The sequence below is a fragment of the Myxocyprinus asiaticus genome, chromosome 26, assembly GCF_019703515.2.
Source record: "Myxocyprinus asiaticus isolate MX2 ecotype Aquarium Trade chromosome 26, UBuf_Myxa_2, whole genome shotgun sequence".
NCBI lineage: Eukaryota > Metazoa > Chordata > Actinopteri > Cypriniformes > Catostomidae > Myxocyprinus > Myxocyprinus asiaticus.
Window position 1 is genome coordinate 35,230,616 of NC_059369.1, and position 60,948 is coordinate 35,291,563.

The following is a 60,948-nucleotide window of genomic DNA, read 5'->3' on the forward strand; positions in this document are numbered from 1 at the left end:
TACGTCACAACCCTAAGGAACCAATCCCGTCAACTTGTGGGGTGGGGCTTTCTATATCAATAGCAAACGTTACGGCAAAGCAAGGGGTATCAGGAGAAGCCAGGTGTAGCTACGTATCGGTATTTTGCAAGACGTGTTCTGTTTTTGGATGCAAAGTTGTGAAATGACAAATGGTGAGCCTTCATGTATTACCAAAGGATCTGAAAGTCCGAGATAAATGGGTGCAGTTTATTTGGAAAAATCGTAATGTCCCAGTAAATCTTCCAGAGAAAACTCGGGTTTGCAGTAGTCATTTTCCAGAGAACTGTTTTGAAAATTTTACCCAAAAACAGAGTGATACATAAAATAAATTACCATTGTGATACATCGATTTGTAGGCGACCCTGTACAATTCGCTCTTCTTATTCTTCAGAATCAGTTCGAACTGATTCGAACATATATAGCTGAATTACTCCAATATTACCACTTGCCATTGTGCAGCGTTTAGTACTTTTACAGTGAACAGAGCTGAAGGTGAGCACATAGTCCGAGCTGCAGGCGAGCAGTGCAGGGGTGAGTGGAGATGAAGGCAGGGACTAATTTGCATATTCATAGATCTGTGCATACTGAATGATGCAAAGGTGTAGAGTTATATCTAAGCCATTTAAGGCATGTAGAGATTATTTTCATGGAAAAATGTTTTTGAAATATGTAATTTTGATTAACAAAGATGAGATTTTAGGGGTTAAACCAGTTCTGGAGAGGGACTTTAAAGGAATATTCCAGGTTCAATACAAGTGGAGCTCAATTGCCCCTCATTTTCTAAAAAAAAAAAAAAAAAAGCAAAACTTGAAGTCATAGTGAGGCACTTACAATGGAAGTGAATGGGGGCCAATTTTTGAACGTTAAAATACTCTTTTTTTCAAAAGTATAGCCACAAGACATAAACAGTATGCATGTAAACATAATTTTAGTGTGATAAAATCACTTACTAACCTTTTTGGTGTAAAGTTATAGCCAATTGTACAACTTCGTTGCCATGACAATGTAATGTCAACAAAACCTAAAACCCTAAAATGACTGTAAAAATTACAATTTAAACAACTTTACAGCTCAAATAATACATTAGTTTTAACATAAATATTAATGTAAGTGCTTTTATGAAATTGTAAGGTTCACAATTCTGCCTTTGAATCCTCCAAAAATTTGCTCCATTCACTTCCATTGTAAGTGCATTACTGTATCCTCGATTTTTGCTTTTTTTTAAGAAAAGGAGGGATACATTTAAAAAAAAATTTGTGGTAATCAAAATTATGTCACAAATGCTGTTGATTGAGCTTAACTTGTGTTGAACCCGGAATGGATTCTATTTTAAAGGCATATTCCGGGTTCAATACAAGTTAAGCTCAATCGACAGCATTTGTGGCACAATGTTGATTACCACAAAAATGTATTTCAATTTGTACCTCCTTTTCTTTTTTCAAAAACAATAAAAAAAATATCTGGGTTATAGTGAGACACTTACAATGGAAATTGATAGGGACAATCCGTAAATGTTAAAATACTCACTGTTGCAAAAGTATAGCCATAAATAATTTGCACTAGGTGTAAATACCTGTCCACACAGCATGGCTATTTGCACTCAAATAGTCTGGTGGAAACAGAGAGATAAACTGTGCCACCAAGTATCACTGCAATGGTGTAGTATGTAAAGATGGATTGAATGTGTATTTTTCGTATGGACAGACCGGGTTCGATTCCCCTTTTTGTACCACTTTCCCCCATCCTGTTTCCTATCTCCACTCTTGATATTTCTTTAATACTAATTATAATAATAAATAAAAATGAATATAAAGGTTGACTGCCTTGCAGTGATTTAATCACGGTGAAGGTTGGAAGTTGAGAAAAAGATTTAATCCGGGCTGAAATTAACCATGGTTTTACTATAGTGATATAGTAGTAACCATGTTTTTTGGCAGAAGCCATAGATTTAATGCAATTAACCATGGTTTTACAAAAGTAATATGGCGTTAATATAATAACAATGTTTAACTTTGAAGTTACTATGATTTTACTACAAAATGCCATGGTGATACTACAGTTACTGTAGTAAAAATATGGTAAATTTTTGTAAGGTAAGGTTAGGATTAGTTTTAGTTTTAGGATATTTACACTTAGTGCACTTAGTGCAAATAGCCGCTGCCTAAAAAAAAAAAAAAAAGAAAAGAAAAGTGCGTTAATATGATTTCAGTGTGATACACAAATAGATGGATCTCGAACAATGTAGGTGATAACAGTAGGTTAGATGCCAGGTGATAAACAGTGTCAACTGATAACAGATGACAGTGAATATGATAAAAGCTTAAAAAAAGATTTGACATAAATCATGTGATGTCACAAAAAATATACAATAGCTATCTATATCACCGCTGTAGAAAACATTGGGTTGTGCTATGTACACAAATATGAGCATAAACGTTTTCATTAACCATTATTCAAACCATTATCCATTGGCACATTGTGAAAAGATGGTTCAGAGAGGGGCTACAGGGGCAACAGTGGACCATGATTAAGAGCCTGTGTGATGTATTTTTGTAAGTTATCACAGACATGTTCCTGTGCCTGGCAGGAAGAGAGAGAGAGCCACAAACAGGACGGACTGGAATGTGCTTCCTGCTGGTCAATGGCGCTGGTCCGGGCAGATTGCTTTTACCATCGCTGACACACACACACACACATAGGGGCACTTTAAGGTACCTCTGGGGCCATGGGCTCGCTAGTCTGCTGAGGCCCTCTTCAAGTTGTTGGGGGGGGGGGGGGGGGGTTGTCTGCTGTGCATTGAACAAGCACTACACGGATGCCTTTAACTGTTGCGCACAGTTACCGTGTCAGCAAATGTATCTCCCTCTGGAAGCGTTTAAACACGTTTCTCCAGCTGGGCCACATGGGAGTTGTAGGCCCCTGGGATTCAGCCCGTATAAGCCCATGTGTTAATGCGCCCCTGCACACACACACACACGCACACACACACACACTTGCAGGGATGTTTTTTTTTTTTCACTGGAAAGCAGGAGGCTGCAGTCTACAAGACTTAGATAAAGTCTAATTAAAACAGAAAAAAATGTAGCAAAGATAACCTTTAACTGTTACTATACAGTACATCCTAAACGTCTCGGTTACGTACCTAACCTAGGTTCCCTGAGATGAAGGGAACGAGACATTGTGTGCTAACACATATGGGGAGTTGTCCTTCCACACGACCTAGTTGAAACCTCTCTACAATAACGCCAATATTCTAATATTGGCTATGGTGTTTGAGCCCTGCCCTTTTAGGCGCGAAGCTGTTCGCTATAAAAGCAGGTGCACAAACACAATTCCTTGGAATTTTCTGACTGAGGGACAAGGAGCGCATTGCCCGCACCTCAAAAGAACTCTCAGTCTTGTAGTGTGGCAAGTGTTCACAATGTCTCATTCCCTTCGTCTCAGAGAACCGAGGTTATGTACGTAACCGAGATGTTCCCTTACAACTCAGTACACTTGACATTGCATGCTAATGCATATGGGGAACAAAATACTATCACGCCGCACTACACAACACAACCTTCCAGAGAAGAAACATGACGCCACAGTCCTGTGGGATGGTGACCGACATGAGTATGCCGCGAGCGATTGACACTCATGTTGGGCCAGGAGGGGAGCACTCAGAATGAATTTATGAACTATAGTCATATAGTATGAATTAACCACTTCACGAACCCAGTCAGGAAGGGAGTTTATTTATAATGAAAGTGCTTGTGACTTTATGGTAAATTACAACGGCCTTATGCAGGCGGTTGTGTAAAATGATGGGGAGCCCGTACTTAAGGAGAGGGGCATAAGCATATGTTTGGCAAACGAAATAGCAAGCACTCTAAACAGAGAGGACTTGTGAAGAGAGAGATGTCTAGGTTGTAAAACCTTGCGAATGTGTTTTGAGAAGACTGTCCTGCTGCAAAACATATGTCTGGTATAGGCACTCCATTCGCCCATGCCCATGAGGAGGCCATGCCTCTAGTTGAGTGTGCTTTAACACCAACTAGGCAGATCTTACCCTGCGACTCGTAAGCTAGAGCAATCGCATCAACAATCCAGTGAGAAAGTCTTTGCTTGGAGACGGACATTCCTTTTGTGTGTCCTCCATAGCACACAAAGAGCTGATCAGACAGACTGAACTGGCGGGTGCGCTCAACGTATGTGTGTAGCGCCCGCACAGGGCATAACAAATGCAAGGATTGTTCCTCATCTGAAATAAATGGAGGAGGGAAGAAAGCTTGAAGGTGAACCACCTGCGCTCTGAAGGGCATGGTTAGAACCTTAGGTGCATAGCCTTTTCTGGGATTGACAGTGGCTTTTGAAAGACCGGGGCCAAACTCCAGACATGAACTGTCAATTGATAGTACATGTAAGTCACTGACCCATTTTACTGAGGCCAGAGCCAGCAGTAGTGTGGTCTTAATGGAGAGCATGTGCAAATCAACAGAGTCCAAAGGCTCGAAGGGAGCGCTTTTAGGACCAAAGTTAGGTCCCAAATCGGGACTGTAGCCGGCCGAGGTGGATTTAATCATCTTATTCCACTAAGGAACTTTATGATTAAATTATGCTTGCCTATAGAGGCGCTGGCTTCAGGTGCGTGATATGCAGATATAGTCGCCACATAAACTTTGAGCGTTGACGGAGTGGGTCCTGCATCTAATCACTCTTGAAAAAATATGAGAATTTCATGTATAGGGCAGTTTACTGGGTCTTTGCCATGTGAAAGTCACCAATTAGTGAACACATTCCATTTTAGCACATAGAGGCATCTCGTGGACGGCACTCTGGCCTATAAAATGGTGTTCATGACTGAATGCGTCAGTTCTGATGTGTTTAACGTGCTCCGTTCAGGGGCCACACATGCAGGTTCCACAGCTTAGGCTGGGGATGCCAGATTGTGCCTTGTGCCTGAGAGAGGAGATCTCTCTTCAGCGGTATTTCCTATGGCGAGCTGTACAACATCTCTATCATTTCCAGAAACCATGGCTGATTGGGCCATTTCAGCGCAATTAACAGAACTGTTTACATGTCCACTCAAACTCTGCTGATGTCAGAATGAAGGAGGTGCACCGGGGGAAGTGCATACTTGCGTTTTGCTGGCCAAACGTGGGCCAGCGTGTCATGGCAACATATATACGCCACTACTGTTGTGTTGTCCGAATGAATCAGAATGTGGTGATTCACAATATTGGAATGAAAAGCTCTCAAAGCTAGAAAGACAGCCATTAGCTCTAGCTGGTTGACATGTCAAGGCCAGGTGTTGAAATTCGGGCATCCATTACACACCGTGCCCCAACATGTGTTGGATGCATTTGCGTTCAGCACTTTCTTTCTGAAAACTTGACCCAGCATAACACCTTGTTGGTAGAAGGCTGGCACTGTCCATGGTGCTAGAGCAGCCAGACAGTGGCGAGTTACCGCAATGCACAGGAAAATGAAATGACATCAGTGGTAATGTTTTTTCAGTTTGAACTGAAACAGACACCAAAGTATGGTCTGTACATGCTCGTTCATGAGGTGCGCACACATGAACTCCTAAAAAGGTGATTTACTGGATGGGGAAAGTGTGCTTTTCGCCAGTAGACATTAGACCAGATTTTCCATATGGCAAAGTAGCAAGTCTCTGTGTTCGCTCAGTAGTGCCTCTGATTGGCTAGTAATAATCAATTGCTGAGGTAATTCAAAACACATACACTGTTCATTTTCAATGGGGCGAGCGCATCGTTACATTTCGTGAACATGCAGGGAGCCAGAGACAGACTAAAATGAAAGACTTTAAATTGATACGCAGTTCCCTCGAACACGAATCTAAAAAGCCGCCTGTAATGTGGTGCAATTGGTACATAAAGTACGCGTCCTTCAGATCTATTGATGCAAATCAGTCCTGAGGATGGATGTACGATAAGATCTGTTTGTGAGTTAACATTTTGAATGGGTGCGTTGCGAGCGCGCGATTCAAGCATCTCAGAACTAGAATAGGCCAAAGCCCGCCGTCCTTCTCCAGAACGAGGAATTAAGGGCTATAAATCCCGCTGTGTGTGTTGCAGTCTGTGCATGCAACACTGGCATATTGTGTGGTCAGACCACAGATTGTGCTCGAGCATTGTAAACACCAGCTCTGGCACGTCCGTGAGGACTTGCCACACATTTGCGCAGCAGGACAGCAGGCTTATTAATTCATATGAAACAACCTCTATCATGTTCTTTGTGAGAAGATTGTGTATTTCGGGTCGTAATACCGGCTCGTCTTCAGATGGAACTGTGGAAGACAGAACACCGTTGAAACAGGCCGGCTGACGTGCAAACTGGTCATATAACAATGTTTGATCGTTTTTTAGCACCCAGTAAGAGCTCGCCATGCGTCGGCATAATGGGACAGAGGGCAATTTGGTATGTACATAACATGATATAAAGTGGCGCTCACCATTGGGTAGCAGTTGTGCATAATGTGAGGCTTTGAAGAGGGAAAGCTCTTTTTTTAAAAGTGTGAGTGTCTCGTGCAGGTGCAACGAGCACTGTAATCTTTTTTTCAATCTTTGTAATTCATTAGAAGATATAATGCGCCACTCACCATTGGGAAGCGGTTGTGCAAAATATGTGGGCTTTGAAGTGGGAAAGCTCTTATTGAAAAGTGTGAGCGTCTTGTGCGAGCACTCTTTTTGCAATCTTTGTATGTTCATACATGATATAATGCGCAGCTCCCCATTGGGAAGTGGTTGTGCATAATGTGTAAACTTTATTGCATGTGATAAATGTGAGACACAGAAAAGAACATATTGAACAACATTTTGAACAACAATATTCCTTTCCCGACAAAAAGCAGTGGGGAAGAGGGGAACAGTATTGTGTGTCAGGAGCACTTTGCTGCTTGCGGGGGGCGGCGGGGTTCCCGTTGGCGCAGGGCTTACGCTGAGGCGGCTGCCTCCATTTGGGCCAGGGCTTGCGTGGCTTTACCAGCGGCTCGGCGGCGACATTTGGCGGCACTGAGGCAGCTGGTGTGGGGTTTTTAGCTGGGTGCTGGACCGAGACAGAGCAAGAGCAAGCCGGTTATGATGAAATACTGCTCCATTTTGGCATAAAATGTCTCATAGCCTGTGATTGTTGCTGAGTGTTGCTGAGTCGTGACATAGCGCTCAGCAATTCTATTCACAGAGTCCCCGACAAGGCCAGCTGGAGACTCCAGAGCATCAAATAGAGCGGCTTTTCCTGCATCACGTATTTCCGTGAGGGTCAGCCAGATCTAAAAACACCAGTTTGCTCATTGACTTGCCAATGGCCTGTGCAGTGATTTTCGTGGCTCACAGCACTAGGTCCATAGCGGTGCAGAGCTCTTTGAATGTCTCTGGATCGTAGCCTTGCTCATCTATTTGTTTGAGGGGCTTAGCTTGGAAAACTTGGAGCACCGTCATCACATAGAGTGCTGAACCAGTTTGGCCCGCCACTGAGTATGCTCTTCCAGCCAGTTAGTTGACACGTCTTAGAAAGATGAAAGGGCATGAGTTCCACACCTTGCTACTCGTCGGGTAGAAATGTGCCACTACTATATATATATTGGTGGCCAAAAGTTTGGAATAAAGTACAGATTTTGCTCTTATGGAAAGCAATTGGTACTTTTATTCACCAAAGTGGCATTCAGCTGATCACAATGTATAGTCAGGACATTAATAACATGAAAAATTACTATTACAATTTGAAAAAAAGAAAAATATAAACAATTCTGAACTTCTTAAACTACTTCAAAGAGTTCTTATCAAAGAATCCTCCATGTGCAGCAATGATAGCTTTGCAGATACTTGGCATTCAAGGTGTCAGTTTGTCCAGATACTCAGGTGACATTTCACCCCACACTTCCTGTAGCACTTGCCATAGATATGGCTGTCTTGTCGGGCACTTCTCATGCACCATACAGTCTAGATGATCCCACAAAAGCTCAATGGGGTTAAGATCCATAACACTCTTTTCCAATTATCTGTTGTCCAATATCTGTGTTTCTTTGCCCACTCTAACCTTTCCTTTTTGTTTTTCTGTTTCAAAAGTGGCTTTTTTGCAATTCTTCCATAAAGCCTGCACCCCTGAGTCTTCTCTTTACTGCTGTACATGAAACTGGTGTTGAGCGGGTAGAATTCAATGAAGCTGTCAGCTGAGGACATGTGAGGCGTCTATTTCTCAAAATAGAGACTCTGATGTACTTATCCTCTTGTTTAGTTGTACATCTGGCCTTCCACATCTCTTTCTGTCCTTGTTAGAGCCAGTTGTCCTTTGTCTTTGAAGACTGTATTGTACACCTTTGTATGAAGAAGTTTTTTGGCAATTTCAAGCATTGTATAGCCTTCATAAAAATAAACACAAAGACAATGTTAAGCTTCATTTAATGAACCAAATAGCTTTCAACTGTGTTTGATATAATGGCAAGTGATTTTCTAGTACCGAAATAGCAATTTAGCATGATTACTCAAGGATAAGGTGTTGGAGTGATGTCTGCTGGAAATGGGGCCTGTCTAGATTTGATCAAAAATTACTTTTTTTTCAAATAGGTAGGATTTTTTTCAAATGTTTTTTACATCAGTAATGTCCTGACTATACTTTGTGATCAGTTGAATGCCACTTTGGTGAATTAAAGTACCAATTTCCTTCCCAAACATCAAAATCTGTACATTATTCCAAACGTTTGGCCACCAGTGTATATACAGGTGCATCTCAATAAATTAGAATGTCGTGGAAAAGTTCATTTATTTCAGTAATTCAACTCAAATTGTGAAACTCGTGTATTAAATAAATTCAGTGCACACAGACTGAAGTAGTTTATGTCTTTGGTTCTTTTAATTGTGATGATTTTGGCTCACATTTAACAAAAACCCACCAATTCACTATCTCAAAAAATTAGAATACATCATAAGACCAATAAAAAAAACATTTTTAGTGAATTGTTGGCCTTCTGGAAAGTATGTTCATTTACTGTATATGTACTCAATACTTGGTAGGGGCTCCTTTTGCTTTAATTACTGCCTCAATTCGGCGTGGCATGGAGGTGATCAGTTTGTGGCACTGCTGAGGTGGTATGGAAGCCCAGGTTTCTTTGACAGTGGCCTTCAGCTCATCTGCATTTTTTGGTCTCTTGTTTCTCATTTTCCTCTTGACAGTACCCCATAGATTCTCTATGGGGTTCAGGTCTGGTGAGTTTGCTGGCCAGTCAAGCACACCAACACCATGGTCATTTAACCAACTTTTGGTGCTTTTGGCAGTGTGGGCAGGTGCCAAATCCTGCTGGAAAATGAAATCAGCATTTTTAAAAAGCTGGTCAGCAGAAGGAAGCATGAAGTGCTCCAAAATTTCTTGGTAAACAGGTGCAGTGACTTTGGTTTTCAAAAAACACAATGGACCAACACCAGCAGATGACATTGCACCCCAAATCATCACAGACTGTGGAAACTTAACACTGGACTTCAAGCAACTTGGGTTATGAGCTTCTCCACCCTTCCTCCAGACTCTAGGACCTTGGTTTCCAAATGAAATACAAAACTTGCTCTCATCTGAAAAGAGGACTTTGGACCACTGGGCAACAGTCCAGTTCTTCTTCTCCTTAGCCCAGGTAAGACGCCTCTGACGTTGTCTGTGGTTCAGGAGTGGCTTAACAAGAGGAATATGACAACTGTAGCCAAATTCCTTGACACGTCTGTGTGTGGTGGCTCTTGATGCCTTGACCCCAGCCTCAGTCCATTCCTTATGAAGTTCACCCAAATTCTTGAATCGATTTTGCTTGACAATCCTCATAAGGCTGCGGTTCTCTCGGTTGGTGTGCATCTTTTTCTTCCACACTTTACCCTTCCACTCAACTTTCTGTTAACATGCTTGGATCCAGCACTCTGTGAACAGCCAGCTTCTTTGGCAATGAATGTTTGTGGCTTACCCTCCTTGTGAAGGGTGTCAATGATTGTCTTCTGGACAACTGTCGGATCAGCAGATTGTGTAGCCTAGTGAACAAAACTGAGAGACCATTTTGAAGGCTCAGGAAACCTTTGCAGGTGTTTTGAGTTGATTAGCTGATTGGCATGTCACCATATTCTAATTTTCTGAGATAGTGAATTGGTGGGTTTTTGTTAAATGTGAGCCAAAATCATCACAATTAAAAGAACCAAAGACTTAAACTACTTCAGTCTGTGTGCATTGAATTTATTTAATACACGAGTTTCACAATTTGAGTTGAATTACTGAAATAAATGAACTTTTCCACGACATTCTAATTTATTGAGATGCACCTGTATATATTTATATTTACACACACAATATACAATTGATTTATAAGGATACACAACACCTGCCGAAGCACAGGGGAATCAGGATGCTGAACCGGCCCGTTCACCAGTGAAGCGTCAAGCGGTGAGGCGGAGTGATGTTTGCCAGAACACTGCAGGGGAGCGGAGAGTCTTCTTGTTGCCATGATGATTCCTCCTGCTGACTTGTGTAGTAGAGGGCGAAGCAGTAGAGGGCTTCTAGACAGAGGAACCGTGGCCATCTGCTGAGAAGGCGAGGAGCGGTTCCATCCGCCAGGGGCCGGAGGAGCGGTTGAGGACTGGGCGACATCATGTCTGGGAGCCGGCGAGCAAGTTCTTCTCTCTCTGTGTCTCTGCTCACACTTTCCCTCTCCCCATGCCTCCCTTCATCTCTCCTTCAGGTTTGGAGTGTGACGAGTGTGATGGAGCATGCCCGGCGCTGAATCAGCTGATCAGCGGGAGAGCAAGATAAGGGGCAGCCGGAGACACCGGTTTGAGAGAGAGAGAGACTGGATAAGGATTGTTCAAAATCATTTTCTAAAGATCCCACTCACGAAGACCAATTTTTATCAAATGAAATATACAGTATACTACAAAAATGTATATTCACTCCATGATTTTATTAGATTTACCTCATTTCAATGTCTTGTCCAGGCCTGGAAAATCCATATTTTGAAATGTGTTTATGCCTCACATGCAGAACTTAATGCACTACAATCACTAAGCATTACATAAAGTACTTTTGTAACTGCAAGAGAGGCCAAAGAAAATTTTAATAAATGTGATTCATTTTATTTAATTGCAAAAGTCCTTCATTGTACCCTTTTGGGATCAATCAAATGTTTAAACTAATTGATGCACAGAAGGTTGATTGAATGTGAGCAATGAACATTTTACATAAGTGCTTACAGACCGGAATCTCAAAACATGATTACTCCTGGCTGCTAGGTGAGTAGACTGACTAGAGCAGGCACGGTTCAACATTGCATGTCCTTGTAAGCTTCCTAATTAAATCACTGGGAGCTCGGAAGGAAAAACAAGATCTTTCTCTCTCTCTTTCATATTTCAGGGGCACCAGGGATGAGTCATCACCTGCAAATGCTCTGCCAGGGTAACTTGTACAACAAAGGAACAGTCACTGAACAATGTCTAATGATATTCTAATAAAATGGGCTTTGGTAAACAACCTCATACCTTTTAAGAAGATTGAATGGCATTGATGCTCCCCCTTCCATTAGAAGAGTAATGACAGAGTCCTGTGCTCTAAATAAAAAATTTTGGACACAAATGTATGACTAATAGGATGTTTTTTTGTGAGAGAGATGCTGAAATTACACTGTGCCCTTCATGCTACAGTACATGAAAGTAGTTTTTGCTACCTTACAAAGAGAGTGTTTTCAATTAATGTATCATACAATATGCAGATCATACGCTTATGTGTGTTTTGCAGGTGGACGCTTAATCTCTGTAAATTTATTTTAATCATGCAAGATAAGGGGTTACAAAACAGATAGTTCTGTTCCAGGATGCTGATTGGTTAATACAGCATTCCAGCCATGCTAAAGTGCACCCTGTCCCAAATGGCACCCTTAGCCCTTGCAGTCCTCCACCAAGCATACCCATTGACGTGTGGGCTGTTTGGTAAAGTGCTGTTCACACATAGCACCAAAGTGAGCCGCAGTGGCACGATGCAGTAACTATTAACTGTAAAGAGATGGACCAATGAAGCAGAGCTGGAACTACAAGCCTGCTTTGACTGCACTTATTGGAATGTGTTTGAGGCTGCAGACACCAATCTGGACGAGCTCACAGATACTGTGACATCAGTTTCTGTGAGGATATATGCATTCCTACTAGGACTTATTTAACATACAACAACGACAAACCATGGTTTACAGCAAAACTCAGGCAGCTTCATCAGACCAAAGAGGATGCTTACAGAGGTGGGGATAAAGTCTTGTACAATCAGGCCAGGAACACAATGAATAAGGAAATCGGAGTGGCTAAAAGAAACTATTCTGATAAGCTGAAAAACAAGTTTTCTGCTAACGACCCTGCATCAGTGTGGAGTTGCCTGAAACAACTTACTAACTACAGGACTCCTGCCCCCAACACTGTAGGGAACCAACAGATTTGTAGATTTGAAAGGCCCAATCTAACACCCAAACTTGCTCTGATCTTCACTTCACACAAACACCAACACATCCTGCAACCCACCTCCTCCCCTCTCCTGCTACTCAACCTGCACTTAAGATCTGTGAAGAAGAGGTGTGCCGTGTCTTCCAAAAACAAAAGACAAGGAAAGCACAGGGCCCATATGGCATTTCACCCGCTTGTCTAAAATCCTGTGTTAACCAGCTGGCCCCCATCTTCACACTGATCTTCAATAGATCACTGGAGCAGTGTGAAGTCCCATGCTGCTTCAAATGCTCAATCATCATTCCTGTCCCAAAGAAACCCAAAATCACAGGATTTAATGACTACAGAACCATCGCCCTGATGTCTGTGGTCATGAAATCATTTGAGAGACTGGTGTTGGCCCACCAGAAGGACATCACTGGACCCTTTCTAGATCCCCTTCAATTTGCTTATTGAGCAAACAGGTCTGTGGATGATGCAGTCAAAATGGGATTGCATCATATCCTGCAACATCTGGACAGACCAGGAACATATGCAAGGATACTTTTTGTGGACTTCTATTTCAACACCATCATCCAAGCTATTCTCCAGACTAAATTACACCAACTCTCTGTTCCCACGTCTATCTGTCAGTGGATTACCAGCTTTCTGACAGACAGGCAGCAGCTAGTGAGACAGGGGAAATTCACTTCCAGCACATGTACAATCAGCACAGGTGCCCCCCAGTTATGTGTGCTCTCCCCACTACTCTTCTCCCTGCATACAAACGACTGCACTGCCAAGGATCCCTTTGTCAAGCTCCTGAAGTTTGCAGACGACACTACTGTCATCGGCCTCATCCAAGATGACGATGAGTCTGTATACAGAAGGGAGGTTGAACGGCTGGCTCACTGGTGTAGTCAAAACAACCTGGAGCTGAACACGCTCAAAACAGTGGAGATGATTGTGGAATTTAGGAGGAACACCCCAACATTGACCCCCTCACCATTTTAAACAGCACTGTGGCAGCAGTGGAGTCATTCAGGTTCCTGAGCTCTACCATCTCAGAGGACCTGAAGTGGGAGACCCACATTGACTCCATTGTGAAAAAGGCCCAGCAGAGGTTGTACTTCCTTCACCAGTTGAGGAAGTTCAACCTGCCACAGGTGCTGCTGATACAGTTCTACTCAGCAGTCATTGAGTCTGTCCTCTGCACTTCAATATCTGTCTGGTTTGGTGCAGCTACGAAATTGGATATCAGAAGACTACAAAGGACAGTTCGGACTGCCCTCCCTTCAAGAACTGTACACTTCCAGAGTGAGCAAAAAGGCTGGAAAAATCACTCTGGACCCCACTGAACCTTTTTGAACTGTTGTCTTCTGGCTGATGCTACAGAGCTCTGAGCACCAGAACCATCGGCACAGGAAGTTTTTACCCTCAGGCTATCCATCTCATGAATAGTTAAAACTGCCCCATGGAGCAATAATTATGTGCAATACACAGTTTAGTCTTTTTATATTTATCCAACACATCCTACCTCTTCTGCCATTACATTTCCCATGCACTGTATATAACAGATTTGTATTTGCACTAGGTATATATTGTCTTATTGTGTATTCTATATATACTTTATTTTTTTAAATTATTATCTCTGTCTTGTTGCTGTATTGTATTGTTTTGCACTGGAAGCTCCTGTCACCAAGACAAATTCCTTGTATGTATAAGCATACTTGGCAATAAAGCTGATCCTGATTTAACCCTTAAAAGCCTGATATATGAAAGAATTTTGACATTAAACTGTTTTTAGTTCAATTAAACAAAAAAATTAATTGTCAAATTTATGTATCATATTCGATACATCAGGTTTTAAAGGTCATTATCCTCCTGAGGCCCAGCAATTAATTTTTGTAAAGGACATTTGTTATTTAAGTTTTCTTAGCCCAATACATGCTACAGTGGTAAATCTTGGGGTATTATCAGAGGACTCCCTGGGATTTTCAGAGATACCATATGTTTGCGAGTTTGACCATGACATCTTCCACTCCTTGGTCTATAAATATGGATTGAAATGTATCACAGTTCAATTCTGCACATAAAATAAAATATGAATAAAATATTATTTTTTCAATAAATTTTTTTATTTTTTATTTTATGTATTTTATGCACCAAACACTATATTGACATTTTAAAAAGGGAAGTTTTTTACTGGGTCTCAGGAACTTATGGTAAGATGACATCATAATAGCTTGTAATGTAAAATATTGAGATCTTTATAATGACAGAGCAGGCTGCATATATGGAAATACACAGAAATATTAGTTCACATTTTAAATATATCTAATAAAAAGTATATGTCAGAATTTTCAAAGCTCTGTGATTTTTTATAGTGGGCATGAATGGAATGGAATGGTGATTGAGAGATATACCTCAAAAGCCTGTTGTATCATATTTGATACATGTAATTTCAACATGATTTTTCAATAAAATAATATAAAACATTTTAACCAAGCAAGTTGCTTATATTCAGCAAATACTCATTTTAAAATATCAGTAACAATATAATAATTTCTGTCACTTTTACTTTATTAAAATAAGGTGTCATTTATCCCAAAATAAGAGTCACTTTTCCACCACCATTTTAAATGGATCGATATAAACACTGAACCCACTTTTTTCACAAATAACCACTAGATAAAGCCATAAACATGAGAAACTTACCACAAGTTTTTTGGCTTTTCAGCTTGAACAGAGTGAAACAAGAGCCGTCAAACATTGTGTATCATATTTGATACACACAGCCTTATAGGGTTAAGGGAATAAAAGTGTTACACCTGCAGCGCCTGCTACCTCTCCTGAACGCTGCCAGAGGTCGCCATCTTCAGAATTCTAACCCCTACTCACGAACTACATTTCCCATAATCCTCTGCTCAGACTGATTACTCACTCACCTGTTTTATATCATCTCTGTCTATTTAAGTTCCCTGTTTACATGCATTCATTGTGAAGTCTTGTTCTGCCTAGTCTGCAATTCTTAGCATTATTACCATTCCTGTTTTTCCTGTGTTTTTGACTCCTGCCTGTTGTTCATATTTCCCTGCCTGCTTGTGAGTTTTTTTGGACCTATTGCCTGTTTACTTGATTACCCCTCTGTCTCTCGGTTTTACTTGGTTTGCATTTCTTGGACTGTCTCCTGTTTACCGAACCCTTGCCTGTTTTGACATTTATCCTTTTGTTTGCTATTTTGTTGTACTGTTCATACTTTTATTAAACAGCACATGGATCTTAACACTACTGCCCCGACATCTTCACTACAGAAGACTTCGCCCAACTTAGATCCAGCAGCCTTCCAACAGTTACACGAACTTGTTGCAGCACAAGCAGCAATGTTTACCAGTCACCATCAGCAGCTGTGCAAGCTCACCTCTATCACGGAAGAACTCTTTAAATCCATGCAGCCAAAGCTGCAAGTATCTCCGATGGGATTTCCACAAGCAACTCAGCCAGCAGCACAACGCACTCTACAGCTGTTGTTAATCCTCGACTCTTGCTTCCTGAGAAGTTTGACGGATCACCCAGTAAGTGTCGAGGATTTCTCTTGCAATGTGAGCTTTTTCTATCTCAACTACCTCAAATGTATCCCAATGATCAAGCTCGTGTTTCCTTTATTGTATCACTACTGTCAGGAAAAGCACTAGACTGGGCTACTGCAGTATGGAGTCATGAGAACATTTTAAAATGCTCTTTGTCTCACTTCCTAGTTTGTTTACGGGAGCTTTTTGAACACTCTGAGGGTGGTAAGGTCCCGGGAGAACTTCTATTGTGTTTAAAGCAAGGGAAGAAATCTGCAGCTGAATTCTCTTTATCCTTTCACACGCTAGCAGCGCAAACAGTGTGGGTGGAGGACACTTTGAAACTGTTGTTCTGTCAGGGGTTAAATCCTGATCTTCAAGCTGAACTAGCATGTTGTGATATGGGGAGATCTCTTGATGAATTAATCAAATTAGCCATTCGTCTGGATAACCTGATTAAAGCCTGTCGTCCAGTCAGCTCTCTACAGACACTTCACTCTGACATCGCTGCAACCAGTTACACGAACCCATGCAAGTGGGTCTTTCTTCTCTCTCCGACGAAGAATGAAGACTTCGTCTACGGGAGAGATTATGTATCTACTGTGGACAGTCGGGACATTTACCGGCTGCCTGCCCTACTCGTCCCCTTAGGAAGGGGCACACGCTGGTGAGTTCGGAATTTTCAAACCTAATTCTTATCGAACAGTTTGAAGTTTCTGTTACTTTGCATGTTATAGATAAGGAACATCATGTATCTGCCATTTTAGATTCTGGGGCTGGAAGTAACTTTATTGACCTAGGTCTCACCACAAATCTAAATCTGTTTTTTGTCCCCTGTGTCCCTCCTTTACATGTATCAGCACTAGATGGACGCAAGATTCAGCAAATTACCCAACCCATTTGTCTTCAAGTGGGCTTTCTTCATTATGAGGAGATTCAGTTTCTAGTCACTCATTCTCCTAAGAACCTGATTGTCCTTGGCCTGCCATGGCTGAGACTCCACAACCTTGAGATCTCATGGAGAGATGGACAAATCACTCGTTGGAGTACTTCCTGTTTCCAGTCTTGCCTCAAACTTCCTGAACCCATCTCTCTTCCTCCTGTAAGCACCACGACTATTCTCGCTGAGAGGGAGACGTAGAATCTGCCACACTGTTATTCAGATCTCCAGGAGGCATTCAGCAAATCTAAGGCTACACAACTTCCTCCACACTGTTCCTGTGACTGTGCCATTGACCTTCTGCCAGGCGCCTCTCCTCCACGTGCATGAATTTACCCCTTATCAGAACCAGAAACTAAAGCTATGGAAGAGTACATATCGGAGTCACTGGAAAGAGGGTTCATTCGACCATCCACTTCTCCTGCTTCTGCTGGTTTCTTCTTCATAGGAAAGAAGGACGGTGGTGGCTGACTGCTCGAAGATGCCCACGAATGCCTCCGGTTCATCCTGGGGGCCCATCTTTGAGAGTAGGATGTGCAGCTTCTTCACTGCCTCCGGTGTCGTGGCAGAGGATCCGCCTGGAGCCAGCCAGCTCCGGAAGGCCTGCCGATCCTTGGCCTGGGCTTGGAGGAGCTCCTGGTAGCGCCGCTCCTGGGCGAGAAGGGCTTGATGATGGGTCTCCTGGATGCTAGCCAGGGCACGGATGAGATCGTCCAGTGGTGAGGTGTCCATGGCGACCAGACTTCTTTCTTTCCTGGGTTTTGGCACCAATGTAAATATTCCAAAAAGAAGGAAGCGGGAAGCAGGGTGGCAGTCCAGGTAAGTCAGCTTTTTATTCAAGCATTTTCAGCTTCACAATCAAAGTAATGTTTTTTCAGCTTCACAATCAAGGTATTGGCTTTTCAGCAACAAAGACTCTCTCAGTATAGCTTCACACTAATGACTATAAACAGCTTTCAGCTTCGGGGTGTGCGTGTCTCGGACTCTCTCTGTCTTTCTGGCATTCTCGGCAGCCTTTAAACCTGTCTCCGTCGTCACTGTAATGAGACACAGGTGTTTAGTGATAACAATCACCAGGTGATGGTCCTTACTGCTTCCTCTCTCCCCAGCGACAGACACATGACCATGTCCCGCTCCACAGATGGCTACCCCATGCCCCAGATCCAAAATATATTAGAGTCTTTGCATGGAGCTTCAATATTCAGTACACTAGATCTGAAGAGCAGACACTGGCAAGTTGAAATGGAGCCTGAAAGTTTACCAAAGACTGCATTTGTAACTTCTCCTGGCCAGTTTGAATTTCTATGTCTTCACTTCGGTCTCAAGAATGCTGCTGCATCATTTCAAAGATTGGTGGAAGATGTACTCAGAGACATCAAAGGGAAATGTTGCTTCGTTTACATTGATGACATTGTGGTGTACTCCAAAAGATGAGCAGGAACACTTACAACACCTGAACCAAGTTTTCAGCTGTCTACTGTACATCAAGCAGGTCTTACTCTGAATCTTAAGAAGTGTAACCTTTTACAGAAATCACTCACTTTCTTAAGTCATGTTGTATCCAGGGAAGGAGTCAAAACAGATCCTTCCAAGGTAGCAGCAATCTGTGATTTCCTAGCACCACAATCACTCAAGGATGTACAAAGATTTTTGGCATTGGCAGGTTGGTATCAAAGGTTCATACCAAATTTCTCAGAGAAAGCCGCACCTCTTCATGCTCTAAAGCAGAAACAATCCACTTGGACATGGACTGAGGCATGTCAAGATGCTTTTTAGAGGATCAAAAATGACTTAACTGAAGCTCTTATTCTGATTCTTCCTGATTTTAACAAGTCTTTCAAGGTCCAAACTGATGCAAGTGACATTGGCCTTGTAACTGTTTTAACGCAGAAGACAGACAGAGAAGAACACGTGATTGCTTACGCATACAGACTTCTTTGTGAAGCAGAGCAATCGTATTCAGTGTCAGAAAAAGAATGTCTCGCTGTTCTGTGGGCCATTGAAAAATGGAGACCTTATATGGAGGGCAGACCATCTGAGGTAATCACTGACAGTGCTGCACTGACTTGGGTTTTCCAACATCCCAAACCTTCATCAAGGCTGACACGATTGATTATTCGTCTGCAAGGATTCGAGTTCAGTATCAAATACAGAAAGGGACAGTGCAATGTAGTGCCATACACCTTATCATGGAGCCTAGACACTACACCACATCATATGATCCATGGTCAAAGCTACCAGTTCTTCTGTAACTCCATCCAACTTGCCTGTAAACTGGTCTGACATTGCCACAGCACAATAAAATGATCCAGAGATTCAAGAGTTATGCAATAAGACTACTTCTCAAACCAATCCTGATCCTTCCAGAATGCATTATGTTCTTGAATATGGTTTCCTGTTTCATAGAGGACCAAACCTACAACTAGTCATACCTACCTGTCTGTGAGGTGAGTTTCTCAAATATGCCCATGACAATCCTTTAAGTGGACACCTAGGTCGACCTAAAACACTGCTGTGACTGATGGAAGTTGCTTACTGGCCAAGTTTGAGTTCTGACATATGGAAATACTGTAAGGAATGTCAAACTTGCCAAAAGTACAAACCATCATTCTCAAAATTATCAGGTTACTTGCAGTCAACTCCCATCGTAGAACCTGGGTATATGCTTGGTGTGGATCTGGTGGGACAATTTCCCAAAAGCTCCAAACCAAATTAGCATCTTTTAGTTGTTGTGGACTACTGTTTTAAATGGGTCGAAAAAGCACGTCAGATCGGCTGTATTTTGGTTGAGGAGATATTCACAAGGTGGGGAACCCCTGTCTACCTTGTATCTAACCAATTAGCTCAATTCATGTCACATTTCATAAGTCTCATCTGTAAACAATGGGGAGTCATACAAAAACTAACTACTGCTTACCACCCTCAAACCAACCTTACAGAACGCATCAACCTATATAACAGTCACAAGCCTGTTACTGGGCTGTGGCGCTAGCATGTAATGCCAAGCTATATGCAAATTGCCTTCGAGTTCCCTTCTACTACTTCTCTCAAATCCAAAATTCCATACTGCCATGAACTTTCCAAATCTCGGAACACACGCACATGTAAAGCGCACAAACATTAGCTGGCTGTCAGTCAAACAGTGCGCAAGCGACAGAAGCGAGGAAATAAAAAGTCAGTCTGTTAGATTTTATAGAGATCAGCCAGTGGTTGTCTTGCTATTGTGATTGATGTAATTAATACCCCTGGTCTAGGTGTAAAACATAGGCTAAAAATAGAAAATGACTCAAGTTTATCATCGAGAATTTTTTCTCCCGATAAATATAGAGATTGTTTTATTGCCCAGCCCTACAACCTAGCTAACATTGCATAAATCTCTCACAGTAGCCCAATAATCTCAGTGATAGACCAATTTAAATTTAAAATTTAAACATTTACAGGCATTATAGATACAGAAAATCTAGTAAGCAGAAATATGAAATTTACCTCCTCGATATGATTCTTCAAATTAGGCGAAGAATTAATGCTGATATTGCGATGGCTTGAGCAAGCTAAACTCACATGACACGATCAAGGAACTGGCCTTCTTCGTTGCAAAAAGCCCTTTCAGGTTGAGATGTTCAGGTGTTGAACTGCTGCTTGAGGCATCCTCCACATACATGATGATTAATAGCAGTTTGGCACCACTCAACTGGTCAGTTGCCCTTCTAGTTTTCTATGCGTGTTTTGATTTGACGGGACTCATAAGACTCTTGTAGCCAATCAGGTTGATGGATAAAAATAAAACCAGGACAGGGAAGTAGTGAACACAGACAGAGGGAAAATAGCACAGTAAAAGTTCAAGTTACAGCACTTAAAATGTAAAGTAAAAGTATCCCATTTTAAAACTACGTAAAGTACAATTTCTGGGATAAAGTACTTAATTACTGTAACGAGAGTGTTTATAATTCGTTACTTTACACCCCCGTTTGTAATTCATGAATAACATGTTAAATTGATGTACACTATATTGCCAAAAGTATTCGCTCACCCATCCAAATAATTGAATTCAGGTGTTCCAATCACTTCCATGGCCACAGGTGTATAAAATGAAGCACCTAGGCATGCAGACTGCTTCTACAAACATTTGTGAAAGAATGGGCCGCTCTCAGGAGCTCAGTGAATTCCAGCGTGGTACTGTGATAGGATGCCACCTGTGCAACAAGTCCAGTCGTGAAATTTCCTTGCTACTAAATATTCCACAGTCAACTGTCAGTGGTATTATAACAAAGTGGAAGCGATTGGGAATGACAGCAACTCAGCCACGAAGTGGTAGGCCACGTAAAATGACAGAGCGGGGTCAGCGGATGCTGAGGCACATAGTGCGCAGAGGTCGCCAACTTTCTGCAGAGTCAATCGCTACAGACCTCCAAAGTTCATGTGGCCTTCAGATTAGCTCAAGAACAGTGCATAGAGAGCTTCATGGAATGGGTTTCCATGGCCGAGCAGCTGCATCCAAGCCATACATCACCAAGTGCAATGCAAAGCGTCGGATGCAGTGGTGTAAAGCATGCCACCACTGGACTCTAGAGCAGTGGAGACGCATTCTCTGGAGTGACTAATCACGCTTCTCCATCTGGAAATCTGATGGATGAGTCTGGGTTTGGCGGTTGCCAGGAGAAAGGTACTTGTCTGACTGTATTGTGCCAACTGTGAAGTTTGGTGGAGGGGGGATTATGGTGTGGGGTTGTTTTTCAGGAGCTGGGCTTGGCCCCTTAGTTCCAGTGAAAGGAACTCTGAATGCTTCAGCATACCAAGAGATTTTGGACAATTCCATGCTCCCAACTTTGTGGGAACAGTTTGGGGATAGCCCCTTCCTGTTCCAACATGATTGCGCACCAGTGCACAAAGCAAGGTCCATAAAGACATGGATGAGCGAGTTTGGTGTGGAAGAACTTGACTGGCCTGCACAGAGTCCTGACCTCAACCCGATAGAGCACCTTTGGGATGAATTAGAGCGAAGACTGCGAGCCAGGCCTTCTCGTCCAACATCAGTGTCTGACCTCACAAATGCGCTTCTGGAAGAATGGTCAAAAATTCCCATAAACACACTCCTAAACCTTGTGGAAAGCCTTCCCAGAAGAGTTGAAGCTGTTATAGCTGCAAAGGGTGGGCCGACGTCATATTAAACCCTATGGATTAAGAATGGGATGTCACTTAAATTCATATGCGTCTAAAGGCAGATGAGCGAATACTTTTGGCAATATAGTGTATCATCCCACGGAGTCCTATGCCATCAAGTTTTCCCTCATGCATCACGCATGTGCGAGGGTCACGTGATGAAGATACTGTAATATGACCAGGAAGAAAGACGAATTGGCAGCACTGTAAACATGGCATCAGGGGTTTTTCAGCAGCTGCAAAACACAAGACAATCCTGAGAATCCTCTCCTGTGCGAGACAGGACACAGCTCAATCAATTACTTATAGATGATTTATAAGGTTTGATAGGTTTTTTAATTTTGTTTTGCCTACTGTTGTTTGTGTACTTCTCACGATCACACAAATCTAACCTAACCTTCATAGAACATTAATCGTGTTTACATTGATCAAATTTATGTTTTAACAATCACAATGTTAATATAATTACCCATTATACTTAAATTATTCAACCCAGAATTCCTTCTGGTACTCACAAGCAGTTTTGAATTATTGGTGGATATCAGTATATCAGTGTGCCCTCTTTTGAACCTGTGGAAACTTCAATTGGTAATAATAGTTTGTCTTTAAAAAACTATATTATTTATGCTCTTTTAGTAAAAGACAGCTGCGAGAAAATCATATACTGTTATTGGTAATATCATATTACATTATAATTACCCAAGAAATATCAAATCCAAAATAAGATTTAAAGAACATATAGGCCTATATCTTAAACTTTAAATAATAATTTATCCAGAATCATTATTTGCTAAATACAATTTATATATATATATATATATATATATAAAAGAGAGACATAAATATAAATTGTATAGTTTGTAATATGTTCCCTTATGTTCGTTGTGTTCACTTTGTAACAAGCAAGCAATGTGAACATTCAGTGTTCTAGATGAAAATGTACTCTTTGGTTTCACAGATTCTTTTGCACAAAAGCCGTTTTCCAATGCAATACTCATTTCACCGGTCCTTGACCAAAAAGCAATTCAATACCGCCACCTTGTGGGTTGTTAGCATAATGTCAATAAAAACAGCCACAGTGAGCTGCAACCTGGTCTCATAGAATGAACGTTACTCTATATACATTTTGCAAATTGACTTTTACGTGGCCCTTTCTACCCAATGTTACACATTGTACTGATTGTAGAAATTCTCTGATTAAAAGTATTGTTTACATTTTGTGAAATGTCCATTGTTAAAATGATGTTTGGAATATAATAAAAAGAAACAATGCTAAAATAAAACATGAAAATCATTCAATAAAAATCCAAATATTTAAATAAATAATTAAATGCAAAGTGAAGTAATGTGTGGCTATGTATCTTGCCATTGAAATACTTAAGGGGACTGAACAAAGTATCAAAATGTTACAATCTGTGAGACAATTTACAGACCTTAGTTTTAGGTTACCAACAACTAAGCAAGCTATGAACAAAATCTACGTTAGTGTAGCAACAACCTTTTTTGATTTGACTTAACTGACCCATTCTATTCCTCAACTGTAAGTTACTTTAGAAAAGTGTCTGTTAAATGCATGTTAATCTAAAAAAAAAAAAGCAAGCGCAAGTATCAAAGGGCCTTTTACAACCAAAATAAGCCCTAGCCCATTTAAGTAGTTTTTTTATTTATTTTTTTATACACATTATATATGTGTGTGTGTGTATATATATATATATATATATATATATATATATATATATATATATATATATATATATATATATAGATGTGTGTGTGTGTGTGTGTGCGTGCGTGTATAATGTAATCTTTAACAAAATTAACTTTGGTGCAAATGAACAAGTACAAATAATTGATAATCCTTATATTATTTTCTTTAATCTTTCATAATTTAAGTTTTTGTTATTATCTGTGTAATTATATTTGTATTGCATCTCTTCTTTCATTCTTATGTATTATATTGACAATATAACAATTTAATCTTGTGTCCACCCTTTAGTCATCACTCGTGAGTTATTAATCAGATAGTATGGTTGTACGATTTAATGTCTGCAATCATTGTACCCCCCCCCCCCCAAAAAAAAAAGAAAGGATGGTCTCTCATTCCTTAGTTTTTCTTAAAAATATGAACGATACTTTGATACAAAAATATACCAAAGAATGCAGTGCAAACATTGCAAACTTTTATTACAAAATACAACATGAAAAAAATTGAACCCAATTTCTTTGAACTCATTAAACAATCAGCATACTTCTGCCGCCCTCTTGTGGTTTAGAGAAGAATCGCAGCACAACATCAACCTTGCGCTTCTTCATCAACCAGAGTTCACAGTTCAAACGAGCATGAAATCACATCCTGGCACCTCAAAAGGGCTTCTTTCTGCACGCCAAGGGGAGTCTCCAAATCAGATACCTGAAAATTCAGGACGTCTATGTCGGAGGCCCCGAACTTCGCCCGTACCTGCACTTTCTCATACATGTTGAACTGCACTTTTTTGTCGGTCATCACTAACAGCGTCCGCAGAAATCTCTCCCGCAGCTCCGATCGTAGCCGCTGCTCCTCTTTAATCCCTGTTCCCGATGATGAAGATGAAGAGGAGATTGATGTAGGACACAGCGCGATGAATCGGGGGGAGTTCGGGTCGAAACCGCGGCTGTTCAGATCCGGACCTCTGGGCAGCCGCAGGACACTCACTGGAGGTTTCATACTGATGATTTACAACGCCTGTTTAAATAATAAGTATTATCGTGAACTCGCACGCGGTGAACCTCATCTTAAAGAAAGGCAATACTGTTACATTGTTGCATTAAGTAATCTATACGTACCTCATTGACATAAAATGCATTGCACTTTTACTCATGACATTTCTGTAAGCGTTATCCAGCCGGAAGAAGAGGCGTCATTTTCAGACATTTCAAAATAAAAGTCATCAACTAAGGAGAAAAAATAAATAAAATAAATCTTTCTGTTATTCAGAAGTATACTAAATACAATGGATTTAATTAGGTCTACTGGCATATAGAAAGGTGAGCAACCAATGCTCTCTTTTATTATTATATTTTACTACTTCCATAATTGAGTTGTAATGTTTGGAACAGAATAAAAATTCTCTCTCTCTCTCTCTCTCTCTCTCTCTTTTTTTAAACTGATTTGAAGGACCTGCTCAGGAAGGAAAGGCTCTGCAAAGTCAGAATGCAGATAATTGTTTTATCCTCAGACTGCATGCCCACGGACAGTCCACATTCTGCTCACTAACTATCTGATGCATAATGCACACAAAAATGGAAAGCACTTTCTTGATCTGGCAAGCTCTAATCTGATTGGCTGACTTTATGTAATTTACAGGAGTAAGGGTACAAATGATTTTTATTATCTGTCTAGAAAAAAAGTTTATACGGTTGTTATTATTATTATTATTATTATTATTATTATTATTGTTGTTATTATTATTATCACTTTATTTTTTGTGTTGAATTTTCACCTTTACTTTTTAATTATTTCTTTGTTAATGCCATAAAACTTAATTATGAAAGTTACAAATCTGCATTAAACACAGTGACAGCCATTAATATCTTAGCTATTAATTTATGGATTGTTAATACTGTAGTTATGTGGGTCATAAACGTGAAATAAATAAATAAATAATAAAAGAGATGGTGATATGTTTTTTTCTTCACACTTTCAGGCTAACGTATCTGTATGTACAACAGCTTATGGTATATCTTTTGAACTTTTGACCTCAACCTTTTCTCATGTTTGGGGGAATCCCAGCAGATGTTACAGAAACAGTGTCTGAAACTGTTCTTCATTCATATACAAGTAATGTTTTATCAGGTTGAGTACATTGTGATACATCATGATACTTTAAAACAACAGATTAGCAAGGTAAACCAATAGTTATAGTTAATAGTCAAATGAAAGTCAGAAACATCCATTTATGATTTCTTCCTCTTTTCTTTAACCTGTCCATATATTTCTACTTTATTATTATAGTTTTAGGGGCTGCAAGACAAATTTTAGTTTGCATACTGGCACATCACTTCCCATTGTATGACTTCCTCAAATATTTTATGCTTATCTTCTGTACTGCACCAGTGCTCTTAGACAACCTGTCTTCTCTTTTCATTTTAAAACAACTGTAAGTACAAATGTTCTCACCATCTCAATGTGTACACGATTTGATAGTGTAATTATATTTTTAATGTGGTTTAATTAATCTGAAAAAAAAGAAAAGAAAAAAAAAAGAAAAAGGAATTTAATTTGCAGGCTACTTGATAATCATAAATGTACGGCTAATCAGACTTAAGAAGTGAAAGTGATTCAGGAAAAAGTGGAAGAGATTATAAAGATTAGATTGTAAATGAAACTTGTGCATGTTATGCAACTGGTATACTATTCTATGGAAGTAACATTTGTATACTGTACAGTAGGAGATATAGTATGTTACAGTGTGAGATGCAGTACATATGTTCGTCAATGTATTCTTATGTTTCTGATGTAGATAATATCCTTGAAAGAATGGAGAATAATGGAGGAAAACCATGTCAGCAACATCATGTGTAAGTCACTCTTGCAATACAGTACAATCATAAAACTTTAAACATCTATAACACCAACATAGAATTCTTGTGTGGTCCACAAGAAGTGCAAAATATTTATACATTTTTCTTCTCTCTTTTCTTCCGACAGTATAATGGCTAATATTGTAGTATCAGCAAACAAAAATATATCATATGTATGCAGTGGAGTCAACAAAGATAACGATGTATATCAGGGATTTCTCTCATTTAAACTTGGAAAAGAAAAACAGAAAGTTTTTAACAAAGAAATTATGTAAAATTAAGAAGAAATATTTAGTATGTTGCACTATTTTTAGGCAAGTGATCAAATGTAAGCAAATTTGTGAAATGCGCCACGTTAACCCCTAAAGATGTACAAAAGGCCAGATTTCTTCGCTTCCATTAAAGCATACAAGATGCTCTTTGAAACATTCTCAAATCAAGCTGGAATAACATGGATCTTCAGATTTTGTATAAACCTGTGGAGTCTGTGCATCTGGAGTTCAAGCTGTTATTAAGGGGATAGTTCACCCAAAAATGAAAATTTCTCTCCATAACAGATGCATATGACATTTTTTTTTTCTTGTGCTGAACACAAACAAAGATTTTTAGAAGAATATCTCAGCTCTGTAGGTCCATACAATGGAAGTGAATGGTGGCCAGAAATCTGAAACTCAAAAATCAAATAAAGGCAGCATAAAAGTAATCCATATAATTCCAGTGGTCAAATCAATATCTTCAGAAGCAATATGAGTGGTGTGGGTAAGAATCAGATCAATATTTAAATCAATTTTTACTATAAATCTCCACTTTCACATTCTTCTTCTTTGGTTTTTGGCAATTCCCATTCTTCCTGGATCGCCATGGAGGAGAATTCATTGTAAACAAAGGCTAAATAAATAATTTAATACCCACACCTTTAATATTGCTCCTGAAGACAATGATTTAACCACTGGAGTCATATGGATTACTTTTATGCTGCCTTTATGTGCTTTTTGGAGTGTCAGAGTTTTGGACCCAGTTCACTTGCTTTGAATGGATCAACAGAGATATTCTTCTAAAAATCTTTGTTTGTGTTCAGCAGAAGAAAGAAAGTCATGCACATCTGGGATAGCATGAGGGTGAGTAAATGATGAGAGGATTTCATTAGAAAAAACAAACAAAAAAATTATAACCATGACACAAAGCCCTTTACTTAAAATGGAATATCATACTATTCATAAAGTCTTTAAAAACTTAGTATAGTATTCATAGTATTCATATTTCAAATAACAAGATGTGCCTTATAAGGAAGCAAGGTTATGTTTAATTGCGTTGATTAGAAGTCAAACACTTGCTCCTATATCAACAATGGGTTATAAAGAGGTTGAAAATATTTCATTTCTTTGCACATTCAGGCTGGCTTCGTCAGCGTTTTGGAAAACCAAGGAATCAGTTGGACCAAGGCAACCCAAGTAAACACTCTCAGATGGATAACTCTACTCTTAGCAATTCCAACTGCTCCCGTGGACAATCCAACTGCAAAGCCCACTGTAGATCTAGCTGCTCTCCGGAATCTAGTGTTTCCTCTTCCTTTCCCTCTGAAAAATCTTCCATCGCTGCTAAGTCGTCCTCCTCAGAACAACCTCTGCCCTCCGTGCTCTTCTCTTCCTTCCGTTCAACTCGCAGTTATGACATTTGTGTCTGTCACAATGATAAGGACACTGATCAAGCACAGAGTTTGTCCTCTTTCCTGGAGGACGCTTCAAAAGGTCTGCGCTGTTACCTGCAGGAAAGGGACTGTCCATTAGGAGGTGCTGTGTCTTCTGAGCTCCTGCAGGCAGTGCATGACAGCCACTGCTGGGTGTTGCTCATCACTCCAAACTTCCTGAACGATGACTGGTGCTTGTATCAGATGCACCAGGTCCTGTCTGAGGGGCCCATGTCACAGAGGATCATCCCAGCTGTACTAAATATGCCCAGATCTGAGCTTCCACAGGAACTGCGCTTTGTTTTTACTGTGGATTTGAATGAGAACAAAGAGGTTGGCTACAAGAAAGTGTACAAGACAGTCATTCATTGTGAGTGGAATATTTTGTATATAGAAATCGATATGTTCTACATTTCTTTATATTTTAAAGGTGCGCTCATTCATTTTTTGTTTATGCCATCTTGGACTTACACTGACATCTAGTAGTGTGGATGCAGCATAATTCAAACACAATAATTTTAAGTTATCAATGCCATTGTTGAAAGTCACTATTCACAGTCAGCCATGATTAACTTAATCCCTGAGTGAAAGTGTCCAATAACTGGGTGGTTACTAAGATTAAGCGAGTAGTATTTGGCTGGTCATGTGATCCTAACATGGCAGCCCCCAAGAGGAGGCCCTCTCCATGTAGAATAAAGCAGGTTTTTTTTTTCTCCCCTTTTCTCCCCAATTTGGAATGCCCAACTCCCAATGCGCTCTAAGTCCCTGTGGTGGCGTTGTGACTCGCCTCAATCCGGGTGGCGGAGGACAAATCTCAGTTTCCTCTGCGTCTGAGACTGTCAGACACGCATCTTATCATGTGGCTTGTTGAGCACGTTACCGCAGAGACGTAGCGCGTGTGGAGGCCCACGCTATTCTCCACGGCATCCATGCACAACTCACCACGTGCCCCACTAAGAGCGAGAACCACACATTATAGCAACCATGAGGAGGTTACCCCATGTGACTCTACCCTCCCTAGCAACCGGGCCAATTTGGTTGCTTAGGAGACCTGGCTGGAGTCACTCAGCACGCCCTGGATTCGAACTCGCTACTCCAGGGGTGGTAGTCAGCTTCAATACTCGCTGAGCTACCCAGGCCCCCAAACAGCTTTTTTAAGGTTACCTGTACAACTGGAGTCTTCATTTCATGTGTGTGCTCATGATTTTATAAATGTGTTTAAAAATTACTATTAATTTCTTTATGAGTAAAACATTTTTAATGAGGAAAAAATTTACAGAGTGCACATTTAAATATTTACATGATTTACTTGAAATACAGTATGTACCATCTCATGTATTCAAATGTTCCTTAGTCTTACATACAGAGCGGTGCCTAGTCATTCTAAGTAAGAGGTTGTAGGTTATCTTGATTAAGGCACTTAAAGGGATGGTTCACCTAAAATGAAAATTCAGTCAACATTTACTCACTTGAGTGAACAATTCCTTTTATGTCCTTCTTCCAGCCATAGATAAGGCTAAGCTTAACTAAACCAGACAGGAATGTTTATATTTTAGACTTTTCTGCACTGCTTTAGGTGACACTTGTAAGTGTTTTGTAATGTCTGTCTGGAACAGAATATAAAATCTCTAACAATTATTATTTATTTATTTATTTACAGATTTGAAGGACATGCTTGAGAAGGAAAGGTTCTGCAAAGTGTCTGAAATCGGAGATTAGTCACATCCTGTGACTGCATGCCCATGGAGCATCCACAATCTGATTACTTACTGTCTGATGTATACTGCACACAAAACTTGAAAGCACGCTCTAGCAAGCTCTAATCATAGTCTGCTTGGAAACAAAGTTTATGAGGTATAAAGTTGATATAATGGTGGCACGATGTGGGAGCAGCCTCCAAGACATGGGTTCTGGTCCCAAAGAAAGCAGGATATAATCACGTTCACTTAAATTATGATGAGCATGATTCTGAGGTTGCAATATTTCCTCTTAAGATTACATTTTTACTCTACTGACAGTTAGGTTTAGGGTTTGGGTTAGGGAGTATAGTTAATTAAATATGCATTCCTGTTGTCTATTATTCACAACTAAAAATACAATTCGCTTTTGGCTTCACTCTGTGGACATTTCACCCGTAAACTAGAACTCAGGCTGAGTTTGGAATGGCATACTATTCATACTACTCTTCCTACTTCTGCCAAATCAGACTATGGCAGGAATAGTAAGAGTAGTATGGTAGTATGCAATTTCGAACTTAGGGGCCGTTTACACGACAATGTTTTCAACTAAAAACGGAAAACTTTTTATGCGTTTTGGCTGTTCGTTTATACGACAATGGCGTTTTGGGGCCTGAAAACACAAACTTTTGAAAACAGGTTTCAAAGTGCATGTTTTTGAAAACAATGCCGTTATCGTCTCCGTGTAAACATACAAAAACGCAAATTTGTGAAAACAATGACGTCATGCGCATGAGTATTACGTGTTCAGTCTACAGGCATGCGTGCGAGTACTTCAAAACAATGCGCGAAACATTCAAAACTACAGTGGCGGACTACAGGACTGTGTTTGTGCTGCTCAAGATTTTGAGTTTGATGCTTCTCCAGAAAAGTGTAGATTTACTGCATCACTACTACGACCAGCGTAGTGTTTCTTTACAAAGTGACATCGCCAACTACTGGCCTGGCATGCATAATACAGCCTTTTTAGTCGTATTCGCGGATCCGTGTGAACGGGGATCGTTTTGACAACATTGTCGTCTGTACGCGAAACTTTTCAAAAATGCAAAGGAAAAACTTTTCTGTTTTTAGTACATCGTTGTCGTGTAAACGTACCCTTAGTCTCACACTCATGTGCCCATACGTTCATCAGCACTTCCAGCTTTGGCCACTGGAGGCAGTGGTTTGAACTGCGGTAAGCACAGATTTCAGCAGCACATCTTTCGTCCTACTGTTAGCAAATTTATGGTAAGATCATTCTGCATTTTCTGCACATATTTTTCACTATCTTTCCAGTGTTTTCCATACAACCGTTTGTAGAGACTGACGCTCCGTTTAAAAAAAAAAATTTCACACCTCTCTGTTACTGTGATATTTCAGATAAACCCACCCCTAAACCCTTGTAAAAACAAAACAAACCATGATTGGTCACTTTATATGTCAGTCAGATGGTCTCTTCCTGTCCAAGTAGGCTTCTTTTGGACAGAATAAGTTGCAATGATCAGAATTTTGCCATTTAGTTTAAGGTCTGTCTACACAGGACTAGCCGAAAAGAGGGTCAAAATAAAGATATGAGTGATTCTGAAGTGTCAAAATGTATTGCCATTGTGACCACAATGATTGGTTGTGCATTTGTGTTGCACATTTCTTTCAGAGCTGTTTTCAATGTTGGGTGTGTGGGGGGGGAGGTGCCGCCGATCCAGGTTTAACGGGGGCAAGAGAGAAACTGTGGGTAGTTGGGGTTCACTGTTTCAAGTGAAGTTCTCCAGTTAGAGTGTAAGGTGTGGCTGTGGCCGACAACAGCCATTAATAAACAAAAACGTTATTGAGATCAGTCTCCTGCATTATCATTTCCTGCTACAATACATATGAATGCTGTCCGAATGGATGTATCTTTCCAGTAAACTGGCACAAAGAGATTTTGCAGGATTGTCTTACTTATGATGAGCTGATATGTATAAATTAAATGTTTATATTGTGTGTTGTTTGTATGTTTTTTTATTTATTTTTTTATTTTGCACTCAGGGCAAATTCACAAAGAATGAATTGTTTGCACACACCATCTGCATTATCTCAGCACTCAGTACACTAAAGGAATTATGTAAACCAGGTAGCGGTGCAAACACATCCAAATAATTTGCTCTGAACACAATTTGCACAGTGCAATTCTTTATCTTTCAGGCCCATTTCGCTAAACTGATGCAGATAACACTTGTTTAAGGTGGACTGCAAGTGGTTAGAAATACCACATGCTAAAGTGGCACAAACTTTTTGTGTGCCAGAGTTAATTTCAGACCTTTGAAAATACTTACATTCCGTTAAATCTTTGAAATATAGAGCCATAGATGGCAATAGAAAGTTATTCTTAGAAATAAGATCAAGCAGGGTGGGGCATATATTATCTTTTCTGATTTTAGGTCAAAGTCAGATCAGAGGATGTCCTTATGTAACACCATACAAAGAACAAAATATTTTAGCATTTTTTTTTTTTTTTAATTATGTGAAACTATATTCTCTCACTCTATTCCACCCACAAATACACAGTATTGTGTAAAAGAATGAAAGCTGTGAATTTCATTAGAACAGCAGCAGATATAAATTGCATGTTAATTGTGTTCTCTATCATGCATGTTTCTGAAGAAACACATCAGATTGTCGATTATCTTAAACACAAAGACACCATATTATTTTGGTTTCCTGCTGGCAGTCATCTGTGTTTTAATTTTTGCCTTGAGGCAGATGATTCACTGTGGCATTTCAATGGTTTTAGTAGGGCTTAATACCACCATTGGACATGCCATGTAATCCAGTTGGACACCTTAAAGAACTGCTGGCCGGGCAGCAAAGGTATGATTAAATGTTCTTGGCAAATAAAATGTCACATGTCATATATACATGCCCATTGGCAAATATAGCTTTAAACATTCAATACAATCTTAAAAAAAGCTCACACTGGATTGTTTGACAAATCTCCAAATACATCTCTTTTTTCCCCCCATCCAATTTGGATTTTAATACTATAACATAATACTGTACACAATACTTTGCTATGCTGTAGCTGCAGGTACACTGCTGAAATTGGGAGGATCAAAAAGATGCTGGAGTGTAACAATGTGCTTTTTACTGTGTGGAAAACACAGTTTTTTCATGGGACATGGGAGCTAAAGGGATCTGCCAATATCCCTTTGTCAAATCCAGTGTCGAATAAAAGCGAGCCGCGCCTAACCGATCGAGTAGTTCATCAATCCGAGGCATCGGGTATGCATCAAATTTAGACACCGCATTGACTTTTCAATAATCCACAAAGAACCGGACCGAGCCGTCCCTCTTAGGAACCAGAACCACTGGGCTGGCCCAGTCACTGTGGGATTCTTCTATTACCCCCATATCTAGCATGGCCTTCAATTCTTCCCATACCACTTGTTTTTCGTGTTTGGGTAATAGGTAGTGACGACTGCGTACCACTACCCCTGGGGTTGTCTCAATATGGTGCTCTATGAGATTCTTGTAACCGGGGAGAGGCGAGAACACGTCGGAGAACTCTCTCTGCAACTTGGCAACCTCCGTGACTTTGGAAGGTGAGAGGTGGTCTCCACAAGTAACCAGGGTGATTTGATCGGTGGCTTTTAAGTTCACCTCCGGCCCAAGCTCCGCCCCTCTCCAGAACCACCATCGGCAAAATCACGGGAACCGCCTCTCTCCATGGTTTTAGGAGATTGAGGTGGTAAATATGACGTGCTCCACCTCTATCCGTTCATTTCACCTCTTAATCGGTTTCCCTAACTTGCCATGTGACCTCAAAGGGCCCTTTAATTTAGAGCTCGATGTAGGGAGCAATACTAGGACTTTATCTCCCAGTGTAAATTCCCGTAGTCAAGTGCCCCTATTATACAGCCGGGTTTGACGTTCCTGAGCCTGGAGCAAATTCTCCAGTTGCCCCAGTGTGTGGACTCTTGCTCTCAGGTCAAGAACGTATTGAATTTCATTTTTACAGTTTGAAGGTCCCGAGAACTTCCCCCTCCCTTGTGTCCTCCTGACACGGAGCTGACATAGACGGCCCTGGCACCGCCTTCCCAGCCAGCAAATCGCAAACCACACATTGATACACTTTGTCGCAGGACCCATCCACACATATTCCCCTCAATATAGTCATAAATGCCAGCCAATTCGTACCCAAAATTAGTGGATGGGAGAGGCAAGGACTAATCGCAGCCTCAACACTATGCGTTTGTCCCCAAAATTGAATGGTGATTGTTATTAGAGGGTAATTGTGAATATCCCTGTGCACACACCTCACCTTCACCTGATGGCTCACACCCAAAACCTCATCTTGAACCAAGCATTTGTGAATGGAGGTCTGGTTGCAACCTGAATCCACCAAGGCTTGGTATGTACCCCCCTTAATACTCACAGGTATCCAGTACGTTCCAGCTCGATCGGGGTGGCCTATGGCGCATCGGGGACCTGGACCGACGTCCTCACTTCCATCATAGGGCATCAGTCCTGGAATTGCCCAGGTTCCCCGCAGCTCCAGCAGATCAGCCCAGACTTCACCCATGGCAGTGGATTCACCAGCCTAGGGGGGAGAGCGGAGAGAGAAAGGGGGAACTGGCAGGTTGAAAGGTCCCCAAGCCCGGGGAGTCGGATTTGGGAAACTGATTCCCCATTTCTGGGGAGTAGGAACAGGACGGGGGGAAGAGGAGAGGGAGGAAGAAGAGAGAGAGAGAGAGAGAGAGAGAGAGAGAGAGAGAGAGAGAGAGACAAGACAGAAGAAGAAGGCTCACTAACCCTCAGATACGCCGTCAGATGGTCCTCAGCCAAATGGACCGCCTCATCCAGTGACAGCGGTCAGTGGCACTGGACCCACTCCACAGTTCCTCTCAGTAGCCGGGAGATGAACTGCTCCAGTACCACCAGATCGATCACCTCCTCCGGCAGGTGTCACGGAGCTGTTGGGCGAATGCGAATGGGCGGCTGTGCTCGCCAAATGTCAGCAAGCAGAAGTGTTAATGATGTTGTTCTGGGCTGTGGCTGACCAGTTGCAGGGTGGCTTTCTTAAAATCCTCATACACCAGGAGGTTGGACACAGGAAGTTGTTGGGTCATGAGTTGGGCTTCCCCGGACAACAGGCGGACCGCCCACTGGGTGCTCGGCCACTTTCATGCCTTGGCTGTCCACTCGAAGAGCTTGATGAAAGCCTCCGGGTCGTCCTGATGTCCCATCTTGTTGATCGTGACGTGAGGCCTGGAGTCACGGGTAAAGACCCCTCCTGGGGTACCAAACTCCTTAGCACCTGCCTGTCCTCCACTTGAGCCTGGAGAAGCACCTGGAACCATTCACTTGCATTGTAGGGACCTACAGAGCTGACATATTCTTCTAAAAATCATTGTGTCGAGCAGAAGAAAGTCATACATATCTGTGATGGCATGAGGGTGAGTAAATGATGAGAGCATTTTCCTTTTTGGGTGAACTATCCCTTTAAGAAATCTGTATCATCTGAACTTCAGTTCAGTCTTTAGGGTTTCAAGGTCAGGCTGGTATTCCCACTCAGCTGTGAAAGAAGAGCACTGAGGAGAGTGGTGCTTTTGAATAAACAAGGTAGGTCTTGAAATTACACTGCGCTATCGCTCTTACGTGCCTGAATAAGGGAAATTTGGACATTTGCCTGGACTCTTTTGTGAAGTATTATTGTCTTTAATGTTTGTGAAGTATGTGTTCTTTCAATGTTAAAGACAGTTATAGTTGCTGGCTTAAAAAACTGTATAGTGCAATAAAAACAGCCTAGAATTATTGTTTAACAATATAGATGTGTTAAATCACTGAAATATTGACTGAATGCTCATCTTAAACCCCCCAACGACAATTCATGATCTCTGAAGTAGTCAGTTCTCTTTTCTTCATCTTGGTCATCAGTTTTTGAAGTTGCTAATTTTTAACTCACTAGCTTGCAGATGCTGTTGCTTCATTCTCTAAAAGAGACTGCAAGTTTCCTCTGAAAGTCACTTTACTGTTGATAAACATATGCTAGAATTGAAACAAGGTCTAGGTAAAAAAAAAAAGAAAGAAAATACTGTTATGTTTTTACAAACCTGATGATCCATGTTATCCCAGCATGATTTGACAATGTTCCAAAGGAGTTAACATGGCCAATGTTACTTTTTTCCTTGCATTTGATTAGTGACCTAAAAAAGTGCATATATCTTTAACATTTCTTCTTCAATTTACGTCATTAACTTTTCTAAAAAAATGTCAGAATCCTTAAATTTTTGGTGTATTTTCAGATTTATATGAGAAAAAATCTCAGCATTGCAACATGGTCTCCAATTTAAAAACCCCAGAACTTCACTTGTGCGCATGCGCAGGCTGACACTTTGATGTACACACTGTGCATGATGTGACAAGACAGGAAGACCCTTGAAAAGACAACGACCGCAAGATATTAATGCTATTTGAAGAAAAATAATCGATTGTTTAAACACATGACGTTTTAAAGAGCGTTACAGAGATGACCAAACCAGAGAAGTCGTTTAACGGCGCCTCCCATTTGGGGAGTATAGGCACTTGACTCTAGACCGTTAACACAATTATCGCAACTTTGCATGCACATCGGCTCATATGATGTGACTGTAAACCCCTGCTTGATCTTGGGGAGAGGGGGCTATTTGACTTCTATTGAATAATTTTAGCCGGCAAAGCAGTAGTGAACAAACTAAGCAACCATTTTTTGTCCAAAAGGCACATTATTCAACTATTTACTTGTTTGTTGAACTGTTGAATAACATCACAACTGTGCTGTTCTGAATGTCAGCACGACTGTCATTACCGGTTGAATCACTGCTGTGCTGTATTCAGAACAAAATCACTCTTGCTTATGTAATATTGCTTTATTATGTTCCACTGTAAGTATAGCCATAATCCTATAAAATGTCTGGAATAGAGGTGAAACAGAATAATACAATAATCCCAAATGCATTTTGTAACATTTTACTACTATGTATACATTGGCCACTATGTATCTGTTCAACATGTTTTGACAGACAAAATAGAATATTACTTTTAAATAATAACTTGTTGAATGTGCTATACTGATTTACTTGATTTCTTATTTGACAGTATAAAGTAACATGTTCTAGTCATAAGCATGAGTCTACAAGTTTTGTTCCTTGCCTTTACATGTATTAACATCATTCTCCCATTTAATCTTACACAGGTTGGCATTTCATCAACTATATTTTAAACAGAAAGAGACCAACCTGTGATAAGACTGATCACTGACCTGATCACCTCGGTACGGTGCAAATTTAAGTGTTTCTGATATCAAATCCTTAAACACTTTCTCCAAAACTTTAGAATGTGTGCGACGATAGGCATCTAAAAATCGACATGCGCACACACACACACACACACACACACACTGATTTAGCTATCCTTATGAGGACCCTCCATAGACATAATGATTTTTATACTGTACAAACGATAGATTCTATCCCCTAACCCTACCCCTAAACCTAACCCTCACAGAAACCTTTTTGCATTTTTACATTTTCAAAAAAACATAATTTAATATGCCATTTCCCTTGTGAGGACTGCTGGCTGGTCCTCACTACGTAGGTGATCTCAGGTTTTACTATCCTTATGAGGATATTTGGTCCCCACAAGGATAGTAAAACCTGTACACACACACAAACACACACACACACACACAGCGAGTTGGACTGCTCTTCTCAACTGTAAGTACATATATGCCAAGATAATTGTTCCTTGTACTTAAATGGTGCTTGTTTAACACAACCAGAGCAGATAATTTTCGCGGTTGTTGTTCTTACGTCATATATGTTGGTCACTGGTCAATGCCCATGTCCCCGGATGAAGTATGTCCGAAATCTATTCATACTACTCACATGCATACATAAAAAATGTACTGTTCTGGCGGCAGATAAGTGCGTCCCTCATCAAATACAGTGCATACTTAGTATGCGGTTTCGGACGCAGCTTGTTTCTATGCCTTGACTAGAACGAGAGCGTTTTAGTTTTGTCGCGTTGCTCATTTGCCATGTATTTACCATCTACGTTGCAAGCGAGCGGCACAACATGCAAAGAATACAATTTGCTTTTTGCCATTGTTCTACTGCTTCTTTTCGAGTGTCAGGTGATGTTTCTTCAGTATTAATTTCAATGTGCCACCGCGAACAGGGGTGAAACATACAACAAGCATTTGGGAATTCAGACTGTTTAACACTTGCGCATTAGGATCTGTTGTCATTATTGACAGGATGGAGGACTAATTTAAGCATCTCTGATTGGCCATTGCCGTTTCATTGCTCAACAGACATGTCTGTGATTGGTCAGAATAGTCAACCGCTGCAAAAACATGTCGTAAATAGAAACAATTGACGCAACAGGAGCAGACTTAATTTGAATGCTGTAATCATCAGTTTTCACGATTTAGGGCTGAAACAATTAGTCTACGTTATCAAAAACGTCGACAATAAAAACTGTCGACAAAAATGTCCTTTATCGAATAGTCGTTTGATCTTATTTAACGTAACATGAGATCACATTAAACTTTAATGATGGTGCGCGAGAGGAGCACCGACCAGCTTGCACCTGATTGAGGAGAGGAAGAACAAAGCTCACAGATGTGCTCCAAACTTTCCAAACAGCTTCAGGTGATGTAGATCGCAAAGTATGAGGAAATTATACAAAAATACAAAATAAGTATTGTATATTTGTATATATTTCCTGGAGGGAGGGAAGCTCACCTCCGATGATGTGTCTGCAGCCAGTCAGGATGCTCTCTACAGTGCAGGTGTAGAACCATGTGAGGATGTGGCAGTTCATTCCAAACTTCCTCAGCCGTCTCAGGAAGAAGAGGCACTGATGAGTCTTCTTCACAACAACTTCAGTGTGGATGGACCATGTGAGTTCTTCAGTGATGTGGACACCCAGGAACTTGAAGCTGCTGACTCTCTCCACTGGTGCTCCATTGACGGTGATGGGACTGTGTTCTCTGTCTTTTCTTCTGAAGTCCACCACAAGCTCCTTTGTCTTACTGACATTGAGGGAGAGGTTGTGCTCCTGACACCAGTGTGTCAGATTGTGCACCTCCTCTCTGTAGGCTGTTTCATCATTGTCAGTGATCAGACCTACCACCGTTGTGTCATCAGCAAACTTAATGATGGCACTGGAGCTATGTGTTGCCACACAGCCATGTGTGTACAAGGAATACAAGAGTGGGCTGAGAACAGTGTTGAGAGTCAGTGATGAGGAGATGTTGCTGCCTATTCTAACCACCTGGTGTCTGCTTGACATGAAGTCCAGGATCCAGCTGCACAGCGAGCTGTTTAAGCCCAGAGCCCGGAGTTTCTCATCTAGCTTGGAGGGCACTATGGTGTTGAATGCTGAGCTGTAGTCTACAAACAGCATTCTCACATAAGTGTTCTTTTTTTCCAGGTGGGAGAGAGCAGTGTGTATTGTAGATGCAATGGCATCATCAGTGGAGCAGTTGTTGCAGTAAGCAAACTGCAATGGGTCAAGAGAGAGGCAGCACAGAGCAGATGTAATCTCTGATTAGTCTCTCAAAGCATTTGCTGATGATGGGGGTCAGAACAACAGGACGCCAGCCATTTAAGCAAGTTATTTTTGATTGCTTTGGAACAGGCACAATGGTGGATATTTTAAAGCATGTGGGGACTACAGACAAAGAGAGGGAAAGGTTGAAAATGTCTGTAAAAACACCAGCCAGCTGGTTTACGCACGCTCTGATGACGCGGTACGGAATGCCGTCTGAGCCCACAGCTTTGCGGATATTCACCCGTCGGAAGGATCGGGTTACATCCGCTACAGAGACGGAGAGTGAACTAACCTCTGTAGCTTCGGCCGCGAGAGCTCTCTCCACGAGGGCGGTGTTATTTCCCTCAAAACGAGCATAAAAAGTATTTAGCTCATCCGAGAGAGAGGCAGCGGTGTTCATGGTGGAGTTTTTATTCCCTTTAAAGTCCGTGATGATGTTAATTCCCACATGCTTCTAGAGTTGGTGGTGTTAAACTGTCCTTCAATCTTGTTCCTGTACTGGCGTTTTGCTGTTCTGAGTTTTTCGGAGGGCATAACTGGCTTGTTTATGCTCCTCTGCATTCCCGGAATTGAAAGCGGAGGTCCGCACATTAAGTGCCGTGTGACCATCGCTATTTATCCATGGCTTCTGGTTCGGGAAGATCCATATTGTTCTGGTCGGAACTACGTCCTCCACGCACTTTTTGATGAAACACATTACGCTATCAGCGTAAAGCTTGATGTCATCATCAGAGGCAGACCAGAATATCTCCCAGTCCGTGTGATCAAAACAGTCCTGTAGCATAGAGTCTGATTGGTCCGACCAGCACTGGATCGTTCTGAGGGTGGGTGCTTCCTGTTTCAGTTTCTGCCTGTAAGCAGGCAGAAGCAGAATGGAAGAGTGGTCCGATTTGCCAAATGGTGGGCGGGGGAGGGATTTGTAGCCATCCCGGAAGGGAGAGTAGCAATGGTCCAAAACCCGGTCCCCTCGTGTGTGGAAACTAATGTGCTGGTGGTATTTTGCAACAACACAAAGGAAGACACACAAAACAAACCAGGGCTGAATAATCCCATGACAGTACCCCCTACCTACGTGCGCCCCCTGGCACACTCAGGGCCGGTGACTTGGTATTGGTGGAAACTGTCAATAAGGGAAAGATCAAGTATGTCCCGTGCAGTGACCCAACATGTCTCCTCCAGACCGTAACCTTCCCAGTCCCAGAGTCTGTCTGGCTCTCTTCCAAGTGGCTGGTAACCTAAATTAGTCTGAAAAGGAGATGGGCCCGTGGATGAAACTGGCAAAGAGTTGTGTGCGTACTCCACCCACACAAGTTACTGACTCCAAGAAGAGGGACTGTGGGAAGCCAATCACCACAAAGTTCTCTCCAGGTCCTGATTAGCTCGCTCAGCCTGCCCATTGCTCTGAGGATGGAACCCAGAGGTAAGACTGACAGTAGCCCCCAGTAATCTACAAAATTCCTTCCAAAATTTGGAAACAAATTGGGGCCCCCTGTCGGAGACCACGTTTGTCGGGAGGCCATGAATTCAAAAGTTCAGTTGTGGCATAGGGGGTGTGGTCATGTGTCGGTCTGTGGGAGAGAGAGAGAGGTAAGGCTCGTCACCTGGCTCATAATTATCTCTAACACCTGTCTCTCATTATAGTGATGGCGGAGGGAGACTTAAAAGGCATGTCAGAGAAATAGAGAGGGAAGAAAGTAACCTAAAGCATAACAGCCAGAGAATCTGGGAGTGTGCCACATTTATTGATGGTTACTGTTGTGTGTGTGTGTGTGTGTGTGTGTGTGTGTGTGTGTGTGAAAAGAGACTGACAATTAAAGAACTGACCTTGACCTGACTCCTCCATTGCCCCGAACTAAGAACATTTCCAGAGTGGTCAATGACAGCAGTTGCTGTCTCTCTAGCAGAAGGTAATTTAGGTAGAGGAATGAAATGTGCTGTCTTCGAGAACCGGTCCACTACGGTCAGAATGACTGTAAATCCCTGGGAGGGAGGGAGGGCAGTAACAAAATCGAGGGCAATATGGGACCAGGATTTCAAAGGCACCGACAGCGGCTGAAGAAGTCCCGCTGGGGGCAAACTGGAAGTCTTAGAACAAGCACAGACCGAACAGGCGACCACGAACAGACAAACATCACGGGCCATGCATGACCACCAAAATCTCTGTCTGACCAGAGCCAGGGTGCGCCCAACTCCAGGGTGACAGGCTACTTTGGAGGAATGACACCAACGGATAATGTCTGGATGGACAGACTCCGGCACATACAAACGGCCCGGTGGGGTTTTAAGCGGGGGCATTACCCCTTGTAAGACCGTGCGGACCTTCGACTCAATCTCCCAGGACACTGCCGCCACCACCAACTTGGTAGGGACAATAGGTTCTGGAGTGTCTGGTTTGATGTTTTTGGAACCAGGACGGTAAGAGATGGAAAAATGGAGTTTAGATGTTTAGCGGAGCGAATGTACTCAAGATTTTTATGATTGATCCAGACAATGAAAGGTACCCCAGACCCCTCTAACCAATGGTGCCACTCCTCCAAGGCTAACTTGATTGCCAGCAACTTACGATTACCAGTGTCATAATTACGTTTGGCAGGAGACAAACGATGGGAGAAAAAGGCGCACAGATGAATCTTGACATTGGAGGGACACTGTTGGGAGAGTACTGCACCTAACCCCACGTCTGATGCATCTACCTCCACAACAAACTGATGAGAAGGGTCAGGGGTAACAAGAATGGGGGCCGAAACAAAGAGGCCCTTGAGTTTGGAGAAAGCCAGGTCAGCCTCCCTTGATCAGTCTTGGTGGAGGTAAGGTCCATCAGAGTCGCGGCTAGTTGGCTGTAATTGCGAATAAAACGCGGTAAAAATTGGCGAAACCCAAGAATCTCTGCAGGGCCTTGCGAGAATCCGGGGTTGGCCAATCTACCACAGCCTTAATCTTAGCTGGGTCTACCTGAATCCCCTCCGGTGACACGATGAATCCTAGAAAGGTTACCTATCGAGCATGGAACTCGCACTTCTCGGCCTTGACAAAAAGCCCATTCTCTAGCAGCCATTGAAGCATTTGTCTGACATGTGGAACATGTTCCTGGAGTGAATGAGAAAAAATCAGAATGTCAGCCAAGTAGACAAAAATGAACTGATCAATCATATCTCTCAGCACGTCATTGACTAATGCCTGGAAGACTGCTGGGGCATTTGCTAAGCTGAAAGGCATCACCAGATACTCAATGTGCCCCCTAGGGGTGTTAAAAGCAGTCTTCCACTCATCGCCCTCTCTGATATGGACCAGATGATAAGCATTGCGAAGGTCCAATTTCGTGAAAAAGTTGGCACCCTGCAGACGCTCGAAGGCTGAGGACATCAACGGTAAAGGGTAGGTGTTCTTAATGGTGATGTTATTCAGTATCCAATAGTCAATACAGGGCCGAAGGGAGCCATCCTTCTTATCCACGAAAAAGAACCCCGCACCTGCAGGAGAGGAAGAGGTCTGAATGATCTTGGCTGCCAGAGAATCAGAAATTTACTTCTCCATGGCCTCCCGTTCAGGAGCCGAGAGTGAGTATAAACCACCCTTGGGGGGAAACGTACCTGATTTAAACTCTATAGCACAATCATAGGGATGATGAGGAGGAAGAGATGCAGCTCGAGACTTACTGAACACCCCTCTCAGGTAGTGGTACTCCATGGGAACTCTGGAAACATCCACCGGTTCATCCTGCAACACAGAACAAGAAACGGGAAGGTGCAGACAAAAGACAAGAAGCATGGCAGAAAGTACTCCAAGCCAAAATCATGTTACCAGACCAGAAAATGTGAGGATTGTGTGTGGATAACCATTAATGTCCTCGGACGACTGGGGTGAGTGGAGAGTCAATGATGTAAAATAAGGTGAGTTCAGAATGATTACCGGAGACAGTGAGGTTTAAGGTGGTGGTGCAGTGAGTTATTTCCGTAAGTTGAGTGTTGCATAGAGTATTGACCAGAATCTTGACATTGAGAGTAGAAGTGGGGATCTTGAGAGCCTTGACCAGTGAAGCGTCAATGAGGTTGGCCTCAGCACCGGAGTTGACTAGGGCTTGACAGGAGTGATGCAGAGAACCCCACTGCAGTTGTACTGGGAGGAGAGTCGAAGATGAGGATTTCCGTTGGAATGAACTCCCCACCAGTAACCTCTGAACTACTGGTGGGCTCTCTCTTTTACCATAGGAATGTGCTTGATGACCTGGAGATCCACACCTTGTGTGCATCAGCAGTTCTTCTCCTCCTGGAACAACCGAGCTCTGCCCACCTGCATGGGTTCTCCCTCAGATGACTAGCTGATTGCAACTTGACTCAAAACTCCCCTGGGAGGTGACGAAGCATATGGAAGATTCTCATGAGTTGTTGTATATCCTAGACGCGAGTGACGCTGAAGACGTGCGTCCACTCGAATAGCAATATCAACCAGTCCATCAAGTGTCTTTGGTAGATCTAGAGCATACATCTCGTCCTTGATGCGGTCAGCCAACCCATGCAGGAATAAGTCCCACTGCACCTCCTCGTTCCAGTTACAACTAGCAGCAAGCGTCCAAAACACGATGGAATACTCAGATACTGATAGCGTTGCTTGTTGAAGTTTGGCTAGAGCACGTGCTGCCTCTCTGCCATGCGCTGCACAGTCGAAGACCTTCCGGAGTTCCTCAGCGAAGGTCTGGAACGAGGAGCAACATGGATGTTTCTGTTCCCACACTGCCATCCCCCACAGACATGCCCGACCAGTCAGCAGTGAAATAACATAAGCCACCTTTGATTGCTCGGTGAGAAATGCAGATGGCTGCAAGGAAAAAACTAGAGAGCACTTGGATAAAAAAGCTCTGCAATAGTTAGGCTCACCTGAATAGGATGCTGGAGGGTTGATCCGAGGCTCAGATCATGAAGCAGTGGGTGGTGCTGACTCCGGCGGGGGTGGCAGTGGCGGTGTGGGTACAGGGGACTCATCTTGAGATGACAGTCTGCGGACTAGGGAGGAGAGTTCGGTGAATTGCACTGCCAAAACTTCGATGGCTTGCCAGGTGGATCTCGTGACCTCCTCTTGCTGAGCGAGATGGGAATCCTGATGAGAGAGGAACTGCTGGATCTCGGCGAGTCCTGCTGGATCCATAATGTTGGTTGGATCATTATGTTATGATAAATAGAGGACCCAGATGCAGGTAACAGTTCAAATTATATTTAATGGAATATAGAGTGGTTAAACACAGCAGACAATTCAACAGCAAGAGTAATAAAAATGGTGATGATGATGAAGATGACGACAAAGCTTGGCAGGCAATGACTGCAGTGAGGTAGGATGATGAAGGCAAAGATGACCAAATGCAGAGGGTACTGAGAAAGGTGTATGACTGGAGCACAGGAAAACAGGTTAAGGTAAATCCAACTAAAAACAAGAAAAGAGCGTGAGCATGAGAGAGACAAAGCACAACACACGAGAACGATTTGACAAACACAACTCACACAAATGGCAGCTTATAAGGGGGAAAGGAGATAGCGTGCAGGTGTCGCGTTAATCAGGCAGTGGCTGGTAATAAGCGTTGCTGAGCAACGCCGCCGCGTAATTAACGCCACATCCGCAATAACACGAGCGAAGACACACAAAACAAACCGGAGCTGAATAATCCCATGACAGTGTATCTTATTGTGAAGAAATCGGCGGTACGCATATGGGATCAAAATCCCTCAAAAATATTGCGGACACGGATCAAAAAATAATACGCGTGAATCAAAAAATAATAAGCACAGATAAAAATAATTAGTGCAGATAAAAATAACAAGCATGAATCAAAAATATATATAAACATTTAAAATATGCTGCAAAAACAACAACAGAAAAATTAAGGCAAAGTCATCAGAATTGCAAACAAAATCATGTTTTCCTTGGTTATATTACCATTTTTTGTGCTCTCTGACAATTTTGTGCATATTTTTATTTTATTTACATGCTTACGCTGTATTTTTCTTTGCTTTTGTTTCCAAGTTCTGCGCTTGGTTTTCCAAAATTTGTGAGTAGAGTTTCATGTAAATCAGGGGGCGTTTTGCATCCCTATTGGTCCACTAATTCTTGATCGACAGCTCCTCCTCTAGCCAATCATTCGAAGAGGGGAGGTGATGTCACTCCAATGTAACATTGATGGCTGCTTCTCAATATTATATTATTTGTGGTTGATAGATACACTGCTTGTGTCTGTTTTGAGTATTTTCTGCCAGCTCTAGGAAACAATGTGTTGTCCGAGTAGGCCATTATCATAACCCATTAACACATTTATCGAGTCAGCTGAATTTAGTTTAGTCAGAGTCTTTAGTTTAGGCATTATTTAAGACTTCCTTGTTTGTAGGTTATTGGCTGCATAACTAAAAAAAAAAAGAAAAAAAAAAAAAGCAAGGCTGGGTTGGTGTGGATGTTTGATTCATGTTTTTACTAGCTGTACCAATGTAGTCGCGAGTTCAGAACCCAACTTGATCTGCTTTTCCATGTTGCTAAATGTGCCTTTATGTACTGATCCTACGTTGGCATCGCTGGCACGGCTACATGTTGTTTCTTTTTCCACGATACTGCAGCAAAATCAGAAACAAGTGACCAAGTGTCCCCACGTCAATAAATAATGCAATAAAATTGGCTTGATGTTGGACATTCTTTATTCACAAATAGTCGCAAATTTAGGGACCATCTCTAAAGATACAGGCAACATTGGAGCATACATATCCAAAAATTTACAAACATTTCCATAACATAGAGTATACAACTTCAATAACATTTGAAGCAAATGACTTACAGTCATACAACCAACTCCAAAGTGTGCATGTAGGTGTCAGCAATAATGCACAACTTTTAGATTTTTGATATGATAAAAAAAATTAAAAAGTCAAATTATATGTACACATTTCTATATTCATCAGTATTGTAATAGGCCTTGGTGTCGGGATCTGAATTTTATTTAATGTAAAAGCAGATCAAGTTGGGTTCTGAACCCGCGACTACATTGGTACAGCTAGTAAAAACATGCATCAAACATCCACACCAACCCAGCCTTGTTTTTTGTGTGTGTGTTTTTTTTTTGTTGTTTCTTTTTGTTTTTTTAGATATGTAGCCAATAACCTACAAACAAGGAAGTCTTAAATAATGCCTAAACTAAAGTCACTGCTAACTAAATTCAGCTGACTCAATATATGTGTTAACGGACTATGATAATGGCCTACTCGGACAACACATTGTTTCCTAGAGCTGGCAGAAAATACTCAAAACAGACACAAGCAGCGTATGTATTAACCACAAATAATATAATATTGAGCAGCAGCCATCGGATATGCATTGGAGTGATGTCACCTCCCCTCTTCGAATGATTGGCTAGAGGAGGAGCAGTCGATCAAGAACTAGTGGACCAATAGGGACGCAAAACACCCCCTGATTTACATGAAACTCTACTCACAAGTTTTGGAAAACCAAGCGTGGAACTTGGAAAGAAAAGCAAAGAAAAATACAGCGTAAGTGTACAAAAATTTATTTATTTATTTTTTTAAATATGAGCAAAATTTTCAGATAGCACAAAAAACAGTAATATAACCAAGGAAAACATTATTTTGTTTGCAATTCTGATGACGTTGCTTTAATTTTTCTGTTGTTGTTTTTTGCAGCATATTTTAAATGTGTTTATACATTTTTGATTCATGCTTGTTATTTTTTGATCTGCGCGAATTATTTTGATCTGCGCTTATTATTTTGATCTGCGCTTTTTATTTATTTTTGCACATATTCTTTTTTTTTTATCTGTGCTTATTATTTTTTGATTCACGCTTATTATTTTGATTCACGCTTATTATTTTTGGATCCGTAACCACAATACTTTTGATGGGATTGTGATCCCTTATACGCAGCTCTATTAAGAATAGAAAGTTTGTTTTTTTCATGAGTTAAAAATGAATGAGTTTTTGATTTGTTGTTATTTTGACTTGTTTTCCAATATAAATATCTAAAACTAATTTAAAACAATGTACATTTACTTTAGGAGCTGTACTGCAAAAGAGAAATTTGTTATATGAGAATGTTGAATATAATATTAAATATTTTAAAATATCTAAAAAATACTTATAACAAGATATATTTACCTGAGAAGCAACATATAAGATATTTAGACTTGCTTCAGATAATACTGTATATCTTGAATCTAAGAATAATTTGTCTTTACTGCACTAGCAGAAGTATGAACAAGTGAAAAAATACACTTATATACAAAGTATACATATATTTAAGATACATTCTCTGAAAGCAAGTCTAAATATATTATATGTTGCTTCTCTGGCAAATGTATATTGTTTTAAGGATTTTTAGATATGTTTAAATGGAAAACAAGACCAAAAACACTTGATAACAAGAGAATTTTTTGCAGTGAATTTTTTACTGGATTAAACAAGTTTTTTCCCCTTTAATTCAGTGAATGCCATTTAGAGGTATTTTTAAAATATGATTTTAATCTTTTGATCTTTATTGTTAGTAAGCATGTTTAAAACAACCTTTTAAGTCAAGGCACAAGCTGAATAGTCGGTTAAGAGCTAATGATTTATAATTGCAATAATCGCCCGAATAGTCGAATAATTGTTCTAATAATCGTTAGATTAGTTGATTATCTAAATAATCGTTAGTCGCAGCCCTATCACGATTACATCATCGTGGCAGCTGTAGTTTTCTGATGAATTGTGCAGACCAATTGTGAACAAAGACATAGTATGCTACCTTAGGGGCCATTCACACCTAACATGTTCTTGCACAAAAAAAAAAAAAAAGCTAGAACAACAAATAAAACAGAATGCAGGTGTCTCGAGATGCGTTTTTAAAAGCTAAAATTCTTATAAACTTGACACGGTCTAAAAAGCCTGTCGGTCCTACATGAGATGCTAAAAAAAAGCAGGACCAAACGGTCAAAGGCGTCCATCTAGTGCATGTTTTCACGGAAAACTATTTTAAAACAGTGCAGATGGATGCAAAAACACGTTCAGTGTGAGTGGCCCCTTAAGAAGCTCCATAGATTATGAAACCGAGCCTGAGAATTTGTTTGTGCAATCTTATATGTTAGTAAGAACACGTTTACCATCAACGAGAGTCAAACATTATTTTGTTGTCTTTATGGTATATAATATCTGTAGAGTTTTTCATTACCTACACTTGACTGTTGAAGCATAGAAGATCAAAAGTAAGTAAATGGAGACTTTAACAAAGAGAAGCATGTGAAGAAAAGTAGTGTGTCTGTTTATTTCTGGTACAATAACAGCCAGGAAACACAAGAATGCGGATGAGGCTCAAAGCACACTGCACTTCCTCCCCACCCAGCTGTTCTCGCTCTCTCTGACAATCTGTGTTTACCATTTTCTTACCTACACTGTATTATTAAACTGAGCACAGTGACTCAGTCAAGTGAAGACAAACGTTCACATATTCCCCTCTGTGCACTTTTGTATTTTTGGAGGCACACCCCTCCACATAGTCTTGCCAGGCAGCCATTTTTTTCCCAGCATGTTTGAAGGGCTGTGACTGGCCAGCACTCTGGTGCAAAACACCACTGACACACATCGAACACATGTACTCTGTTGTATCTCTATCCTGCTGTTGGCTTAAGAATGTTCACCTCCCTTATACCTCACTGACAGAACCCCTGCTAAATCTGGGCGACCAGCCAGACTCTCTGAGATGCTTTAGAAGGGCTGCATATGGAGCCATACACATGCATACACACGTGGTTGGTTGCTATTAGAATTATTAGTCAAAAAAGGACTAAAAAAGCAAGTGATGTTTCAGTACAGTATCACATTGTCTCAGCATGCTAAAGGCCAAAAAATGCCTGAAACTTGTTCTAAGCTTAAGACATTTATTAGCAAAAACCCCAGCACAGCCTACGGCCAAATGCCTGTCAACATTTGGGTGGATAGAGAGAGCTTTGAATAGTAAATGCTAGCAGACCCGTGGCTTCTATAATTAGAACTAGAAAAAAAAAAAGAAAAAAAAGAAAGGAAAAGTCAGTGACTTTAAACCTGAAAATATAAGGGATTTTAAAATTGTGATGTCCAGACCTGGAAAAGGCATAGATATTAATACAATCTTCAAAAGTCATGGACATGTCTAGTGAATATAATATTTACAGTATGTTCTGCTCTAAAATATTTTATTGGCTAAAGATAGATTTTTGTGAGTCCGATGTCATAGAGAAAAAAAAAAAAAAAAAAAAAACATATATATACACTACCGGTCAAAAGTTTTGAAACACTTACTTATTCTTTATTATATATATATATATATATTTCACATTTTAGAATAATAGTAAAGTTATTAAAACTATGGAATAACATAAATGGAACTATGGGAATTATGTTGTGACTAAACAAAATCCAAAATAAATCAAAACTGTGTTATATTTTAGCATCTTCAAAGTAGTCACCCTTTGCCTAGAATTTTCAGAAATGTACTCTTGACATTTTCTCAACCAACTTCTTGAGGTATCACCCTGGGATGCTTTTTAAACAGTATTGAAGGAGTTCCCATCTATATGCTGGGCACTTAGTGGCTGCTTTTCTTTATTATTTGGTCCAAGTCATCAATTTCAAAAACTTTTTTTTTTTATAATTAAATTTTAGATTTATAATGAAATAAATTAATATGGTGGCACAATTATATTTTTGTCTACAAAACTAATTTCAAACATTTAAGCATACACCTTCAGATCAAAAGAGTTTTAATATCATGAGAAACATTTCAGTCAAGTGTTACAAAACTTTTGACCGGTAGTGTGTGTGTGTGTGCGTATATATATATATATATATATATATATATATATATATATATATATATATATATATATATATATATATATATATATATATATATATACACACACACACACAGTACTGTGCAAAAGTCTTAAGCACTTGGGAAAAATGTTGCATAGTAAGGATGTCTTCAAATATAATGCCACAAATAGTTTTAATTGATCAATTAACGTCATACAAAGTCCAGTAAACATAAAAAAAGCTAAATCAATATTTGGTGTGACCACCTTTGCCTTCAAAACAGAACCAATTCTCCTAGGTACACCTGGATACAGTTTTTCTTGGTTGTTGGCAGATAGGATGTTCCAAGATTCTTGGAGAATTTGCCACAGTTCTTCTATCTGTTTTGGCAGTCTCAATTGCTTCTGTCTCTTCTTGTAATCCCAGACTGACTCAATATTCAGTGGTTGGCTCTGTAGGTACCATGCCATCTGTTGCAGGGCTCCCTGTTCTTCTATTCTATTCTATTTGCAAAAGAAATGTTTGGGAGTCTAAAATGTATATTTCCTATTGACACACTAAAGCTGAAAATATAAATAACCATCTTAAGAGAAATATTTTTGTGAAGCATCTTATGTGCCTAAGACTTTTGCACAGTACAGTACTGTATATATATATATATATATATATATATATATATATATATATATATATATATACCCTCTACAATCTTACGACAAATGACATAGCAGCAAAATAGAGGACAAAGAAGGAAATATCACTAAATGTACAAAATAGTTCAACACGGTCGAAAAAAAACAACAACTGTTGCTTGGGGAAGTGAAGTTGAACTGTGAGAATAGGTGAGATTTTTAAAAGAGTGGTGACATCATGGAGTGAGTATTATTCAGGGTTAACCGATTAACCAGTGGAGAATTCTCAGGGCCAGCAAAGCCTTCTCTGCTGGCCTAACATGCCACATAAATAAATATTTTTCATCCTTTCATTCTCAATCACCTTTTTGCCTATGTATTTTTAGTCGCTTTCCACTCTTAATTAATCTACAAACAAATAGATAAAAACGAAAAGTTTATCCAGTCAGAATTTATTCCTTGATGCTTACAAGCAAAGTGTGACAACTGTTTCACAAATCGCATGCCTGAAGCCGAGCTCGTTAGCCGAAGCAGCGCGTGAGTCTGCGCTCCACCCTCTCAGGCCTTCAGAATTTCCACAGAATCCCTCAACAATGCAAGTGAATAAGCAACTAAAGTCAGATTGTCAGATTCATCAGCCAATCGGATTGATTTATTTGTTCTTGGTGGGTGTGATGTTTAGGATATCTCCCGGTCGAGGCCTTCTAGCTGGCCTTGAGTGACGCAATCACGCTTTAAGTGATGTACGTAATTTGAAATTGAAGAGTGCGAGATCGTCATCACTGCCGCTATCGCCATTGAGAAAGAGATCCTTATGGATTTAAAAACACGAGATGTTCTGCATGACTGTGTGATTGCTTAATTTATTAAACAAGGAAGGAGGACTGATTTTCACTTCAAGTCAATTGGTAAGTGCTTTTTGCATTGCTATAGCAACATCAGGATTTTTTTCTGATTGAGCATTCAGTGTCGGATCAAGTTTTGAAAAGTAGTGCTGCATTCTATTCAACTCATAAAGTCGATTTTACAACTTCCTACTAGGAAAAGTGCAATGGAATGCATCTTGAAGTCAGAATTACAACTTGTAGGCTTGTGCAGAAATTCTCAACTCGCAAGCTGATGCAGGGGTATGATGTCACACAAACATGTCAACACTCAGGGAGATGTACAAAGTAAGTGATAAACATTAACTTTATTAAGTAATATCGATAAATGAGTTTGTTTCCACATTACATGGTATTAAAGCTTGTTTAACAAACGCCTGCAGAAACAGGTGTATAAAAAACATTATAATCTCTTTTGACAATCGTAAACCTGAAGCACAAATGCTAGTGCTGCAGCATTGTTTATCAGTTGGGTTGCTAGGAGACATCTCTAATGTGAGTCAAACCCCTGCTAAGCTAACAGGAGCATTGCAGTTCCGAAAATCAGGGAATGGAATGCATTTATGGTCGGAGATATCAAGTAGGAATATCCCACATCTAACTTGAATGGATCGCAGCATTACCGTGTACCCTGACGAAACGAAATTTATTGCAAGCAACATTTAAATCACAAATATTATTAGATATATTTTTCCAGGTATTATAGACCTCCTTGGTAGATTCATATGAAAAATTATGATTTTTGATGTTCATTTCACAAAACAGTCATGCTGCAGTTAAAATTAGGCTTGCTTGAGCATTAAGTGTCATTTAAAGTTCTGGCTTTCGTGCGTGGACATGTTTTTTAAAATGTTAATTTTTATTATTAGTTGACTGCTACGTAATGTATGATAGGCATAGCGTCTTATTCATTGTGAAACTGTGTTTTCTTAATGGCATGAATCACACTGAAGACCTAGACTTAAAATGCACGGACCGTGGCTGCCATTATCCTTAGGGTAGCATACATGGGCAATGGTTTTACACGATATCTGGTGCCACTTTTGGAAAGGAAAGTCAATTTACAGGTAGAAGAAAGAATGAAGTCTGTTGGTTAATGATACACAATGTTGATTGTATCATTGAAGTATCTTGCCATGGATGACAAGTGCTGAGCTTTTCCTCTTTGAGGAAATGTATGTGTCTGTTTAGAGAGGAGGCGTGCTTATTTATGTGTAGGAGTGGACAGATCAGTCGCTGCGTAAATCATGGAGCAATCTGGAAAACCTAATGGCTTTGAACAATTGGAGAGAGATAAAGACATAATTATAGCAGCCAGGACTGGAAAAACAAACATTCATTACTTTCTCTTACTTTGTGTCTTACTGTCTCTTATTTGTTCTCGTACTTTTTTATTGCAGTGTAAATTTTCTACCTACCAACAGGTGACTTCAGGCGATAATTTACAGCAAACGCATTTTAAACGGTTTATTACACTGTTTTGACCATAACATAGGAGTGTGTTAAACATTTTTACAAGGCTACACATCTACAAAATTACGTCATGTTTAAACTTTAATAGCAGGAGTCTTCAAAAGGGGGACCAGTATTGTTTTATAGTATGAAAATATGCAGTAACAAAAATGCAATATTAAGTTCAATGAAAGCTGAAGAAGCTAATGTTCAGCTAAATGAATCATGGTCCATATCACATTAAAATGTGTATTAAAATGTAAACGTATATGATTCATCAGTAATGATTATTTGAATTGCAATTGCAATTTAAAGGCATAATTCACCCAAAAATGAAAATTCTCTCATCAGTTACTCACCCTCATGCCATCGCAGATGTGTCTGAGTTTCTTTCTTCAGCAGAACACAAACAAAGATTTTTAGAAGAATATTTTTTCTCTGTAGGTCCATAAAATGCAAGTGATTGGTGATCAGACTTTGTTGCTCCAAAAATCACATAAGAAAACAAAGAAGTAATCCATAAGACTCCAGTGGTTAAATCCATATCTTCAGGAGCAATAAGGTATAAAAGGTGTGGGTGAGAAACAGATAAAAATTTATGTCCTTTTTCTTTTCTTTTTTTTACTCTAAATCTCTACTTTCACTTTTACATATAAAAGTCATATATGATGCCTGTTTAGTTTCACTTTTACATTTGAAAGTGAAAGTTAAAATGGAGATTTAGAGTCAAAAAGGACTTAAATATTGTTCTGTTTCTCACCCACACCTATTATTTTGCTTCTGAAGATATGAATTTAAACACTGGAGTCAAATGGATTACTTTTATGTTTCCTTTATGTGATTTTTGGAGCTACAAAGGTCTGATCACCATTCACTTGTACTTTATGGACCTACTGAGCGGTGATATTTTTCTAAAAATCTTTGTTTTCAGCTGAAGAATGTAAGTCATACACATCTGGGATGGCATGAGGGTGAGTAAATGATGAAAGAATTTTTCATTTTTGGGTGTCTCTCACTAACAGACTATCACTTTAAGCATCCAAGTATGTACAAAATACATTATTATGGTACTAAACACATTTTATTATAGACCAGGTTTAAAATCTAACTCTCCATTATATAATATGTAATGGGGGTCCTTGCTTTGTTTTTCTAACTACCAAGGGATCATTGGCCTTAAAAAGGCTGCAGACCTCTTACACACAGGATAGCTGGTCACGATCTGTGAAAGAACACAATGCCCCCTGCAGGAGGACAGACACTATTGAACAGACTAACTCAAGCACACTCCCTTTGTTTATGTTCCTCCATTAGAAGCCAGTCCACCCAACAACTGGTATTCTGGCAGTGTTTATGGCTCTAAACTACAGTGACGTCATCCATCTGGCAGGATTTGGATATCCAAAGTCCAGAGACCAGAAACAGTCAATCAATTACTATGGACAAGACACAGTGAAATCCATGAATGTTGGTTTTAAAAGTGCCCATGTGCCCACACGAGAAAAAAAGAACATGTGATAAACATATATTCTAAAGATGTATTTTTCATGGATTTTAAATAATTGTCATGGGTGTAGCTTTTCTTTGCTTTACATTTTGACTTCTTTCAGTACGGATCTTTGTTGTTTCAGAATTCCTACCATGATCTCAACCAAGAGGCAGAAGTTCTTAAGAGACTGGAAGACCAGTCTTTCATACCTTCATCCACATTCTTGACACAAATTCTTAAATATAGCACACTGCTTTTTAGTATATATGTATATATTTCTTCTGAGAAAAAGGCCTTAGTAATCTCAGATGTGTCTCCTATGTAGTTTCAGATCAGACCTACAATCTCTCAAACTGTGCTCAGATTTGCCAAGATACCAAAGCCTTCAGTTAAGAGTCTGAGAGCCACCATTTTTCAATCTCGTTATTGACTTTATTATTTCTTTGGACTGACAAACGTTGAGACATTTTATACAAAATTGTATTAAAAAGGCAAAATAATCATTTTATTTCCAAGATGATAAACATGCTATCATAATATATTTCTACTGCTATAGCAGAAGTAGGAAGTGTAGTATGGTAGTATGCCATTCCAAGCACAGCCTGAAGAGGGCGATTAATCTACATCACAGTGTTAGATTGGTCTAATTACAAGGAGAGTGAAACATGAGCCTACATGCATGCACTGAAGCACATTACATGTACATGATGGCCTTATGTTCACTTGTGCTTTTATGGTTATTGTTTTGATTTGAAGTGGAGGGAGCTGCCTCATAGTCATTACACAGTGCATCACAGAGGAAGGAACATCTGGAGTTGTGTCTGAGTATTCTGCCAGTAATGACTGCAAAGCCCTAATTTCTGTCAACATCAGTATTAGTGAAATTTAGCCTGTGAGTTGGGTCAGCAGTATGCATTAAAGAACAGTATAATATTGTGAGAGGTGCTGAGACCTGTGGAATGTGGAATGTATTTTTTATTTTTATTTTTTGTGTGTGTGTGTGTGTTTGTGTGTGTGTTTTTGAAATTAATGGTCAACTGATATTGTTTCTTTTTTAAAGGTCAAAGCGGAGTGGTCATTGGCAGATAGAAGCCAATATACAGTAGCCCCCAAAGCATTTGGACACTTAAACCACACTTATAAAAGTATTAAAGTATTTGCATTATATAACATATGAAATATAGTACAAAAGCTAAAAGCAAAACATTTCACAAAAAAAAAAAAAAAAAAAAAAGAGGTTATTATGTTTCAAGTTATAAAACAATGGATTTATTGTAAAAAAAAATTCTGTGCTTTTTTATTATATATATATATATATATATATATCCTTATAATGTGATGACCGGCACACCTGTGGTTACTCTACTAAGACACTTGTATGAGCTTTAGTGGAACTGACTTCATACATACACCAAAGTAGTGCGAGTAGTATCAGACTTTGACTTTGGTAATATGTTTACACTGAAAATGTAGCAAAAAGAAGTGCACATTAAAGGGGTCATGACATACTCTTTTTTTAAAATAATTTTATTATCTTCTTTGAGGTCCAGTAAAGTTTATTTGCACCAAAACAGTCATAATTTAATCATATATGATCATTTTCCACCCTATCTCTGGCCCTCTGCACTGTAAAATGTAATAAGTTGACTTTACTTAAAAAAGTGAGGAAACCAATTGCCTCAAAAAAAAAAATAAAAAAAAATAAATAAAAAATCAAGTAAAAATATACTTATTTGGCTCAAGTGGACTATTCCTAGTTCACTTTACTTGAGCCAAATAAGTACATTTACTGCCAAAAACGTACATTTACTTAGATTTTTTTTTAAGGCAAACTTTTTTAAGTAAGGTTAACTAATTAGATTTTACAGTGTGTCTAAAAGCTAGGTTTAAAGCTATCTGGCCTTCTAAGACTTCAGTGTAAACGCTCTCTGTTCTGATTGGCTAACTCGGTGCAGTCCTTTAAATACAGCCATATTTGAAACTCAATCGGAAGAAAACGAACAAGCTCATTGTAATTTATAAAACTACATTTCAGGGTTAACACACAACATATACCAAACACATTTCATTTGAATGTATTAATATGTTCCCTAAATTACAGCAATTATCAAACAGTCATGACATTTGAAACCTTTGTAAATGAAACTGTTTACGCACGGATCTGGTAGTGTTTAACTGCCCCATCCTTCAATAGCAGATCCTTTGCAAAGATTGAATAATATTGTGACTGGCTCACAAGCAATCCGCGCTGATATGAGTTGTAAACACACAATGCATGCTGAAATGTTCTGAATATGCAAACGTAATACAGTCCATGGTGATGCTGGGTGCTTCAACTGGCTTTAACAGGCCAAAGCAGAGACGCTGGTCTTCACATCTCACTTCTTCCGTGTTTGCTTACACACAGGGTTGCATGTGTTTCTCCCAGTCAGTTTTTCCAGTGGCAGCAGCAGAATGAGATGTGTTTTTAAAATTTGCGCTTGTACCGCTCTTAAAAAGTGCCGCACATTGCCAGAAACGCATCGAAACGTCTCGGTTACTGTCGTAACCTCCGATCCCTGATGGAGGTAACAAGACGTTGTGTCGATGTAGTGACACTAGGGGTCAATCTTGAGAGCCCCGAACACCTCAGATCTTTGAGAAAAGGCCAATGAGAATTGGCGAGTGGAATTTGCATGCCACTCCCCCAGACATACGGGTATAAAAGGAGCTGGCTTGCAACCACTCATTCAGGTTTTGTGCTGAGGAGCCGAGACAGGGTCCCGGCCATTTCAGCAGGTAGTACAGTGTTGTGGCAGGGGGGACACAACGTCTCGTTCCATCCATCAGGGAACGGAGGTTACGACAGTAACTGAGACGTTCCTCTTCTGTCACTCACTCGACGTTGTGTCGATGTAGTGACACTAGGGGTCCCTATACGAAATGCCACAACTAGCTGAACCATGTTACATGGACTGCAGGTGCAAGCAAGCCCCAATGCCCCAAAAAACATTGTATAGTTGGGGGGGGGTGGAATAGATGTATCTAGTATGGGAGCAGGCTGCACCAGCCTTTTCTCTCTAAGTTTTCTCTCCACAGAGTATTCAGTTATTCGGCTGGGGCCATTTTAACACTCAATATATGCGCCGGGGAAGGTGTTCTTTTCCTATCCTATTCTTTCAGGGGGAAAAGACCCTGCGGAGACCACATACTGCCCGGAGGGGAGGTAACATCTGGCAAGCACGTCATGTGGGCTCAGAGCCGCACATGGAAGAGGTGCGGTGGTAGGTCCTGCCTGAAAGGGGAGGAGCTGTACAAAAACAATGACCAGGACAGAGAGGGCTCTGTCGAAGGGAGACGCAGGTCTGCCGACAGGGAGACCGTACTGCGGAAAATACATCACAGGAGGTTACCGGAGTAACCAGCACCTGTGGAGCACCTACCTCAGTAAGGGCATATTAGCACACGTACTGGTTCCAGCTGCGAATTCCTCTGCTGAATTTGCGAGCCACAGGGCTAGAGAGGAAGGACATCCAGGGTTCATGGGTTCATGAACTCACATGGGAAAAGAAGCGCACATCTTCGCCTCTTTGGAGGGGAAAGGCGATACACCCGGCCAGCTGTCCGTATTCCTGAACTTACCTGTTCATACCTGACAGAACACGGGACGAAACTGGCTCAACCCGGAGATTGTAAAATCTCACGAAGGTATTGGGTGTCACCCAGCCCGCTGCCCTGCAGATGTCTGCTAGAGAGGTGCCATGGGCCAGTGCCAATGAGGATGCCAGACTCCTTGTGGAGTGTGCTGAAGGGGCGGGGACGGCCTGGGCCTGGTATGCCATAGCGATGGCATCCACGATCCTGTGGGCAAGCCTCTGTTTGGAGACATCGTTCCCTTTCTGCTGTCCGCCAAAGCAGACAAAGAGCTGCTCAGAGCGTCTAAAGCTCTGCGTGCTATCCAAGTAGATGTGCAAAGACGTGACGTGAGAGTCACCCAGACCAAACTCCAGGCAGGAAATTGCTGACAGAGAATGCTTGCAGGTCCCCGACCCTCTTGATGGAGGTGAGTGCAATCAGGAGGGCCATCTTCAAGGAGAGGGCTTTCAACTCGACTGACTCTAGCGGCTCAAAGGGGGCTCCACGAAGGCCCAGGAAGACCACAGAGAGATCCCATGAGGGGAACAGTCATGGCCTAGGAGGATTCAACCTCCGGGCACCCCTTAGGAACCTGATGATCAGGTCGTGCTTCCCTAAGGACTTACCGTCCACTGTATCATGGTGTGCTGCTATGACGGCCACATACACCTTCAAGGTGGAGGGGGACAGCCGTTCCTCCAGCCTGTCCTGCAGAAAGGAAAGTACTGAATCGACTGCGCATTTCTGAGTGTCTTCAGCTCGGGAAGAACACCAATTCGCAAACCGATGCCACTTCAGTATATAAAGCTGCCTCGTAGAGGGAGCTCTGGCCTGAGTGATAGTGTCTACCACTGCTGGTGGTAGGCCACTCAGGTCTTCTGCGTCCCATCCAAGGACCAGACGTGGAGGTTCCAGAGGTCTGGGTGCGGGTGCCAGATGGTGCCCCGTCCCTGAGAAAGAAGGTCCTTCCTCAGGGGAATTCTGTAGGGAGGGGCTGTCGCAAGGAGCGCGAGGTCTGAGAACCAAGTCTGGGTGGGCCACAAGGGTGACCTGCTCCTCGTCCTCTCTGACCTTGCACAGGGTCTGTGCAAGTAGGCTCACTGGGGGGAATGCATACTTGTGCAGCCCCCAGGGCCAGCTGTGTGCCAGCACGTCTGGGCCGAGGGGGGCCCCTGTCAGAGAATACCAGAGCAGGCAGTGGGAGGTTTCTCGGGAGGCAAATAGGTCTACTTGTGCTTTGCCGAACCGACTCCAAATCAGCTGGACCACCTGGAGGTGGAGTCTCCACTCTCTCCTAAGCGTCACCTGCTGTGACAGCATGTCCACTGTGGAGTTAAGGTTGCCCGGGATGTGAGTGGCCCGCAGCGACCTCAGTCGCCGCTGACTCCATAGGAGGAGATAGAGGGCGAGTTGGACACACGACGTGAATGTAAGCTGCTTTGGTGATTTATATACGCTACTGTCGCTGTGTTGTCCATCCGGACCAACACATGCTTGCCCCGGATCAACGGCAAAAGCCTCCGCAGGGCGAGCAATACTGCCAGCAACTCGAGGCAGTGCCAACACAGTCGCGGTCCTGTCCAGGAGCCAGCGGTTATGTGCCCGTTGCACACGGTGCCCCAGCCTCGCTTGGAGGCGTCTGTCGTAATGACGATGCGCCTGGACACTTACTGTAGGGGAACTCTTGCCCATAGAAATGCAAGGTCTGTCCAAGGGCTGAACAAGTGGCAGCAGATCGGCGTGATGGCCACGCGATGTGTGCCGTGGCGCCATGCCCATCTCGGGACTCGAGTCTGAAGCCAGTGCTGAAGTGGTCTCATATGCATCAACCCTAGTGGTGTGACTGGCACCGAGGATGTTATATGCCCCAGGAGCCTCTGAAAGTGTTTCAGTGGAACCGCTGTTCTCTGCTTGAACAACTTCAGGCAGTTCAGCACCGACTGCGCACACTCGCTCGTGAGGCGCACTATCATCGAGACTGAGTCTAACTCCATGTCGAGAAAAGAGATGCTCTGAACCGGGGAGAGCTTGCTCTTTTCCCAGTTGACCCGAAACCCTAGCCGGCTGAGGTGCCTGAGCACGAGGTGTGCGCATAGCAACTCTCGAGAGTGAGCTAGAATCAGCCAGTCGTTGAGGTAGTTAAGTATGCGGACACCCACTTCCCTTAACGGGGCAAGAGCTGCCTCTGCGACTTTCGTGAAGACGCGAGGGGACAGGGACAGGCCGAAGGGGAGGACCTTGTACTGAAACGCCCGGCCATCGAAAGCAAACCATAGGAAGGCTCTGTGTTGAGGTAGAACCGAGACGTGGAAGTACGCGTCCTTCAGGTCTACCGCCGTGAACCAATCTTGATGTTGGACACACGCCAAAATGTGCTTTGGCATCAGCATCTTGAACGGGAGTCTGTGCAAGGCCCGGTTCAGA

The 60,948-nt window shown here is 41.2% G+C and overlaps 2 protein-coding genes and 1 long non-coding RNA gene across 4 annotated transcripts; 1 reads left to right on the forward strand and 2 right to left on the reverse strand.

The window, feature by feature from the left end:
- Positions 1-24,276: 24,276 nt before the first annotated feature.
- Positions 24,277-25,052, reverse strand: LOC127417449 (gem-associated protein 7-like). The gene is made up of 2 exons (XM_051657519.1): positions 24,933-25,052; positions 24,277-24,831 (listed from the first exon to the last, which is right to left on the reverse strand). Exon 2 carries the CDS (start codon positions 24,811-24,813, stop codon positions 24,433-24,435), a length of 381 nt encoding a protein of 126 aa, XP_051513479.1. The 5' UTR covers positions 24,814-24,831; positions 24,933-25,052; the 3' UTR covers positions 24,277-24,432.
- A 907-nt stretch (positions 25,053-25,959) lies between these two features.
- On the forward strand, positions 25,960-31,898 carry LOC127417447 (toll/interleukin-1 receptor domain-containing adapter protein-like). 2 transcript variants are annotated; one of them, XM_051657516.1, is made up of 4 exons: positions 25,960-26,245; positions 26,609-26,666; positions 28,064-28,726; positions 30,017-31,898. In XM_051657516.1, the coding sequence occupies exons 2-4, from the start codon at positions 26,636-26,638 to the stop codon at positions 30,073-30,075; spliced, it is 753 nt and encodes a 250-aa protein (XP_051513476.1). In that variant the 5' UTR covers positions 25,960-26,245; positions 26,609-26,635; the 3' UTR covers positions 30,076-31,898. The 2 variants fall into 2 exon arrangements, with proteins under 2 accessions (XP_051513476.1, XP_051513477.1); XM_051657517.1 differs by lacking the exon at positions 25,960-26,245 and having other exon boundaries at positions 26,264-26,666.
- On the reverse strand, positions 28,527-37,527 carry LOC127417453 (uncharacterized). The gene is made up of 3 exons (XR_007893278.1): positions 34,860-37,527; positions 34,483-34,647; positions 28,527-28,663 (listed from the first exon to the last, which is right to left on the reverse strand). It is a non-coding gene; the product is annotated as an uncharacterized LOC127417453 (long non-coding RNA).
- Positions 37,528-60,948: the final 23,421 nt, after the last annotated feature.

Excerpts from the sequence above, each read along its gene's own strand:
- LOC127417447 (XM_051657516.1), top strand. The coding sequence starts at position 26,636 with ATGGAGGAAAACCATGTCAGCAACATCATGT. Across the intron at positions 26,667-28,063 it reads CCATGTCAGCAACATCATGT|GCTGGCTTCGTCAGCGTTTT; the intron begins GTAAGTCACTCT and ends TTGCACATTCAG. Across the intron at positions 28,727-30,016 it reads GTACAAGACAGTCATTCATT|ATTTGAAGGACATGCTTGAG; the intron begins GTGAGTGGAATA and ends ATTTATTTACAG.
- LOC127417449 (XM_051657519.1), bottom strand. The coding sequence starts at position 24,813 with ATGAAACCTCCAGTGAGTGTCCTGCGGCTGCCCAGAGGTCCGGATCTG.